The sequence below is a fragment of the Ursus americanus genome, chromosome 2 (assembly GCF_024610735.1).
Source record: "Ursus americanus isolate L20-20 chromosome 2, mUrsAme1.1.p, whole genome shotgun sequence".
NCBI classification, from domain to species: domain Eukaryota; kingdom Metazoa; phylum Chordata; class Mammalia; order Carnivora; family Ursidae; genus Ursus; species Ursus americanus.
Window position 1 is genome coordinate 100,334,727 of NC_142128.1, and position 60,948 is coordinate 100,395,674.

At 47.5% G+C, this 60,948-nt stretch overlaps 1 protein-coding gene and 2 long non-coding RNA genes across 4 annotated transcripts in view; 1 reads left to right on the forward strand and 2 right to left on the reverse strand.

Annotated features, from left to right (window-relative positions):
• LOC148110694 (uncharacterized) overlaps positions 1-2,844 on the reverse strand; it is a 2,957-nt gene extending 113 nt beyond the window's left edge. Inside the window, exons 1-2 of the long non-coding RNA XR_015723218.1 lie at positions 2,683-2,844; positions 1-1,695 (exon numbers count right to left, since the gene is read on the reverse strand). The exon at positions 1-1,695 is cut by the window's left edge and continues 113 nt beyond it. This is a non-coding gene — a long non-coding RNA (uncharacterized LOC148110694). The remainder of the gene's footprint in view (positions 1,696-2,682) is intronic.
• A 39-nt stretch (positions 2,845-2,883) lies between these two features.
• On the forward strand, positions 2,884-10,514 carry LOC123791779 (uncharacterized). Its single transcript, XR_006779499.2, has 3 exons — positions 2,884-2,993; positions 3,608-3,737; positions 6,878-10,514. It is a non-coding gene; the product is annotated as an uncharacterized LOC123791779 (long non-coding RNA).
• A 14,256-nt stretch (positions 10,515-24,770) lies between these two features.
• ACBD3 (acyl-CoA binding domain containing 3) lies at positions 24,771-59,601 on the reverse strand. 2 transcript variants are annotated; one of them, XM_045796728.2, is made up of 8 exons: positions 59,246-59,601; positions 42,612-42,753; positions 41,811-41,951; positions 38,434-38,592; positions 36,169-36,343; positions 32,399-32,585; positions 30,096-30,392; positions 24,771-26,638 (listed from the first exon to the last, which is right to left on the reverse strand). In XM_045796728.2, the coding sequence occupies exons 1-8, from the start codon at positions 59,529-59,531 to the stop codon at positions 26,427-26,429; spliced, it is 1,599 nt and encodes a 532-aa protein (XP_045652684.1). In that variant the 5' UTR covers positions 59,532-59,601; the 3' UTR covers positions 24,771-26,426. The 2 variants fall into 2 exon arrangements, with proteins under 2 accessions (XP_045652684.1, XP_045652689.1); XM_045796733.2 differs by having other exon boundaries at positions 30,108-30,392; positions 59,246-59,597.
• Positions 59,602-60,948: the final 1,347 nt, after the last annotated feature.

Sequence of the window (60,948 nt, forward strand, 5' to 3'; positions counted from 1 at the left end):
CCATCAAGTGCGCTCCTTAATGCCCATCACCCAGTTACCCCATCCTCCCCCCCCACCCAGCAACACTGTTTCCTATGCTTAAGAGTTATGGTTTGTCTCCCTCTCTGATTTCATCTTGTGTTTTTTCAACTGGGTTTGTTTCTTTTACCAACCAGAATCATGCTGAATGTATTGTTCTTTGGTGTGCTGGTTGGAGATGTTCTCAGCCTAGCACACTCCTTTTATCCATTATATAGTTCACATAAAGAGTGTCACTGTTCAGGCTGCTTCATTCTGCTGTTATAATTATGCCCACTTTCGTGCACAAACTGGAGCACAGGGGCTGGGATTTGAGGGGGAGGGAGCCAGTTCGAGTCCCTGGCAATCTGCGGTGAAGGTGTGTTGACCTGGCGTCGAGCAGGTGGCCGGCTGTGCAGGCTGACTCTGGCAGGAGGGCGGCTGGACTGTGAATTTGGGACCCAAGGCTGATGGCATCGTGTGTGACAGGGATGTGGCTGGTTTTGCTTTTAACTTTTGTTTTTCTGGGAAATTCTCTCTCTCCTTCTATTCTAAATGAAAGCCTTGCTGGATAGAGTATTCTTGGCTGTAGATTATTTCCTTTTGGCAGTTGGAATTTATCATGCCGCTCTCTTCTGGCCTGCAGAGTTTCTGCTGAAAAACCCACTGACAGCCATATGGGGTTTCCCTGGTAGGTCACTGCTTTCCTTTCTTTTGCTGCTTTTAAAATTCTCTCTTTATCACTACTTTTGGCCGTCTTATTTACTTTGTGTCTTGCTGCAGACCTCTTTGGGTCGGTTTTGTTGGGGGCTCTCTGTGCCTTGTGGATCTGGATTTCTTTCCTTCCCCAGATTCAGGAAGTTTTCAGCTATTTCTTCAGACAAATCTTCTGCCCCCCCCGCCCCTTGCTCTTCTCCTTCTGGGATCCCTATCATGCGACTGTTATGCTGGACAGTGTCGCTGAGTTTCCTGGGTCTATTCTCATTTTGTGTATTTTCTTCCCCTCTCATCTGCTCAGCTTGATTCCTTCCTGTTACTCTGTCCTCCAGATGGCTGATCCGTTCTTCTACTTCCTCGTTTGCTATTTATTCCAGGCAGTTAATTTTTATTTCCATTTAGTGAGTCCAATAGCTTTAATTGGTTCTTTCTTACATCTCTTATCTCTTGGTGAGGGTCTCGTGGAGGTCCTGCACTCTCTTCTCCAGTCTAGCGAGTATCTTTACGAGCATTAAATTCTCTCTCAGACATATTACTTATCTCCATTTTGTTTAGGTCTCTTGCTCTGATTTTGTTCTGCTCTTTCATTTGGGGCGTATTCCTCTGTCTCCTCATTCTGTCTGTTGCTGTGTCTGTTTCTACGTGGTAGGTGAGTCCGCTACGTCTCCTGCACTTGCAAGGAGTGGCTCTGTGAAGAAGAGGTCCCGCGGTGCAATGTCTCCTCTTCACCAGAAAATGGTTTCAGGGGTGTCTCCGGTGTGTGTTACTACAGGGGTGTCCTACCGTTGTTGTGGAGCTGCGTTCGCCTTCCGTCCGGCCTGCGAGGGCTCTCTGCCTGTTGTGGGCAGAGTCTGGTGCCTGTGGTGTCGTGGGCCGGTCCGGGGCTGCCTTGGGCTTGAGCTGAGTCCGACCAGGTGTTCGCCAGAGATGAAGCAGCACCAAACTGAGGGCACTTGCCCTGTGTTGTTCCCTGAGAAGCTTCTGTGGGTGGGTGGGGTCTTCAGTCAGACCAGCTGCCTGCCCCCAGCCCACAGCTGGGGCCACAGTCAGACTGGCGTGTGTGCGGTTATCTTCCCCTGTCCCAGAGCAGGACTCACTCTGGAGCCGTGCTGGCCCTCGTCTGGGCTGCGTGCACACTGCCCAGCTTGTGATACTGCTTTGATGGGATCTTGCCAAGAGCGACTGGAGGGGGTGGATCCGCAACATGTGCAGGGGTGGGAGGGGCAGGGTGAGCAAGCTTTTCCAGCTGGTGGTTCCCTGCTGGAGGGGCCCTGCAGCACCAGGACGGAGGCAGGCCAGAGGGATGGATCCACAGAAGCACAGGGAGGGTGGGGGGTGTTTAGGTGGTTCAAGCATGGAGAGTCAGGGTTAGCAAGGTCTGTGGACCCACCGGTGGTTCCCTGCTGGAAGGGCCCTACAACACGGGGACTGAGGCAGGCCAGGCTGGAGAGGTGGATCCACAGAAGCAGGGGGGTGGTTGGTAGGTGGTGCAAGGTAGTTAGGTGCAGAGTCTCCACACCGGTTCCGCAGGCAGGTAGCTGGGGATCTAGGCTGGGTGGCGGGGACGGGAGGGAAGTGGCTCCTGCAAACTCTTTTGTCCCTGGAGGGGTCCCCACCAACCTCTGCCTCTCCGGGACACAGGTGGATGAATCAACAACCATCCCATATACCCCAGGCGTTTTCAGACTGGGTTCGACCCAGTATCTCAGGGGCTGTTTTACCTGCTGTCCTTTTAGGGCAAGGACTCGGCTTCCCTCTCACCCGCCCGCTCTCCGAGAGCCAAGCTGCTAATTTTTAAAACTCCAGGTGTTAAGTCCCGCTGGTTCTAAGAACTCAGGAAATTCGGCCTCTCTGGATTTCCCAGCCGAATGCTCTGGGGATTTGTCTTCCCGGGGTGGGCTCCCCTGGTGTGCGGCTCTCCCTCCGCGCCGCCCTCCCTCCAGCGGCCCGCCTCTCCCCCTGTCCTACCTGCTTCGCTGTGGCCTCTTGTCTATGTTCGGCTGCGGAGAGTCTGTTCTGCCAGTTTTCGGGCTGCTATCTGGGTTATTTATGCCCAAGTGCGTGCTCTCCAGGAGGCCACGCAGCAAGAAGCGAGCCCAGCACTCCCTGCTCCGCCGTCTTCCCAGCAGCCTCTGCGCCCGGCCAAGGCGGCGGCTCTGCGCAGGCGAGGCCACTAGATGGCGCCCAAGCCAGTAAGATGAGGCCGGTGGCTGCGGGGAGAGCTTCCGGTGCAGATCCTGAGTTCCTAGAAGCCCTCCGGCATTCTCCCAATTCTGGAGGTCTCACTAAACCCCTGGGCGGTTGTGCGGAGGGAGCGGGGCGCCCACGATGGGTCCGCAGAAGGTGGCAGGGCTGCAGCCCAGGGGCGGGGGCGCTGCCTTCTAATTCACAGCAGTTCAGGGAGCACTGGACGGGGGAGGGGGGAGGGGCGCGGGCGGGGCGACTGCAGCGAGGGCCCTGCGCTCCCCCTTGCAGTGGACATACACATACAGGCCCGACGGCTGGAGGGGGGGGGGGTGTCTCCCTGCTGGACGTTGAGGTTTGGAATGGCTCTAGGACAGCGCCTGCCGTAGGATAGAGGAAGTAGACACTGACGGACCCCATTATATGTTCTGGGGACCGCTCTACTGGTCAGTGCCCAAACGGTCACATGAGGGAGGTGCGCTGAAGCCCCCACAGTCCATGTCCAGGGGTGGGAGGGTGTGGCCTTATCCCCTCTGCCCAGGAAGGCCGCAGGGTTCCGGAACTATCCCCATGCTCTCTGTCCCCAAGTTCAGAGCCCCCTCCCCAGGCTGCCCGCCCACAGCAGCGCCATGGCCTCCCCCAGCGCCAGAAGCTGCCCCGGCTCCCAGGACAGGGGCTCTGGCCCTGACTTTGTTAAATGAATTTGCAGAGAAACATGAGCCCCCAGCCCAGGTTCCTGGCACACTGCAGGTGCTCCAAGAGCTTTGTGAAGGAGGAAGACGGACAAGGGACAAGCTGCAGACGAGTGATCTCCCGAAGATGGCTGCACCATCTCCTGGGTGAGCACCCTCCACCCCAGGGCGACATGCGCACCCTGCGTGGGGGCTGGGCTCCGTTGCCTCCCCTGGGATCTGAGGAGTCTGGGACTCTTTTCTTTCTCTTTCTCTTTCTCTCTCTCTCTTTCTTCCTTTTTCTTTCTCTTTTCTTTCTTTCTTTCTTTCTTTCTTTCTTTCTTTCTTTCTTTCTTTCTTTCTTTCTTTCTTTCTTTCTCTTTTCTTTTTCTTCCTTCCTCCCTCCCTCCCTCCCTCCCTCCCTCCCTCCCTCCCTCCCTCCCTCCCTTCCTTCCTTCCTTCCTTCCTTCCTTCCTTCCTTCCTTCCTTCCTTCCTTCCTTCCTTCCTTCCATTTGACAGAGAGAGAGAGAGCCAGCGAGAGAGGGAACACAAGCAGGGGGAGTGGGAGAGGAACAAGCAGGTTCCCAGCGGAGGAGCCTGATGTGGGGCTCGATCCCAGAATGCGGGGATAACGCCCGACTGAGCCACCCAGGCGCCCCTGGGACTACTTTAGAAGCCATGTTCCGCGGTGCTCATGCTCCCAGTGCCCCTGGGACATCACCCTGGATCCCTGACCACCGTGGAGAAGTCCACCTATCCCAACCCAAACTGCAGATCTGTTAACAGGCACATTGTTTGAGGTCCTTCCCTTCTGGGCTTGATGGTGTCTCACAGCATCAGATAATGAAACACAAAGCCCAAAGCTGGGGATGAACCACCATCCCAATTTGCCTGGGCTTCAGGTTTGCAGACTTTCAGTGCTAACATTAGGAGAGCCCCAGTCCTGCTGGGGTGAAGCATTGGTTCCCCCAACTTCCGAGTGCATCAGAAACACCTGGGGAGGGGCGCCCGGGTGGCTCAGTCATTTAAGCGTCTGCCTTCAGCTCAGATCATGATCCCAGAGTCCCTGGGATCGAGCAGTGAGCCTGCTTCTCCCTCTCCCTCTGCCCCTCACCCTGCTCAAGCTCGCTCTCTCAAATAAATAAATAAAATCTTAAAAAAAAAAAAAAAAGGCACACCCGGGGACTTAAGAAAACACAGAGGCTCTACGCCTGGAATCCCCAGCTCAGTGGGTCTAGTGTGGAGGCCAGTCATCGGCATTTCTAACCAGCTCCCGGGTGCTACTTGCTGCTGGTTGTGGCCCAAACTTCCAGTACTGGCCTGAATGAAAGGCTGGTTGGGGTCTGCAAATCCCAATTTACTGGGTGTCCCAGTGCTCCATTCTGTCTGGTCCAGCAGTGTGGCCGGACACAGAGGGGGTCAAGCTCCTCCGGGTCTCAACCAGGAGAAACCCCTATCTTGCTGGTTGGGTGGCTGGTTGCTGTGGAAACAGGGCTAAGCCCAGAAGTGCCCAGGTTCCTTGGCACCTGCTTCCCGGAGGGAACCCAGCCCCGGGGGAGGAGTGAACAAACAAACAGGGAGCAGGGATCAGCCCTCGGCCAGGGAGCAACCCAGAGGAACCTCAGGACTGAGTCTTCTGGAAAGGAAATCACTCAGCTCCCATGGTCCTTGGTTTGAGTTCCAGAGCTAGAAGGGAGCTTTGCAATCATTGGACGAACCTCCTCTTTTACCTGGGGATGAAGGGGGCCATGAGTTGACATGGCCTGCTGAGAACACTCGCTGAGAATGTACAGTTGGAAGCAGCTTCTCCCCTTCCAGCCACCTCCCCAGAAGTCCTCCCTCCAACCAGGAATGCCCACAGCTCCTAACTCCGCTCTGGCCCACCGCTATGAGCCCCCACCTTCGTGGGTCCTTCACATCCCGGATGGCTGAAGTCCACATCCGCACTGGCCGCTGTGAACCACAAGCCTGAGCAGAGCAAAGGTGGGGAGCGGCTGTCTTATGTTAGGACACCGAGCACAAGCGCACCCAAACTTCAATATTAAAATTGCAGATTCCTGAGACTGAGTCAGTAGGTCTGAGATGAGCCCTGACATTTTCAACAAGTGCCCTAGGTAACAACACCCCAGCACCATCTTCCACAGACGGCCACCTGGGAAGAAGGTGAGGAAGTGACAGAAACCCAACTCAAATGTGCTTGGGAGGAAGAGGGGTGGTTCAGCTCTAAAACCCTGACAATGCACCAGGCAGAGCGAGGATGTCACTGGGGCTCACAGTCAAAGGGAGGGGAGGCCTGGAATGAGTTCTCCCCTCTCTCATGGCTCATTTCTCCCATCCAGCTGGAAACAGTTACCATCACGCAGTACTGACTCACTCCCACCCAAATTAAGAAACCCTGGGGAGGGCTGATTGGGTCGGGTACTTCTCCCTAGACCAGGGAACGGTCGGGTGAGTGGGGCCTACGTGGGGCCCCATAGCCCAGGCCTGGTTTGGCACCACTCAGGGTCTGAGGGAGAGTCGTGCTAAAGAAGCAGGGGAAGACTGCACCAGATTCTTGGTTCCAGACTGTGGAGGCTTCTGCCAACCACTGAGCCTCTGGGTGGGAGACCTGGTGTGGTAGCCAGCATCCAAGATGGCGCCATGATTCTTGTGTCCTGGTATTCATGTCTCTGTGTCGGCCCTTCCACATTGAACGGGGCCGACTTGTGTAAGCGATGGAGAAGTAAGGGAGTGTCTTACACCGCTAGCCTGTAGGAAACACTGCAGCTTCGTCCTTGCTCGCTCTCGGATCACCAGCTCTGGGGGAAGCCAGCTGCCCAAATTCTGAGGACACTCAATCGGCCAAAGGGGTTGCCAATAGAGTCAGTAAGATAGTTTTTTTTAAGATTTTTTTATTTATTTGAGAGAAAGACACACACAGAAAGAATGTAGAACAGGGGGGAGTGTCAGAGGGAGAAGCAGACTCCCCGCTGAACAGGGAACCCGACGTGGGGCTCGATCCCAGGACCCTGAGACCATGACCTGAGCCGAAGGCAGATGCTTAACCCACTGAGTCACCCAGGCGCCCCCAGGATAGATATCTTAATGCAGTATTTTAAAAATAGAAATTCATGCCAAATATGAACAAAGTATCAATTTTAAAGCTTTTACAGGCTTTAGCAATAAAAGCCCCTGGAACCATACTGGCGCCTGAAACGAAAGGCGAAGTCAGTAACAGCGGCCCTGCCAGCAGGTGCAGGGACCCGCCAGGAGTGCGGGAGCCCGGCCCCAGCCGCTGGGCAGCTAGCGACACTCATTGCCCTCACAGGTGCCAGGACAGGAGAAGGCACACATGTCATCATCTGGCTCCAGGAGGAAGGCCGCGGTCTGTCAGGACAGGGGTGCTGGGCCGGACAGGGGTGCTCGGCCAGAGTGGCCATGCAGCCCGCTCCCTTCCAGCCACTTCCAGACCCACCATCCGATACAGGCGCCGAGGGAGCACACAGTTGTGGAAACAGAGTCTGCAAGGGCCCCCGCAGAGCACCTTCGTGTGTTCCCGTCACCCCTCAGAACAACTTCCGAGGGGGCTCTGTGATGATGGACAAGCCAGGACAGGGAAGCAGAGGTGCAGAGCAAGTCTACGCAGGCGGACGAGGGGCGGAGCGGGGATTTGCCCGCAGGCAGTCTGACTTGGCCATTTGCGGATCTGGATCTCTGCTCTGCCAAATACACGCTGTCTACACTGGGTAATTACTTGACCTCTCTAGGGCACACGGCTCTGTGATATCAATGATTGCATGTTTACGGCACTTAGCACCTCAGATGGCACAGAAACGCCGGGCACTGGCCATCACTCTTCTGCCAGTTGGAAATGAACTTCAGACGGTAGCTTCCGCTCGCGGACAGTGGCCACCTGCTCTCGTTCTCTGCTTCTTCCTCTGCCATTCTCTGCTTCTTCCTCTGCCGCGGACCTGGGTACCCGCCCCTCCCGCTGCAGGGAACCCTGGCCTCTCCTGCAGGTGTACCCACCCCTGCACCCTCACACCAGGCAGGAGTGCGGCCGGCAAGGCTGGCCACTCCATCCAGCTTGCTCACGGGCTCCAGCCCTGGCCCTAGAGACTTCCTGAGCAGATCCACTCGAGTGCACACACCCCAGCCTGGCAGCCGGCTGCCACCCGGCAGGATCCCCAGGCCTCAGAGGTAGGGATAGGACCAGGTGACAAGGGGCAGGCTGGGACACTACTGGCAGCCGGGCTGGAGGGGCTGGAGGCTCCACCTCCGCTCTCCCGCCCCCTCCCCCTTCCCTTCCCCCTCAGCAGATCACAGCCCACAGCAGCTCTGTGGGGCCTCAGCCTGCTTGGTGTGGCTGGTGTGCAGGCAAACCTGGCCCGACTTTCCTGGAGCCTAAGTCTTCTTGATTTGCTCCCTCCTCTTACTGGCTTCAGCCTCCTCCCTTCCTGGGAAGGGGCGCGGGGACAAGTGATGCAGGAGCCCCGAAGAGAAGGGCAGCCCTGTCCCCAGGGTCCAGCCCCAGGGCAGAGGCCAGCAAGAGCCAGGCGGGCTCCCATGTCTGGCTCTGGGAGAGGCCTTGCGAGCACAGGGTGGCCCAGGGGTTCCAGGGCCTCCGTGGAGGGGGAGCAGAGGCACCCAGTAGAAGGGCCCTGAAGGGTAACTGATGAATTCAGGGCCACGTCCCCGGTCCCCCGGTCCCCCGGCAGCGACCAGTAGGGAGCAGTAAGGGGTGCAGGGAGGCAGGTGGAGCCCGGTGTGGGCGAGCGCAGCACCCGGCTCTGCTTTAACGGTTTGGTGTCGATCTGGAACCCACAGGGATCCACAGGGTTTTCAGCCGCGGAGGGACGGACGCAGGGACGAGGAGACCTGCTTTGGCAAAGCTCTCTGGCTGCGCTGCAGAGAAGGGGCCAGGGATGGAGCGTGGGCGTCCTGCGAAGACACCTGTGGGCTGGGCATCACTGCGGCTTGGGGACGGATGAGGTGAGAATCTGAAGACCTGAAGACGCTGCCACTCACCGACCGCAGGGATTCGGGGGAGGGCAGATTTGGGGAGGTTTGGGACATACTGGGTCGGATGCCAGTGGGACTCCACAGGAGAATCCAGCAGGTGTCTGGGTGGTGCCATGTACCACCCTTACGTCTCCATGCCAAGCACCCCTGTCCCCCGGTGTCCGCAGGAGACTACGTCTCCCTGTGGCCCCCAGCCTGCCCCAGTGTCAAGGGCCTCCGTGGTCCCCAGCAGAGAACCCCTGAGGACTTGTAATACCGCTCAGGGCCCCACCACACCAGGCGGGGGTCCCTCGGGGTGACAAACCCGACCAACCCCTGCAAACTGCCACCAAGGGCAGCCACTGTCCTGTCCACAGTTCATCCGGAGCGCCACTCCATGTGCGCGGCAGCTGTTCCCCCACCTCCAGTCCCACCTCTCCACTCCCGATGGAGCAATCTTCTCAAGCATGAACCAGTCATGGCACTGTGAGCGAACACCTTCTCACCATGACAGCCGATGTCACCCAGCCTGCGAAGCCCTCCCAGCTGTGCCCCTGCTGTCCCCCCAGCCTCATCCCCCACTCCCCTCCCCAGCTCCGAGCTCCACTGGCCATCTTTCTGCACATGCACAAGCTCTGTTCCTACCGCCGGGCCTTTGCATGTGCGGTTTCCACCCCAGAAGGCTCTGCTCCCAGCCCTGCAGGGGGCTGACTTCAGGTCTGGAAGCAACCCTCAGAGAGGCCCTTCCTGACAACCGCCCCTCCCCCCGTCACTGAATGAGTGGCCCGCCGCAGACCATGTCATCGTATGCACTCCGCATCACTCTTTCATTATCAGACAGTATTTCCTTTCCTTGTTTACTTGGGTCTGTCTCCGCCCAAAAGGTTGTCAAGTTGTCAGATGGCAGGGCCCTTTTAGGGATCAATTTCCCAGTGTCCCCAACGTCCACACTGGGAGGGTAAGTAGGGCTCAAGGTTATTTGGTCAGTGAATTGTTACTGAATGCTGTAGAGCCCCTGGTCGAAAGTGCTTCCGAACCCTAACATTCCATTCGGGCAGCTTGGGGACATCCCTGTTCCTAGGGACAGCATCTAGTGACACTGCCAGGCTAAGATGACCCGGTGTCATCCTCAGTCACCCCAGCTATGAGATATTGGGACTGGGACATGTGTGCTGTGTGCGCACAAAGCCGCCTCCTCCTGCACGGTCCGGGGGGTCCGCGCAGGGGCCGGCCTTTCCCCACGCCTCAGTCCGCCCCATCTCCTGCTCTGGAGGGCTGACACTTCCTGCAGGGCCACCACCGGCTCCTCACTCTGGGCTGAAGCCGGCCTGACGGTAAAGGCAGGAGCTGGTGGTGGCCGGAGGCGGGGAGGTGGGTCATCCAGAGCGCACAGCAGGGAGCACTCACTTCTGGGGTCAGAGCCCTTTGAGAACAGGGTGAAAGCTGAGAAAAAGGGCCACCCACTTGTCCAAATTGGCTCACAGGTTTCCAGAGGATCCCTGCAAACAGCCGATCCACAGGGTGCAGAGGCCAAACCAGAAGCCTCCCTCCCCGATTCTCGAAACTGCCAACACTGTTTACCACTTGCTGATTGCCAAAGGGGTTTTACACACAGAACCTCGTGGCCGCAGCTAAGAAAGCCGCGCAGGGGCTCCCGTTTCCTGGATTACTAAACAGGAAGCCCCGGAACCAGCCTCCCTGCAGCCAGATCCCTAGGCACACCGGCCTCTAGGAGACAGAGGGAGGACCGGGGACCCAGGAAGGGGCGGGAGAGCGCCCAGGGCAGCAGCAGGGAACCAGGAAGGCCGCTGGAAGTCAGCAGAGCAAAATTTTCAAGTAGGAACTAAATAAATAAACAGGGTCAAATATTGTAAAGCAGCCAGGGCGCCAAGGGATCATTAGCCTTAAGCAGATTGTTGGTGACCTTCGTTCGGTGGGGACAGAAGCCAGCCCCGTGTTGAGACAGGGGCCACGACTTCCTCCCGAGCAGTGTGCAGTGGGAAGGAGATGGGGCAAGAGCGAACAGGCCTGGGCTCAGGGGACGCGAACTTTCTTCCTCTTAGGATGAACCTCGAGCCTGCTTACCTGCTGAAGGGAAGTGCAGCCTGGCGGGGACAGGAGACGGGGACAGGGGTGGAACCGGACGGGCTGGTGGGAAGTAAGGTCAGGAGAGATGAGGTGCAGGGCGCGCCTCAGGGCCTGTTTGCTTGCTGGTAGCGGGTGAGCTCACCTGTGGCTCGGGGCCAGGAATGGCTGATGCAGGGGCAGCAGGGTCGTGCGAGGCCGCAGGACACGCAGCACCTGACAAGGAAGAGGGGCTTTCCTCCAGCAGCACAAACAGGCTCCGGGAGGGAGGCTTTTGTTTTTCTCCTCCTGCGAGCCAGCATCCCCCCGGCTCCCCGCGTGGAGGTCTGAGCAGGGAGACACACGGTCATGGCCTGATTTACAGGTAAAATAGGAGAGTCCCGCTGGAGCGCGCATACCGACGCCCCGCAAATAGCTGGGAAAACCAGGGAATTTAAAAAATGTTTTCCAAGTGAAACAGCTGGGTAGCTCCAAATCTAGTTTGGGTTCTGCTGCAAATTACAAGCTTTTAGGGAGACGTGGTGGTGTGGAAAGAGGGCGGACCTGGACGCAGCAGACTCGCAGCTGGGGCTTTGAGCCCGAGGAAGTTCTCTGAGTCTGTGAGCCCCGGGACAGCCCCAGGGGCTCAGCCTGATGGGTCTGACGGGCCCTGGCAGTGGGTGGTCCCAGCGAGCATCGCTGGGCACATGGTACTCCCCCTCCAGGGGCTGTAACAAGTCTGGAGTGGGCTCCCAGAAGGAATGGGGACTGCTCTGCGCAGGGAAGTATCGCTCATCATGAGGATGTGACTGCCGGCTGTCCCAGCAGCTGGACCCCAGCACCTGCAGGCTTTTCACCCCCTCCCCTGTCCTTGGAATGTGGGTTCTGGTCACCTTGCCCAGAAGCTGCCCGAGGAGGGTCTTGAGACAGTGATGCGGTGCTGGCATCAGCAGGAGGGAGGGGGTACGTGACTGAACCCCAGTGAGGCCTCTGTATGAAGGGTTACGGTGTGGTGGGCGGAGTGGGGATCCACCATCTTGCAGCCCCCAAGACAGGCCCCGTACGTCCGTTCCCTGTGCTCGTTCAACCCATCTGGAGTGGCCTGCCCGTTTCCTCCGTCCCACCCCCCCCCCAGTCCATTCATGTCTGGGCGCCCGCTTCACATCACTCCCGGGATGCTGTCATGGCGAACCAGCACCCGGGGCGCAAGAACGGCTGTCCCAAACATCTCCGAGATCAGTCAGCTGGTCCCACCTGCCCATTTCCCAGCTAAGAAGCCCAAGTCCGGCCCAGAGAAGTCTCCTGTCTCGTCAGCCTCACAGCCGGTGGCAGGTGCACCACCGCCCTGGGGGTCGGGCAGGTGCGGCTGTCCCGGGAGATGGGGAAACAGGAAAGAGACAGGCAGCCCGTTCAGACACTAGCAACTCGTACATGAAGTCATCCAGAGACGCCGCTACACCATCTCTCGGTCAGAAGAAACAGAAGTCCCCACTTTCAGCTTACGCAATCCCCCAGGACTGGCTACCTGCGGACTCGATGCTCTGTCGTGTAATATAAAGACTTCCCCAAGGCTCTCAGGCAGGGGCAGGACTCACCAAATATTAATAAATGGGACGTCAAGTGTTTGCCACAGGACTTTTGATCCTTTAACGGATTTAATTATCTGAAAGAGCGAGAGGAATGTGCTCCCGGAGAGATTCTGTACCATTCTCCTGGCCAGCTCGGCAGGAGAGGCTTCTGGGGACGGTGTCTGTCCCCAGAGGCGACGAACAAGGCTCCAGTCCGTCGCTGGTTGTCTCCCGTAGAGCAGGCTAAGGCTCGGAGCAGCCCCACGTTCACTGTGGGGACAAAACAGGCTGAACCCCTCGGTCTCCTCACACCTGCCAAGACAAGGGCCTTAAAAAAAAAAAAAAAAGGCCGAAGGCCCTGGAAGAGTAGTCAAATACAGGTCCTCGAGACGACAAAGGAAATGCTTACTGGACGCTCCCTTCCAAGTGCGATCAACCGCACGCTGCGACACAGCTGTCTCCACCAGACCGTGACTCTGCAGCTCCTTCGCAACAGAACCCCAAGTCCAGGGGGTGGAGGCGGAGCCTCATCCGCTCTCTGGCCTCTGCACTTACTGTGTGAACTGTTTAGCGAACGGACTCGGGCTGCTTAGTGAAAAAGCAACCACCTTCCAAAAATTAATCTGTCCAACCCACAGAACGGGAGAAAACATTTGCTCAGCCTCCCTCTGTTAAGGGACTGATATCCAGAATATATAAAGAACTTCTACAACTCAACAAGACAAACAACCCAATTTAGAAATGGGCAAAGGATGCGAACAGAAGTTTCTATAAAGAATAAACTCGAAAAGATGCTCAACAGCACTAATCACGAGGGACATGCAAATCACAGCGGAGATACCACTTCACACCCACCAGAACGGCTGTTTTACACACACACACACGTACGTGTACATATAACAGGTGTTACAGAGAAACTGGAACTGGTTTATTTTTTGAGAGAGAGCAGGAGGGGAGGGGCAGAGGGAGAGAGAATCTTTTTTTTTTTTAAAGATTTTATTTATTTATTTGACAGAGATAGAGACAGCCAGCGAGAGAGGGAACACAAGCAGGGGGAGTGGGAGAGGAAGAAGCAGGCTCATAACGGAGGAGCCTGATGTGGGGCTCGATCCCATAACGCCGGGATCACGCCCTGAGCCGAAGGCAGACGCTTAACCGCTGTGCCACCCAGGCGCCCCCCCCCCTTTTTTTAACATCTTATTTATTGATTTGACAGAGAGTGTGAGAGCACAAGCAGGGGGAGCAGCACAGGGAGAAGCACACTCCCCACTGAACAGGGAGCCCGATGCGGGGCTCGATCTCACAACCCTGAGATTATGACCTGAGCCAAAATCAACAGCTGGACGCTCAACTGACCGAGGCCCCCGGCGCCCCGAAACCGGAACCCCCGGGCATTACTGGCAGGACTGTAGCTGGTGCGGCCACGGGGAGAGTGCGTGCTACGGCATTTACGGAACGCAAAGAACAGAGTACCACACGATCCAGCAATCCCACGGGGGGCACATGCCCCGAAGACGTGAACGCAGGGTCTGAGAGAGAGATACCTGCACATCCCCGTCCACAGCAGCACCAGTCACAGCAGCCAAGAGGGGGGGTGTGACCCAAATACCCCTCAGTGGAAGAGCAGACACAAGAATGTCCTTCGACGGGAAGGAGACTCTGACACTCACTACAACATGGACGGATCTTGAAGACATGTTAAGTGAAAAAAGCCAGGAACAAAAATGACAAATATCGTATGATTCCATTTATATGAGGGACCGAGACTGGTCTAAGTCATGGCACAGAAAGCAGGCCATCCTTCCTTCTTAAGGCTGCAGACTACTCCGTGGTGTGTGGACGAACCACATTTTGTGCGTCCATTCTTCCACTCCGGTTATCGGAGGGACAGACAAGTTACTGTTCAGGGGCACAGAGTTTGGGAGGATGAAGAGTTCTGGAGACGGACTGCTGGGGTGGTGGCACAACCGTGTGAACGTACTTAACGCCACTGAACTGGCCACCCAAACACGGTTCGTACAGTACATTTTATGTTATGTACATTATAGTAGAATAAAAAATAAACTTTTAAAAATCACCAGATTGGTACAACTGCCATGTCTCAAAGTCAGTATCAAAATGTATCATTTTAAGGCTGGAGAGAAAAAAGGTGACGTCCTTTCGGGATGAAGGAACTTTATTATGAAAGACGCCTGCACACGAGATCAAGATATAAAGCAATTCACAACAGACCAGGAAAAAAGGCATTTTAAAAAGATATCAACTAGAAGGCGCCTGGGTGACTCAGTCAGTTAAGCATCCGACTCTTGGTTTGGGCTCAGGTCATGATCTCAGGGTCATGAGATGAGCCCCGAGGGGAGTCTGCTTGAGATTCTCTCTCCTCGGCTCACAAGCATGTTCTCTAAAATCAGTCAATCAGTCAATCTTTAAAAAAATGTACCATCTCGGTTCACTCCTGCTTAATTAAGATGTAGAAATACATTAACACTGAGAAGAAATGGATCTTCCATACTGTGACTTTCCTCGGGCCCATCTCAGAGATATCACAAAGCAACCACGCCACCTGAACTTCGAAGGGCACCACGCCCGGCCCTGAGCAGGAGAGATGCCCCGAGCACAGCATGGATGCCGAGCTTGGGGGACGAGGGCGGGCGCCACCGGAGACACGGAAGAGGAAACGAGCTACAACGTTAGCCCGTTCTTCAGACAGGTCAAGTGTGGATCAGCGCGTCCATTCTGAGAGCAGAGGGGCCCAGAGAAGGGGAGCTCGCACTCATTCGCGCGCCCTTTCCCAGGGTGGGCCTCCGGCGCCCAGGGCAGGAGGCTGGCGGGCTGCCGGCAGGCCTGCGGCTGGTGATGGGCTGCTCTGGGGAAAGGCACGGAAACCCACCCGCCTCCCCGGAGCCCTTCTCTCCGATGAAGCAGAAACCTTCAGCTGCTGGACAAAGGAAGCAAACCCTCTTGCTTCCACAGTCCGGAAAGATACCCTCTAAGGCGGCCATGAAGCAGGCTGCTGTCTCATTCTCACACGGATCGTGACGCGACCCAGCGTGTCTGAGCGCACCCGGGATACGCTAGCGAGCCACGTCAACCGTGAACCTCTCCACAAATCCGCACCAACCCAATAGACTACGGACAGGAATAAATCCTTAAGGGAGATGAAATGGAGCCGTGAGAGATCATCGAAGAGAGGGGAAAGATAACCTACCGAAGAACAGCCAGGGCAAAGAGAAAACAGCGGGACTACAGATCCGACATACAGTCTTAGCAGTACTTCCATTAAATGCAAACCGCCTAAACGCTACATTAAGAGTAAATAAATGTCAGACTGACCGAAAAAGATTCAACCATACACTGTCCACAAGAAAGCCACTTTACAGGCAGAGAGGTTCAAAGGAGAAAGATGAGGGGTGCCTGAGTGGCTCAGTCGGTGAAGCGTCCGACTCTCGGCTTTGGCTCAGGTCGTGATGTCAGGGCTGTGAGACCCAGCCAGTCAGGCCCACGCTCAGCACGGAGTCTGCTTCAAAGATTCTCTCTCTGCCTCTCCCTTTGCCCCCACTGCCCCGGCTCATGCTCTCTTAAAAAAAAAAAAAAAAAAAAAACTCTGGAATACAATATAACCTATACACTTTATAAACAGCTGGAGCAGCAATGTTAATACCAGAGGAAATCTACTTCAGAACAAGATATATAACTTAGGGATAAGGATGCACAACAAAAATGGGGTCAATCCATTAGGACGTAACAAGCATAAATATGTAAATACCCAATACAGAGCTTCAAAATCCACGACACAGGGGCACCTGGGTGGCCCAGCTGATTAAGCATCTGATTCTTGATTTTGGCTCAGGTCATGATCTTGGGTTCCTGGGATCAAGCCCCGCATCGGGCTCTGTGCTCGTCAGAGAGTCTGCTTGGAGATTCTCCGTCTCCCTGCCTCACCCCCTGTTCACGCTCTTGCTCTCTATCTAGAATAAACAATCTTAAAAAAAAAAATACACGAAGCAAAATGTGACCCAAAAACCCCATCAAAGATAGACAAACCCACAATTTAAGGTAAAGACTTCAACATTGCTCTATTGGTAACTGATAGAACAAGGAGACATAAAATCAGTAAGGACAGAGAAGACCTTAAACCCGCTATCAATCAACTTGGCCTACCTGACACTTACAGACATCCGACCTAACAACAGCAGACTGGTACATTCTTCTACTCAAGTGAACAGGGAACATCCACCAAGAGAGACCATTCTGGGACATAAAACAAGCCTCAATAAATTCAAAATGACTGAAACCATAAAAAATATGTTCTTTGACCATATAGAATTAAATTAGAAATCAACAGAAAAACATTTGGGAAATCCCCAAATATATGAAATGAAATGATGTACTTCTAAATGACTCATGCATCAAAGAAGAAATCACACAATAAATTAGAAAATATTTTAAATAAAAGGTAAAAAACCCAATACACGAAACTTACGGGATGCAGCTAGAACAGAGTTTGAAGGGAAATTTATAGCTTTTAATTATTAGATTAGACAAAGAAAGATCTCTAATTAATAACCTAAGTTTGGGGATGCTCGGGTGGCTCAGTTGGTTAAGCATCTGCCTTTGGCGCCTGCACCCGGCTCCCTGCTCATCGGGGAGTCTGCTTCTTCCTCTGCCTGCCACTCTGACAAGTAGAGAGATGGAATTAAAAAAACAACAACAAACCTAAGTTTCTACCTTCAGAAATTGGGGAAGGGGCGCCTGGGTGACTCAGTTAGTGAAGCGTCTGCCTTTATGCAGCTCAGGTCGTGATCCTGGAGTCCGGGATCGAGCCCCTGCTTCTCCCTCTCCCTCTGCCCCTCCCCTGCTCCTTCTCTCTCTCTCTCTCTCTAAGTAAATAAAATCTTAAAAAAAAAAAGAGAGAAAAGAGAAATTGGGGGAAAGGGGGGCATTTAAACCCAAAACAAACAAAAAGAATGCAGCAATAAGGAGAATCAATTCAACTTAAAATATAGAAACAATAGAAAAAAAACTCAATGAAACCAATAGCTAAGTCTTTGAAAATATCAATAAATTGATTTTTCTCTAGCCAATCAGATCAAGAGAGAGAGAGAGAGAAGACACACATTACCTGTGGGAATGAAAGAGGAGACCATGCCACAGATCCTCAGACCTTAAGTAAATAATATGAAATATTATGATGAAATTTATGCAAATAAATGATAGTTTGGGAATATTCTTTGAAAGGAACAAACTACAAAGCTCACTCAAGAAGAAAACAGACAGGGGCACCTGGCTCAGTCAGTAGAGCACGTGACTCTTGATCTCAAGGCTGTGATGAGCTGAAGCCTCAGGCTAGTGGGGAGCCCACTTAAAAAAAAAAAAAAGGAAGAAACAGAGAACCCGAATATATATATATGAAAGGGAATTCAGTTAAAAAAAAAGAAAAGAAAAGAAAAGAAAATTACAGGCCTGGATAGCTTCTCTGGAGATTTCTACCATTTAAATAAGAAATAATAACTGTTTCAGCAAATGTAAGAGGTTATACTTCCCAATTCATTTTATGAAGCCTTCATTTACTGATCCCAAAACCAGACCAACACATTACCAGAAAACAAAACTATATATCAATATCCTTCATGAACACAGGCATAAAAATTCTTAACAAGGTATTTGCTAATTGTAGGGGAGGGGTGTGGGGGGATGGGCCAGCCCCCTGATGGGTATTAAGGAGAGCACGCATTGCATGGAGCACTGGGTGTTATACGCAAACAATGAATCATGGAACACTGCATCAGAAACTAAGGATGTACTGTATGGTGACTAACATAACATTAAAAAAAAAAAGGTATTAGCAAATTGAATCCGGGGATAAGGATCATCACCAAGTGGGCCTTATCCCAGAAATGCAAGTTGGTTCAGCATCTGAAAAGCAATCAGTGTAATTCAACATATCAACAGGCCAAAAGAGGAAAGTCACATGATCTCCACAGATGCGGAAAAAGCATTTGGCAATATTCAACATACAACAAAAACTCTCAGCAAACTAAGAGAAGATGGGAACTCCCTCAACCTGATGAAGGAAAACCTAGTGGCTATCATCATCCTTAGTGGTTAAAGATGAGTATCTTCCCTTTAAGACAGAATGAAGGAAGGAGTCTGCTCTTCCTATTCTTTTCAAACACTGTACTAGAGGTCCTACCCAGTGTAACAGGCAAGGAGAAGAAATAAAAGGCATATAGACTGGAAAGAAAGAACTATCTTTGTGGAGGACATCATCTTATACATAGAAAGGCTTAAAAATAATCTATAAAAAAGTGACTAGAAGTAAAAAAAAATCCCTCAAGTACACGTGCCACAGAAACTAAGTCAACAGAACAACCTGCAATTGAAATTACAGAAGAAAACAGTACCATTTATGGTATTATCAAAAAACATGAAATACCTAGAAATAAATCTAACAGACAGAAGGTCTGTACAGTGTAAACTACAAAACACAGCTGAGAAAGTTAGACTTAAATAAATGGATATAAACCACGCTCAAGAATTGGAAGACCCAATATTCTCAAGATGTCAATTCTCCCCAGTTCTCCACATATATGATCCATTCATTCATGAATTCATTCATTTTAAAAGTAAACTCTACCCTCAACACGGGACTCAAACTCACGACCCCAAGTCAGGAGCTGCACGCTCCACCAACTGAGCCAGCCAAGCGCCCCTAAGATCAACTAATTTTTGACAAAGGTGCCAAGGTAATTCAAGAGAGGAAAGATCGTCTTTTAAAGAAATGGTGGTAGAATAAGTAGACACCCACGTCTACATAGAAAACAACAGACTTTTATTGTTACTTCACATTACATATAAAAATCAACTTAAAACAGATCATAAAGCTAAAATGTAAAACCTAAACTATAAAATTTCTAGAAAGCAAACAGCAGAAACCCTCGAGTTAGGCCAAGACTTCTCAGGACACAGAAACTACAAATCACAAAAGAAAAATGTTGACAACAACTTAAAATGTCTTCTCATCAAAAGGCACTGTTAGGAAAATGAAAGGCAAGCCGAAAGAAGGGAGAAGATACTTGCAAAACACATTCCTGATAAAGGGCTCGTACCCCAAAATGTAAGGAACTCATACCACTAAATAATGAGAGAACAGTGCAGTCAAAAAAGGGCAAGAGATACGAACGTGTTACTTCATCAAACAACAGATGGGTGGCAAGTAAGCTCACCACCTTGACCATTATGGGCTGCAAATTACAACCACAATGAGACCCCACCTATTAAATGGCTAAAATCCGAAAAACTGACCTACAAAATGCTAGTGAGGATATGAAGCAACTAGAACTCCCAAACAGTGCTGGTGGGACCTTAAAAATGGCACAGGACTTTGGAAACCTGTGTGGACGTTTATTTAAAAAAAACACACAAAAACTAAACATATACTTAAAACTTAGCAAACTGACTCCTAGATATTAACCCACGAGAAATTAACCCACACAGATACATGAATGTTTACAGCAGCTTTACTGCTCATTACCCCAAACTGGAAAAACCCACACATCAACAGATGAATGAATAAACAAGTATGGCGTGTCCAGGCAGTGGGCAGTGAAACAGGACTCTGATACGTCAACAACATGGGTGGCTCTCAAAAACATCATGCTAAGGGAAAAAGAGCCAGACACAAAAGCTCCATTATGTGATGGTCGGGCAAAGGCAGGTCTACGGGGCCAGAAATCAGATCAGTGGTTGCCAGGAGGCAGGGAAGGAGACTGACTCTAATGGGACAAGGCAAAAAAAATTTGGCATTGTGACATCTAACGGCACAAATAAAAAAGTGCACTTTTACTGTATATAATTTAAATCTCAATAAACCTCAATACAAATCTGATATTTAAAAAGATAATCTGTGATAGCAATAAAAAGTATCAGGGACACCTGGGTGGCTCAGTCGGTTAAGCATCTGACTCTTGGTTTTGGCTCAGGATGTGATCTCAGGGTGTTAAGGTCAAGACGCACTCAGCGTGAGGCTTGCTTAAGATTCTCTGTCTCCATCCACCCTTCCGCGCTCTCTCCCTCTCTCTTAAAAAAAAATTATACAGATCTGTATTTATATATATGTCAGAGATTTAAAGATGAAACTGCACGAAAGTACATACGCAAAATAATATAGGTACATGTTCATTTAGGTCAAAATTTTAAGCAAAAAAATTGGAAACAACCTAAATATCCTTCATTAGTGAAGTGGTAAAACCCACCAAGAGGCCAAAAATAAACACCTCTGACCCCGCAAGGAGTGCAAGACCACACAACGGGAAGAGTGTCCTGGACCAACAGTGCTGCCGCAACGACACAGCCACACGCCAGAGAATGAGGCTGGACCCCGACCCCCTTCCATACACAGACATTAACCCCAAATGGATCGACGACCTAAATATAAGACCTAAGACTAGAAAAGAAAGCATTTTTATTAGAAGCAAACACGGAGGTAAACTTTGGATTTGCCAGTGGATTCTTAGATTTGGCACCCAAAGCACAAGCAAAAAAAGAAAAAATAAGATATGCTGGGCTTCATAAAAATGAAAGGCTTTGGTACATCAGGGGACATTCTCAAGAATGCAGAAAGACAGCTTATGGAATGGGTGAAATTATTTGCAAATCATATATCTAATAATGGTTCAATATTCAGAATATTTAAAGGACAGTTACAACTAAATAACAAAAGACAACCCACTTTAAAAATGGACAATGGACCTGAACACACATTTCTCCAAAAATACAGAAATGGGGGAGGTGGGTAGGGGGATGGGGTAGCTGGGTGATGGGCATTAAGGAGGGCACGTGATGTGATAGGCACTGGTATTATACGCAACTGATGAATTACTGAACATTACAAAGGAAACTAATGATGTACTATATGTTGGCTAACGGAATTAAAAAAAAAAAAGATCTAGAAACGGCCAACAAGCACATGAAGAGGTATGACATTGTTGCTTATTAAGGAAATGCAAATCCAAGCCACCAAACACCACCTCACACCCACGACCATGCCGTAAAACAAGACAGTAAGCAGCAAGCGTTGGAGACGTAACGAGCGACAGGAACTCTCCTCTACCGCTCCCCTGGCGGGAATGCAAAATGGTGCAGCACTATGGAAAACACGGCTCCCCAAGAATCATCATACGACCCATCAGTGCTGCTCCTAAGTATATACCCGAAGTAAGTGAAAGCAAGTATTCAAACAAGTACTTGCTCACAAATGCTCGTGACACCACTATTCACAATAGTCAAACAGTAGAAACAACCCCAATGTCCATCAACCCATGAATAAACAAACTGAGGCATATTCACAGAATGGATTACCATTCAGCCATGAAAAGCAATGAAGTACTGATACCACTTATAACTTGGATGAACCCTGTGAACACTGTGCTTAAAGTCCAAAAAGACACAAAATGTCAAGTATCGCGTGATTCTTTATATACAGAATATGCAGAATATGCAAATCCAGAGAGACAAATGACAGATTAGTGGTTACAGAGAAAGAGGAGAAGGGAGACGGGTATGGGTGTTCTTCCACGGTGAGGAAAAAGTTCTAAGAGAGGTGGTGGGTGCACAACATTGTACACAGTAAATGCCACTGAACTGTACACTTTATCTTTTTAAAAAGATTTTATTTATTTGAGAGAGAGAGCACAAGTGGTGGGAAGGGGCAGAGGGGGAGAGAGAGAGAGAGAGAAGCAGACTGCTTGCTGAGCAGGGAGTCCAACACGGGGCTCGATCCCAGGACCCGGAGATCACGACCCGAGCCAAAGGCAGACGCTCAACCAACTGAGCCCCCCAGGCGCCCCACTACCAATCTTTTATCAAGGCAGTGTAAGCTCTCTCAATCCACCTAGAAAGTAATGCATACTCCAACGTAGATCCCATTAAGACTGTTCATGAAATACGACAGGCTAATGATTAAGTGTTCATACAGAACAAAGGTTCAAAGTAGGGAAGAAAAAGTATCAAAAAACCAGGAGATTTGCCTTGTATAAAAATGTTTTAAAACTATAATGTACAGTATTAGCACATAAGTGGCCAGATAAATGGAACAAAGTTTAGAAGCCGCTATATATACGTATATATATATATACACACACACACACACGTGTATATGTATACATATATATGGAAATTAAAGTCAAAAAAAGAGAAAAAACTGAATGAAAAGGACAATATAGGTTATAACACGTCTATGACCAAAGACAGACACACATAAACACACCTAACACCATAAAAAAAACAGAATAGCGATAGACTGACAGAAATTACTTATACATACTGAATGATCAGTATACAACAAAATACATTTTTAGTGCTAATAAATCAATGTAAAAATTACCTAACTGAAAAATGGGTGGAGGGACACAAACAGGAAATTTATAGGAGAGGAAAAGCAACTGGCCAACAAAAACAGATGCTTCACCTTACTAGTTACCAGGGAAACACACGTGAAGACGAAATTTCATTTTTCACCCATCGGACTGCCCCAGACTTAAGTCTGGTGATACGGAGTACCGACAGGGAAAGGGCAATATCCCCCAACACTATGCAGCGGAGGGGAAATCAGTCCAGCTGCTCCGGAGCACAACGTGGCAGGTCTATTAAAATAAAAAACGCACAGACCACACGAGCCAGCAATTCTCCTTCTAGGTATCTACTCTCAAAAAACTCCTGCAGACACGCAGAAAGACATGTAAGACAGCGTTGGCTGGCACACCACAGAACGAGAAAATCACAAGGAACTTCAAATGTTCAGTTAACAGAAAAATGGCCAAAGAACCACTCCAACAAACCCAGCAGATTAAAAGCACACAGCAGACCTCTACTTAGTAAAAGGGACAATTCTCCATGAACACAGACCAGAATTTTAAAAGAAACATGTCTGCATCTCTCTGTTCCGCCGCACCAAAAAAAAAAAGTTACGTCACCTCGAACTGGAGATATTTAACTTCATGATTTTGGTAAAGGGTAAAAACTGTTAGAATTGTACAGCTAGGACATTCAAGAAAGGTGAAAAAAATCAGCGCTTACGATCACATTTGGACTGGCTCTTTCCACAGACTTGCAAGTAACCCGGGTGTTCAGCGCCGGGCTGGACAGGGCAAGCACGCTCAAGGCTTCGTTAAAACTACACAGAAAGGCGTTGACTGCTCCAGTTTATACTCTTTCTCCAGTCCCAACGCCACGGTCAGTTCTGGAAAAGTCGGCCACTTTGTTTCTAGGGACTAAATTAAGTATCCTAATCAAATCACAACTTATTAAAAGTGGCCTATCAACTAATAAAAATGGAGCTAATGCTTCTTTCATTACAAAGTAAATCAAGCAAAATACTAAGAATCTGAAATAAGGACCACGCAATAAATTCCGAAGAAGGCTGTTGGAAGGACAGAATTGAACTCGATCTTAAAAAGCTCTCAATGAGCCAAGTCGAAGAATCGTAGGTGAATATAGGTGAGAGAAAAGTCCAAGTCTGATTAATACACATTTTGAAAAATTAGTGAATGGAAATGAAGTTCGGACTGGCTCTCTCCCGAGGAGATCACACGCACATGCTTTCAGGCTGCTGACGACGTGCTGAGCGGAGCTCAGCTGGAGAAAGACAACGCCAAGACGGCTTTGGTGGCAGACTGCTGCGCTCCGCGCCCCCCGGTGAATTATTAGCCATCACTTATGATTTTGAACTGACTGTTCTCTTCCATAAGGCAGACGGTCAACACTCAGTGGCATGGCTTCCGAGATGTACTCGCACACCAACAGCTCTCAAGTGTTCATGGTACCCCAGCACAGCAATAAAACCCCAGATGACCGACTCCTTCGGTCTCTCCAAAGCTCAGACAAGCAAATGAAATCTGAGGTCCAAGTGAGCCTGCATTTCAGGGGGTTGTTTTTAGAATCGTCTCTGGTGCTCCACGTGATACTGGCGGGGGCACTACCCTGCTCACTGCTTTGCAGGGTCCAGACCTCAGCAAGGATTTTAGAGCAGGGGGTCCCCATGAACTTCCAAGAACACGCCACGCACATGGGTGTGTAGGGGAAATAATCTTCTAAGTCCCTTTCAATAAGGAAAGTCCATGCTTTCCTTTCCACCAAGAAGTCTGAAAACTTTATCTACCCTAACTCACTGGGGCAATTCACAGCAAAAACTGATCTGTCAGAAAGAGTCTGCTGTTGGTTTTTCTTTTTAAAACAGAAAAGATCTTTTGGGCCATTTCTTCTCGTCCTTCCAAAATGAGGAAATATAGAACTAACGCTTCAGAGAGTAACTGTATTAATGAAACGTCAACGGATTACAGATAAACATTTTAATTGATTAAATATATTATTTTCAAGATCTTTTTGAAATCGCACTTGTACTGTACTAATCAACAGCCAAAGGCAATAAAAAAGTTTAAAACCAAAAAATGTTCTGACATGAACACATGACAGGAACTGCTGCTATGTAAAGTGACATACACTGCTCCCGAGAACAATGATATTTTTAGAAGAGAATTTATCTTAACATGTGCAAGGACAAATCTGTAATCAAAGGCTGGAAGAAATATATATTAGTGCCTGCTTTTTAAAAGTTTATTTTACATTTTAAATACAGTATTTTCTCATTAAAAAAAAAAAAAAAGCCAAGAAGTGCCTAACCCCATGGTTTCTATACCATATATACATGAGAGCTGACGGAGAGCCTGAAAGTGTTCTGGACAGAACAGTGTGGACACCTTTGAGCTGGAACCAGTGAATCAAAATTAAAAAACACAAATTAAGCACTGCTTAGGAGAAAATAATCCAGTTTCTGAATAACCAAAAGAGAACAGAGTTAGGTATGTACAAAACCAGGTATTAAAAAACAGACAGAAACGCAGCACGCAAAACCCAACAGCCCCTTATGTAGTGAACTGTATATAACGCAGCTAGTCAGCGGAGACCCTCCTACGAGAAGTGATTTATGACTGGAAATTGTAAAAATCTAAGTATTTCAGTAACAACATACAGTAACGTTACGTGTGCATTGCCGTCTCTGTCGCTTTCTAGCTATGCCACCCTCCCTCCTGAAAACAAGAATCTCTACACTAGTCGATCACTTATACAAACGCGAGGCAATTAATCCATATTTGTTTTCTGTAAGGAAAACAAAAATGTACCTCTTCCCATCTATAAAGACATAATACAGATTAAAGCTATAAAAAAATTTAAGCACGGGCATATGCATTTCCAATTTTCTAGTAAGCAATTCCAAACTGGAATTGCGTAGGGTCTGTGCCTAAGTATTAACACACGAAAAGAAAACAGACTGTCTCTGGCAGTGATTTCCACTTAGTGCAATGTTATTCCCCACACACCAAATTATATTTAAGTGACTTTATGTATTTTAATTCAGTGGGTGCCAATTCGAGTTTACAAAACCCCTACCTATATGCTTGTGTAGAAAACAGTTTCAATTTGAGATGCTCTATAAAGCCCAATCGAGACAAAAATGAGTTACTTTTGCTTTGTTACTGGTTGAGTGAGTACCAGAGGAAGAGCGAAGGCCCAAGCAGAGGCTTGCTAAGACGGATGTCTGAGGTGTTCTAGGTGTCTTGATAGTTCAATTATCAATCAGCTTTGAACATTTCTGAGATTATCTCGGAAAATAATTCTCTGTCCTACAACTCTGAACAGCTGCACTCAAAGCAAAACAATCTGGGTCGTTCAGAACAAAATCGAACTGAGGCAATTTGTCTATGATCATCTGTGAGGTCTCGAGTTTTTAAGTTTTCAAAATGATGACCTTCACCAAAGTCAGCTGCACCTCAGGGAGACTACTGACATGAGGACGTCCAGTCACAGGTCACCGTAACTACGGGCTCTCGTAAGACACACGGAGCAGGCAGCGAGGGACTCACCATCAGCCAGGTGGGGTCAACGTGGGGAGGTTTTATTTTGGAGACCTTAAAGATTTAACACGTAGCTCCTGTAACTTCGCATCCATCAGTGACTCCGGTGGTCAGCACCCAAGGGCTGGCGGGCTCTGAGGAATCCCCTGAACCCCAGAGTATTAATGCTAAAGGGTCTCAAGGGAACCCTGAGTCCCAACAAGAGTTCGCCAGCCGTCAGACCAAAATCAACAGGGTAAACACTGACTGCAATGCTCCACAAAGGTCAAAAGAAATTCCCAACTAAATGCTGTCTTCTGCCCAACCCTAGACTCCAGACTCTGTAACAACATCTTTATCTAGTGTAATAGACTCTGTAGTAGACTGACTTTGACCTCCACAAGGAGTAGGAGTTGTCGAACTTGAGGAGGTAGACCCCTCTCCCTGGGTACTGGTGGCTGCCGGCGTACACCTCCTCGTGGCAGTCCCGCCGGTACACAGGCACGATCTCGTCCAGCAGAGGCTTGCTGGCGTTCTTTTTGGCTTTCTCTTCACTACTGACGTTTTCTGTGAGACAGAATGGAGACGCGTCAGTGAACAGATCCCGGAAAACCACGTTCGCATCAAGCAACCCCGTCCCTTCCTTTGAGAAACGGCTCCGCAGGAATTCTCTGGAGCCACTCTATAACGTACGCACCCGAGAGCACGTACTGGTTTCGTCTTTCATTCATCTGTTCATTCCTGTATCTCAGCAGCTGCTATCTGATGGTGGAAGCAGCCAGCGTCTCTCTCTCCCTGAACTCCGACCACCACTCCCACTCTGAGCCCCCACTCTTCCCTGGGGACACCCACTCGATTCCTCACTCCTCCCGGCAGGTGGAACCTCGCTTGTCTGAGCAACACCAAGGAAAATGATGCTCCTGTCCTCTTCCTCAACAAAATGAAAGTTATGTTTTAGGAAGGGGCAATCGAGCTTCCGAGGACTGTCCTGTTCCGTACATCTCAGCTAGAAGAGAGTAAAATGAGGAAACTACAGTAGAGAGGCAGAAAATCCACTCCTTCCGCTACAGGCCTGTGTCAATCCGGGGATGATCCCAGTGGCAAAAAGTGAGTTCTGATTCTAGGTTTGTCCCCGTTAACAGTTTCTGAACTGTAATGATATGAGGTTAGGGAAAAAAGACCTCTGGAAAACTATAGGAGTGCGAAAATTACGAACCAGCTTAAAATCTCAGTTTCACACATTAAACATAAACAACCTCAGGCAAACAGGTCAGAGGAATATGCAGCGTAGAAGATAAAAGACTTTCGGGTCCCTAAGAAGGCAGAGTGAATTTTGGCAGCATGAGCTAACTGTGCGGTGACCGTCAGTGATCACTAGCGGACATCTAAATAAGGGAAGTCTGAGAAACTCTCGCGGGCTAGAGGGGCTGAAGGAGACAGGGTAACTACCATGTGGCATCCTGGATGGGATCCTGGAACATTAGACAAAACTAAGAAATCTGAATACACACAGACTCCAGCGAATCATAATGTATCCACATCAGTTCATTAGTGATGATGAACATACCGCAGGACAAGATGGGTGTTAGCAGGAGGGGGAACTGGGTGCAGAGTATACAGGAACTCTTCGTACTGTCTTTGCAACTTTTCTATAAAGTTAAAACTATTCTAAAATAAAAAAGCTTACTTAAAAAAAAAAAAAAAGCAACCGACATTCTGATATATAGGCCCAAATCAGATTTGCTGCATCACAGCAATACTTAAATGTCCTTCATGTGCAAATGAGAAATAGAGTCTTTCAAAATGCAAACTATTGCCTACAAGGATATCTAGGAAACAGATGATTGGAATTCAAGATCCAGATTTTGTTCAGAACCTGTAAAACTGGGGCGCCTGGGTGGCTCAGACGGTTAAGCGTTGCCTTCAGCTCAGGTCATGATCTCAGGGTCCTGGGATCGAGCCCTGCATCAGGCTCCCTGCTCAGCGGGGAGCCTGCTTCTCCTCCCTCTACTGTTGCCCCGTTCCCCCTGCTTGTGCTCTTCTCGCTCTGTCAAATAAATAAATAAATAAAATCTTAAAAAAAACACAACAAACAAAAACCTGTAAAACTAAAACAGATGAGCAATGCACCTTCTGTCAAGGTAAGCAAAGACTTGGGACCTGGCGGCAATAAAGACGGAAAGATCAGAGCGGGAAGATGGGCTACTTCCTCAGAGAGAACAAACTCCTGTACCTTCTAAGACCGAACGGAGAAAAAAACCACCAAAGCAACAGACAAAAAGACTGGACTGCTCTTCCATCTCAGCCCAAGCTAAAAGGACCCTCATAAAATGCCCCATGGGGACAAGACCTGGTGGCATGGTGGCCTTCATAAGAAGCCATGGGGACACATGGAATCTGTGAACTAAATCTTCAAAAAGGAGAAGGTTAAGCTCACTCTTCGCAAACAACTCTTGGGAGCAATAAAGCCTCACTGTTGTTTCAGATCATACAGGGGTATTAACGGCTTAGTTTTAGATGGAAATCATTTTATGATTAGGACTAGCGCGAGGACTAGTCCATTTCCATCTGAGGGATGTCACACGTGACAGCAAAGATCAAGGGTGCGCCACGGCTCTCGCCTCAGGAGAGGCACTGGACCCCGGCCATGTTTACCGGCCCCGCCCAAGGCCAGTAGCCCCAAAAACGAGACTCAGCAGAGGGCTCACACTAGGATGCACCTCCCTTCGGGGACTCTCCAGCAGGCAAGCCGGGAGAAACAGACCGCCTCGACCTGCTTCCGAGCAGAGACTCCCACACCAGCCACAAAGCTCTTCAGAAGTACAACGGTCTGCACACACAACCTCCCTTCCCAGACATGTGCAAACAGTCTGCTTTTCCTGAGTCCCTGGCCCTGACGCTGCTCGGGGGCACGTGCCACAGGGGCTGGGGCACCTGCCTGGGTCTCTCTTTCCTCACTCCTGTGTTTTCCTTTTGGTTCAGTGAGCAGTATCTGTGGGCCATCTTTACCCAGCTCCGGTCCTCAGAGAGAAAGGCCGCTGAAATCGAAGCGCCATGGGACACAAAACAGCTCAACAACACGGGCCCACGTGGGTGTGGCCATACGTGGCCCCAGGGGGCCTGGCGTGTGGCACCCGTGGTGCCGGGTCCAACTGCGCGCCTCGACCGCTGACTGAACTGGCCTTCCTCCACAAACCTCCGACAACTCCCTCTTTCAATGTATCCCGACGTGATCTCTGGAAACGCTACCAACCGTCTTCAAGCACAAGCAGCTGGTCTGCGAGTCACCCGAAAGGTCAGCTAGTTCCAAGAACTGAGAGGCGGCCTCTCTGCTCCCACGGCCAGGGCACTCCTTCCACACCAGCCTCGGGAAGCCGAGCCGGGAACTCAAGTGCTCACTGCTCACTGCGTAGGTACCAAAGCCCTGAGCTCTACCTTTTCTGTAAAACAAACTTAAGGAGACCACCTTCTCCATTAATATGCACACATTTTATAACCTACTTCCTAGACCAACAGACTTTAGACTGCTCTTGGAAACACTCTGTTTTGTCTAAAGAAAATAAAAAATTACACTGTGCAAAATGGGCAAGAACAGCTGACTTATTTTTTTAGGTATGATGTTCTGGTATGAGTTTCTGTATTTACATAAAAAAAAAATCTTAGAGAGTAACGACCTAAAAAACTAATATCAGAATTGTACATTTAAATAAATTCCAGAGTTGGCAGATTTCTTGCTTGGTCTTTTAAAATTTTTCAAAATGATCTTGCACACTTGGCTTTCCAACACAAAATGCTGGAAGTAAAACAGTACTGAGAAAGCAGTCACACAACACACTGCCAGACGGGCCTGCCCGGCATCACAGCAATGGCACGTTCGGACCCCAGTCCCTTCTGGGAGGCTGGCCTCTCAGCCTTTTCAGCTGAGGTCCCACTTATGAAGAGGTGCATCAGGAAGATAAGGGTGCCTGACACGGGACCCGTGCCATCTTTGCCAACACACAACCCAGCACTCGTCAATACGGACCAACGGCTCTACCTTCCTCCTCCTCGTCGTCGTCACTGGACTCGCTGACATGCACGCTGACAGCAGTGTTCGGAGAGTCTGTCCATTCAAAGTACACCCCAAATCCAATGTCATAATTGTCTGTAGCAAATTCCCAAAAGAGGTATGATCCTTCCTCATGGGTGGGGACTCGGACAGTGACCACTTCTCCTCGGCCCACTGTAATCACAGAGTCTGCATCCTGCCGAATCTTCTCTTTAAAGTCTTTGATCTGGGGTCGTGTCCACATAGACGGAGCTGCTATTACTGGAAGAGATTCTAAAGGCAACAGGAATTACATTTGCTGAAGAAGATGAGGCTTCACCTGCAGGCGACCCACTCGCACTGGACCCCTGCCTGGCTGCAGCGGGGCGCCACGTGCCATGGGGTCTACCTGAGGCTCAGGGCCTCAGAGGACTACACAGGCTCCCCAGCAAACTGTCCCCCCGAACTGCATTTACCAATGTCACTGGGTATTCGAAGGTCACCACACCACTTCAAGAACACATGCAATTCTCAATCTTAGAAGTGATTTTTTTTTAACACTCTGATTACATACGTATAGGGATTTAAGACTGACCTTGGAAACCTCCCAGCCGGAGCCAGGGAACCCTAATAATGGAGAGCATCTGGACTTAGGAATAAATTCACTTTTGGATCTGGACAAAGAAAGCTGGGCTTTAACTTCAGTCTCTGTCAAAAAAAATAAAAGCCTTGACCTCTGAGGATCCCAAAGTTCCAGGGGCTATTCTAAAGGAGCTCAGAGAAACAGAAAAACCTGGACAGAATGGCACCGCTAAGGACGGAGCAGACAGGGGGCCAGTCCTGTAGCTAAGCCGTGTCTGTGTGCACCAGACCACTCGGCAGGTCTTTCAGAAGCAGTCACAGACCTCTGACAAAAGATTCATTTAAAAATCCTGGGAGACCTGGGGCGCCTGGCTGGCTTAGCCGGTGGAGCTTGCAACTCCTGACCTTGGGGTCATGGGTTCGAGTCCCACGTTGGGTGTGCAGATTACTTAAAAAAAAAAAAAAATACTGATAAACTCTTAATAAGGATCAAAGGGAAGAGAGATTAAACCATGGGATTTTCAGGGTCTTATCCAAAGCCGTTTTCTGTTACTCCACAAAGTCAAGGCAGATGTCTGAAACGGACTCTCTTAGGAGCCACACCGCCGCCCACGCCACCAGCCCTGCCGTGCTCTTCTCTTCCTTCCAAAGTTAGTGCCTAGTCTTGCTTCAGCTTCCTCGGCTCAAGCGTCTCTACCCCACGAAGCCTCTGCCGACCTCCGCGACTCAGTCACAGTCCCCACGTCACACGCTCTCGACCCACACCATGCCTCTCTCCCCAGCACAGCCCTTACGTGGTTACAGTTTACACCTCGTGGGTCCTTCTGCCTCACGCTGTCCCCCTAGCGCTCAGAAAATCTTCAGTCAATTGCTGAAAGAAGGAATGAGCTGCCCGTAAAAAGCCAGACCTTTGAAACTGCTAAGTTAACTTCTGGTACTTTAGTCTCAAAAAACACTGCAGTCTATGGCAGGCAGCCTCCAGGATGCCCTGACCCTGTGATCCCCATGTCTGGGTGCTCACGCACCGGGGAGGTCACCACCCACAATGTGCCTGGGTCGGTATGTGTGGCCAACAGAATGCAGTGCAAGTGCCAATGTCGTACTTCCAAACTCAAAGCATAAATGACACTGCCACCTCTGCCTTGTCCCCTTGGATAATGTGCTCTGGAGGAAGCCGGCCACTGCGTCGAGGACACTCAGCCTGAAGGAGAGGCTCCGCAGGGCAAGGAACCGCGGCCTCTGCCAACAGCCAGCACCAGCCTGCCAGCCATGGAGGAAGCACCGGGAAACAGAACCTCTGGTGCCCACGGAGCCTTCACCCGACTCCAGTCCCGGCAGCATCAGGACCGAAACCCCATGGGACCAGAGCCACCACCGCTCAGCTAAGCGGCTCCTCTGTTCCCGAAACCCCAGTCACCTCACCCACTGTGTGAGACAATCTAGAGCTGTTACAGGGAGCTGCTAAATCGGTACGATTTGTTACACAGCAACAGATAACCCATACATGGCCCCAAGTGTCCAAAAGTCCTCTGACGAACTCTTCTCGCTATTCTAAGGGTCACCAGAAGCATCAGATTCAGACTCAAGAGGGTACAAAAGCATTCAACTCTCACAAGGATGTGACTGCTCTCCAAAGCCAGTGAGCCCAACTCCTGACTTTCTTTCCATGCGTCTCAGTTATGACATCTGGACAGACACACACACTTGCCAAACTGTACCTTTTGGTCCATTCTCCACAGCTTCTTCTGCAGCTTCTGGTTCAAGTTCTTTTTCCGGGTTGTCAGTGTGAGTTTTGGCCTGTCCATTGACTGACGTCCTGTCGCCCGGCGCCGCTGCGTTCCCTTTTGATGATGCAGGCAAAGGAGCCCCCGCAACTGCTACTTCCTGCTGTTTCTGTAAGGCTGCCTGCAAGCGGGAAACAGTGAAGATATGCTGACCAGGACGGCTAAAGATGGCACTTTTGCCCTGGGATGCACCCTGACCCCATGTTTTTGTTCTACCAAAGCACTGTGCTTCAAGAAATTACTAACAGACTTTATATCAGTTTTATCCTATCTATGATGAGTACGAGGACAATATCAAGCCAACAGCTAAAAATGATGAAAAACTATCACAAAAACCCAGATCACGTTTTTGTGACCTAAGGGTCATTAGAAAAACTAACCAGGAAAAATTAAAGTAGACAGAAATAACCAACCCCAAATATAAGTAAAAGCAAAAATTGAACACTGTGACATCTGTTCTTAAAACCAACGGAAGAAAATCTTGACAAAATTCAGATACATAAAATCTGAATCAGGAAAATTAAACTTGGTAGAAATAAATGGTCACAGAGGAAAATTTACGAAGGCAGAAGCTGTAATTAGTAAAATCTGATACGGGCCCTCAAAGTAATCAATAAATCAAACATGGGCAATTACTCTAATATGGAAAAAAATAATCAATAAATGAAATCTTCACCATAAACTATATACAGAAATACTCACATCACAATTGAACTGAAAACTGTTAATCATATTATAAAGAATATCAACCTAAGAATTAAACAGGCTTATAAAATGGAGCTTGAGGTCAAAATATTTTCTCAATGAAAATTCATCACTGGTTATATAATTACGATTAAAATATGTGCATTCATAAAAATGGAATCAAAATGTCCTGAGTCAAAATGGAAGAGCAAAAACATTTTAAACACAAAGGACAACTATTTGGGGACATTCCCTTCCTCCATCAAGATGGATATTAGTAGGGGACGCCTGGGTGGCTCAACCAGTTAAGCAACTGCCTTCGGCTCAGGTCATGAATCTGGAGTCCCAGGATGGAGTCCCAGATCGGGCTCCCTGTTTAGAAGGGAGTCTGCTTCTCCCTCTGACCCTCCTTCCTCTCATGCTCTCTCTCTCTCTCTCTCAAAAAAAAAAAAAAATGGGTATTAGTATTACTAGATATACCTAAGTGTTGTTACTTAAGCAAATTTTGGGGAAACTTTGAACTATACATAGAGAAAGGTGTACCAATCATACAGAAATGTACAGCCTGGTCGTTCTTCATAAACCAAACATACCCATGTAAGCAACACCAGGACAAGGCATTATCTGCATCCCAGAATCCTCCTTTCAACACACTCCCCAGCCATACTGCAAGGGTCACAACTATTCTTTCTTACAACACTACAGACTTGCTCTGCCTGTTTTTTGATGTTATATAAATGGAATTGTATAATAAAGGTTCTTCTTTGTGTCTGGCTTCTTTTACTCGACATTATTTTTGCAGGGTTCATCAATAAGGTCATACGAGTAATTGTATTTTGTTTGTTTACGCTGCTATGCTATTCTGTTGTGAAGATACACAACTTATCCATTTTACTGTTGATGAACAGTTGGGCACTGAAGTAACTCTAAATTGAACCATGTAGGCATAAGTGAGCTTATGTTTACAAAAGTAAAAAATAAAGTAATGAAACAAAGAAAATACAGGGGGAAAAGCCTTTGTAATCTCATGGTTTGGGGATAATGACATATTCCTGCATATCTGCACACACATTTAACATATCATCTACAATCCAATTACTTCCACCAACGGCAACGCTTTCTTCTGCGGCTAACGCAAGCTGGTAATACTCGCAGGATTTTAAAATACCTCCTTCCAAGGCCTAGATTCTCGGTCATTCCCACATCAGTTTTCCAGAAAGAGTACCGGTTCCAGAAAAAGCGTATACAACCAAAACAAGCTGGCACACTGAGAAGGCTCACGGCACGATCTGTGGACGATCAGCCCCCGCTCAGACAGCCACTCTCCAGGAGGCCGTACTTGAAATCCTCCGGCAAAGGGAACAGCTCCCTTTGGGGATCCCACTGCCTGCTGATATTTATCTATTCTAGACAACAGATCATAACGATTTATTTACACCATCTCTCATCGGTACTTTGGGAAGGTTTTAAAAAGCACAGAAAGGTACAGGAACAAACACTCACGCAGCTACACCTCCGAATGAACAAGTGTTAGTATTTTGCCATTTTGCTCAGTATTTAGAAAAAAAAAATCACTACTTTAGGGGGCTGAAGTTTCCTTTGCTCCCTCCCCGGTGCATCTCCTTCTCCATTCCCAGAGAGCACCAATCAACGTGTAACACCGAGTTCCATCGCTGTTATCTAAATTATGGATTCCAGATCCTTCTCTTCCACAGATTCTTGGTCTGCCCTACTTGACCAACCGTGTTCTCACTAAATGACAGCAACCCATCGACAGGGCAGGGCGTGTGAGCTATCCCACTGGAAACATCTCACAGCCCATCACGGAAGCAGGAAGAGGGGGTGGTATGCTCAAGCAGAAACAGGCTTTCGAGGACAGAAAAGAAACCCCTCAGAAAAGCCACTTATATATATTGATAAATAAAATCTTTTTCATCTTCTCATGAATGACACAAAATCTGCAGTGCTTTTTAACTACTCGCTAATGCTAAAGATTCAAGGGAAGAGGTATTTTAAGTAAGGATATTAATTTCCAAAGAATTTAAAGAGGTTGGTAAAACAGCCAGGATCACTTCATCCGACAAGAAACGTCAAGCAACTACAATGTCGCATGCATCCTTCCCTCAGACTGTCTGGCAGGTCATAACTGCTTTCTAAGTGAAAAAAAGCAAGTAAATAAAACTTGTCCGGCCTCACTCTGCGAAGGCATTAGTGCCTCTGCCCGGTGTGAAAAGTGCACACGGATCAGTGATCTGCTGTATGTACACAAATACTTTCACAGAGCAACTCCCGTTCTCACTTTAGTCCTCTGAGAGCTCGGTGAGGTGAGCAGGGCAGGTACCAGGATTTTTTATCCCATTCCCACCCACTGGGAGAAAAGACAGAAAAATCAGAGCAGCAGGTAGCCTATCTGATACCAAACTAGATTATGGCAAAGCCAGGACCCAATCCAAGTGTGACCTTGTTTTTCATCCCATCTCTTCATCCTAAGTCGCTCACTCCTGTGTGGAAGCCAAGTACCTGCGGGTAGGGAGCTGGGGGAGGACTACCACCGTGGTGCAGGGGAGCACGGTCTCGCTCCAGCACCTCACGCAAACATCAAGAGGACCAGCCTGCAAAACCAGCCGACAGCCTTACGGGACGGGTCCCCCCACGGGCAGCTGCCCCGGCCTATAAGAGCCCACCGCCTGAACACCATGGTCGAACGAACACGAGTTACCCAAGTCCTCATGGTGCCTGGACCACCAAGAGAGTCACCACCAAGAGAGTCTCCCCCGGACTCACCAGAATGACACCTGGCCCACACGACCCCCAGATGCCCTGCGACAAAGCAGTGGCCATGTCAGTTTTTGCTTCCACGCCATCTATCTGCTTTCGTAACTGCCCGCGCACCCCGAGTCTCCCTTCCCAGAGGCCCCTGCGAGTTACTTTATCCTTCGAGGCTAACGGATGCGGAAGTGGCGAGCCCCCGTGGCGAGGGGGCTGTGGTCCCTGCAGGAGCCCCCCCGCGCCCGGCGCACCTGCTGCTGGGCGAGCTGGACCTGGTACAGCTGCTGCATGTACTGCTGGTAGTGCTGCTCCTGCAGCTGGCGGATGAGGAGCTGCTGCTGCTCGAAGTTGCCCGGGTACTGCTGCGCCGCGTACTGCTGGAACTGCACGGCCGTCTGCGAGTTCAAGGCCGCCATGATCTGCTGCCTGCAACGTCAGAGAACACACAGCCGTCGGACCGCAGGCCACGGCTTGCGGCGAAAGAAAACGTCCTCACGGCTGATTTCTATTTGTCACGTCACGAAGGGACTGAGCCAGGAATGCCTTCCCACCAACACGTGTCCCAGGCCCAGATGATAGATTCCAGAAAAGACACCGGGCCTCTCACTTTCCACTGAGGGTTTTCAAGGAAAATCTGGGCTGGAAGGAGAATGATACGCGGGTCAGATCCCCATCGTAACCACGAACGGTCACGGGGCCCCTACTATGCGCCACGCGGTGTTCGAAGGGCTTGCAGGTCCTCAGCTACCCGGGCGCTCATGACCGTGGCAGAGACGAGGCTTCAGATGGAAGACAGTGCAGGCCTTCGGGAATTTGCCTGAGATTACACTGCCGGGGAGCGGCCCGAGCCGGGACGCAGTCAGGCAGGCCTGTGTCAGCCTGGACTCCCAGGAGGACGCTGCGCAAGGGTGCCCTGTCATCTACGGTGGGGGGTGGGGACCGACAGGCGTCATTCAGCTGCTGGCCACGGCTTCTCTACCTGAATGCACGGAGAGTAGGAAGAGGCAGGACAGTAACCAGACTATGCCACGAGCGGCGCTGGTCAGTGTAAATACAGCCAGGGAAACTGAGGGCCCCTAGCATTTCATTTAAAGCCTATCTTTGAGGGGCGCCTGGGTGGCACAGTGGTTAAGCGTCTGCCTTCGGCTCAGGGCGTGATCCCGGCGTTGTGGGATCGAGCCCCACATCAGGCTCCTCCGCTATGAGCCTGCTTCTTCCTCTCCCACTCCCCCTGCTTGTGTTCCCTCTCTCGCTGGCTGTCTCTATCTCTGTAGAATAAATAAATAAAATCTTTAAAAAAAATAAATAAAGCCTGTCTTTGGGATGCGTGGGTGGCTCAGTGGGTTAAGCGTCTGCCTTCGGCTCAGGTCGTGATCCGGGGGTCCTGGGATTGAGCCCCGAGTCGGGCTCCCTGCTCTGCGGGGAGTCTGCGTCTCCCTCTGCCTCTCCCCCTGCTTGTGTGCGCGCGCGCGCACTCTCTCTCTCTGACAAATAAATAAATAAATAAATAAATAAATAAATAAATAAATAAGGCCTGCCTTCCAGAACAATATTGAAAATATCTGAGCACGTTTGGCTTAGAGACAGTAATTTCTCTTATCATAAATCTCATTTTCTCTCCTACAGGCACCACTGGCCTCCTACCTCACTTATGTGACCAACTTCACAAAGACCACAAAGCCATCTATCAATAGACAGATAAGCAGATAGATGAGATAAAGCAAAATCTCACAAAGCCCTGCAGGAAGCGACGCTGGGCCCACCCAGGGCACCGCCTGCTCCCAAAGCTGTAGCACTCTAGTCTCTCCCCAAAGTGGAACAGGGCCCTGGGCCGGTCTGCGACTACTGCTGAAGCCTGAGGAGCTGCTGGGAGATAACAGGACACCCAAGGACTGTCATGCTCTCTGGTTTCCTCTAAATGCCACCCCCCACCCCCACCCCGCACCTCAGACCTTCCTCCCCCACGTGCAGTGTCAACCCCTTCCTCCCTGTGCCCACAGCTCCCTCCTGAAGAACCAGTCCTTTGTGACGCAGCTGCTCTCACAACCCTGAATGAGAAATGGTTACAGGTCCCAAATCCCATACGAGGAACAGACACGCCTGACACTGGCTGCACGAAGCAGCTCCTCTGTCCTGGGACTTTGTAACCGGGGCTCTCTCCGAATCTGGCCGATCTACCAGGACAGCCTCGTGTCCACCAAGGCAGAGAACAGAAGGGGCGAGAACAGCTAGGAAGTGAGACAAGATCGCGTGGACCCAGGGACAGAGCCAGCAAGCCACCTCAGCTCCCGCTCTAGTCCCTGGGTCCCGGCAGCTAACCCCAAGGTCTTTCCTTGTCGCCACCCACTGAAGCTTGAGTTGAGGTCCTCTCGGTAACATGACAGATTACTGGTACAAATGGTGGGAACTGGTGGTGTGCGCCTCCCAGCGCACATGTCACAGAGCTCTCAGGTGGCACCCGGAGACCGTGGCGGTCCGGCGCTCACGCTTGAACAAAAGCAGTCCGACCCGCTTACTTCTGCTGCTCCAGCCGAAGCCTCTCCTCTTCTATTCGCCTCCTCTCCTCTTCTTCCCGCCTCAGCCTTTCCTCCTCCTCTCTCCTGCGCTTCTCCTCCTCCTTCTGCAGACGCTCTCTTTCTTCCTCTTCACGCCGCCTCCGCTCCTCCTCTTCCTTCCTACAATCGAGGACAGGCACGGTGAGCCCTGTACAAAGAACCCTGCTTAAACATAATTAAAGACTTTATTTCCCAGTGAAAACTGACACAACTCGGAGAGAACACTGTGGTCATATTATTGAAATCTGAAATGCATACACTCCGCTGGTAGAAATTTATTCTGTGGGGTCAATCTCACAATCTGCGAGAACATGGCAGAAATAATCACGGCCGTGCAGCACAGGAGAAAGGTGTCCCCCAGTAAGAGACCACTGAGATCATGATGTGCCCGCATCCCAAAGGTTTCCCTCACCTACGCTCACAGAGTCACAGGCTTTCCCTTCCCACCGTTTGCTGTGGTTGCAATGAAGTTTGTATGAAAATTCAGCAATGCACCTGCCCTACTGTTAAAAGTCCGTGCTCCGCGAGAGCAAGGCTGCCTGCCTCCCAGCACTCCATCCTCAGAGCTGAGCACAGTGCTGGAAAGAACGAGCACTCGATGCGTATGTCTAAAATGAATAATGTACCCCAAAATGCCATGTGGCCACAAAAAAACATGACTATGTGGCCTGACATGCAAAGACACTTCATATGCTTGTTTAATGAAAAAAGCAAGGAAATAATAGGAAAAGGACTGCAAAGAAACACCTTAACTGGGGGCACCTGGGTGGCGCAGTCAGTTCAGCATCCAATTCTTGCTTTCAGCTTAGGTTGTGACCTCAGGGTCCTGGGACCGAGCCCCCCATCAGGTTTCACGCTCAGCGCAGAAGTCTGCTAAACTTTCTGTCCCTCCCCCACGTGCACATGTGCGCTCGAGCTCTCTAATAAATAAATCTTAAAAAAAAAAAAAAGATACCCTTAAATGTGTCCTTTCTCATCTATCGAGAGAAGAGAGCGATTAAAAGCAGGGTGGGAGGGAAGGTTGGGTCTGTGCTTCACATACTGCCATAATGAAAAATATTTACACCGCATGTCTCTGTATATTACTGCTGAAATTTAAAAAAATATCAAAGCTTTGAATTTAAAAGAGAAAAAGAGCTGGAAATGCCGGTGCAGCCCCTATCCAGCTCTCGTCCGCCCTCAGCCCCTTTCCCGGGGAAGCACAGACCCCACCGCACGAGAACCGGGTGCCGTGCCGACTGAGCATGGTGTGGAGGGCAGGACGCCTGAGGACGGGAGGCAGGAGGTCCCTGAGGATCTGAGGGGACACCATTTCTTGGTCCCACCACGAGAACTACTCGGCTTTCCCCATTTTTCTCCCCAAACTCCTGTAAGTGATGAACAGCACATCCGAGCCGCAATCAAGGCTCAAAACATAGCAATAACGTGACCTATTTTTAACTGTCACAGCTGGTACAGGACAAGAGGTTCCACAGCCAGCACTGGGACTGTAGGAAAAGGAAGTCTGTTCTTAAACGCTTTCAAAGGGTGCTAGATGGATTTCATCTCACGACAGAAGTCCTTTTTTTTTTTTTTTAAGATTTTATTTGTTTATTTGAGAGAGAGAGAGAGCATGCATGGGGGAGAGGCAGAGGGAGAAGCAGACTCCCCACTGAGCAGGAAGCCCGATGCAGGGATCGATCCCAAAACTCCAGGACTATGACCTGAGCCGAAGGCAGATGTTTTATGACTGAGCCACCCAGGCACCCCCAGAAGTACATTTTTAAAAGGAAAATACAGTTTTACACGTTAAGATGACTACTAACTTAAATGTTCAATTTACCACTAGGAATCAAAACTTTTATTTTGAGCAGCAAAGCACGTTTACTGAGCGATAGTAAAGTAACAGTACAAAGCTCCCAAAGAGGGAGGGGACCCAAGACGGTTGCCTGAATCAAAACTTTTCCTGTGGATAAAAACAATCTTCCTTTGGATAAATATCTTCTGAAAATGTATTAAACTACTTCCTATCATCTTAAACAGGAATAAAAACAGGAATAAATTACCCCCAGTCTGTCTGTTGATGACTCAGGAGTTACAACTGCAAACATAAGAACTGTCTATGTCCAAATACTGTGATGGAGAAGTTTATCTTCATATCAGTGGCCCCTGACTACTATGCTTTTTTATAATTCTTGTGTCTATTTTTCATGGTTTCTGTCTTCCTATCAGGCTGTTTTCTGTTCCAATTCAGGTTAAGGTAGGAAAGCAGAGAACCAACGGTTTCTAAAGTAAATATAATGTGAGGAAAAAATGGCTTTATAGTGTCATTTTCATTACTCAGATATTTCAGACAATCAAAGTTATTGAAAATATAACCTCTAGATAAATAAGGTGTTAACTGGGGGCACCTGGACGGCACAGTCAGTTAAGCATCCGACCCTTGGTTTCAGCTCAGGTCGTGATCTCTAGCCCTTCGTCGGGCTCTGCACTCAGCAGGGAGTCTGCTGGAGATTCTCTCTCCCTCTGCCCCTCTCCCCGCCAATGCTCTCAAATAAATCTTAAAAAAAAAAAAAGTTAACTATAATGCTGTTGAATTCACAGTCATGACAAAAAATCCCATCGACATAAACGGTGTATTTAGCAGCATTCCCACCCACCCCCTGGAAACAGTTAATAAGCCACCTGGGAGCCAGAGCCAATATGAACATCTCCATAAGGCCTACCACGTAGTGCAGGCGATAGCCATCCTATGGAGCATAAGGTTCTAGAAGCTCAAGGGAAACAACAGCAAAGGGTGTGTCAGACCCGAGGGCAGGGGTGGGGAGAGGGGCTCAGTTTACAGTGGAACTTGCTCAAAATCTCGGTGTAACCAGGACAAGAGGAATGTTGCCTCGATGGAGAGGTGCTTCCTTTCAAAGGGAAAGCCAGACAGAACCTGCAGCGCCCTGCCCCTCCAACTCCTAGTACAAATATCTGCTTACACCAGCAGGTTTGAAAAAGTGCCGTTAAGAAGTAGGGATTTGGGGGCGCCTGGGGGGCTCAATCGGTTAAGCATCCGACTCTTGATTTCGGCTCAGGTCACGATCTCAGCGTCGTGAGATCGAGTCCTGCGCATCAGGCTCTGTGCTCAGTCTGCTTGAAATTCTCTCTTTCCCTCTCCCTCTGCCTCGCCCCTCTGCTCGCGTGCCCTCCTTCTCTAAAAATAAACAAGATCTTAAAAGAAAAAAAAAAAGAAAAAAAAGAAGTGGGGATCCAAGGGGAGTGGGACATGTGATCCAGAGCAGACACTCCCTAAGGCAAAAGCATCAAGACCTGGGCTGCACAGGAATAAAGTAAGAGGTGCCCTCGAAATTCACCTTTTCTTCTCTTGCTCCTCCTTCTCTATTTTGTGGGATGCAACATACGTTGAAAAGAGATGGCAGCACCTAGTCAGGAGCTGGACAAACTCCACCATGGCGTCCTCCTTAGACATGCTTCCCAGGGCCGCCCATTCTCTCCTGGAAGGAATAGCAAGAAAGGTCATTACCTCCTCTTCCTCAGAGAGTAGGAACGTGATTTAACTTAAACCTAAACGTGAATAATTCTCAACGACAACTAAAACGCAGAATGATTCTACCACAAGCAAAATGCTCAAAACTCAAGTTTCAACAAGTATGCGTTATCGATGTACTAAGTTAGACGTGCGAGTACAATGCACACTTACTGCTGTAAACTACAGCTCAGCTGCACTGTGGGTAATTTCCATACAAGCAAAAGGGTATCACAGTCCGACCTTCCCTCTATCACGTTTTAGTCTGAACCGAATACAGCTCTCGGGGCACTGTTTTCTGCCACAACGGTGTGTGTGTCTACGTAAGGAAATCAATGACTTCTATTTTAAGTGGCCGCTCTGAATGTTATTTAGGAAGAATCAAACGAAGCTGTACTTGTCTTATGTTCATCAGCAGATGAGTAAATTTCTTCCACATTATTTATCCATAAACACCTCCAAGTCAAAAACAGATACACATCTGAAGACTCCAGAAGCTACAAGCAAAAATGGCTATTTCAGGCTTCCTCTAAGCTAAGGGACCAGCTGTTTGCATCTTAACCGATTCGCCTTGCGCTCTTCTCAACACTACTCTCACTAAGGTCATTATACAACAAAACACAGTTACCTCCTGTCATTCCCCAACACATCAAAGAATCCAACCTCTGGACAAGTGTCTGGATTATATGGGCCCATAAGAACCTGCTTATGCAGTGCCACAAGCTTCAGTTTTTCCTCATAAGTTGGATGAAAGGCTTTGCCATCTTTTTCTGTAAGATAAAGAAACATGAAAACAATCAGAATTGGCAAAAAACGTATTTTCGGTATTCTACGCTGAAGGTCCGCTGTAAGGGATGCCACTGCCTGGGATGGATACAGATCTTACAGTGACATCTGTACTTCAAATACTAAATATTAATAGTCGGAGCCTAAGAGAGAAACCCTTTGTGCAGAGATTCAGCACTCATCCTTATGATCCAACTTCTACAGAGAAACCCGTCCATCAAGCTAACAGACACACACACTGTTCTGCTGGACATCTTCTACACATATCAAAAATTGTGTAACAATCGTTTTTTAAAAGTTTAAAAAAATAATTTTGTATCAGTCACTTTCAACACGATCACGCATAAGAGGTTACGCGTACCTTGAAAGGCTACAGTCAAACGCATCGGTCCCACTGAGGCGGTGCGATGTGCTGAAGGGGCTCTGAAATGAGAGGTAAATCTCCTCTCAGACCCTTCCTAGCTGTGAGACCCCCGAACCTCTCTGTTCACTAAGGAAGTAAGGAGTCCGTCCACCTCTCCTTCAGAAGTCATGGGATGGTATCGATGATAGCTATCGGATCCTTCTCCCTCCTCCATATCGTGGTTGGCTCAGGCAAGCTTCCAACAGGCAATGAAGAGTGGAGCCAGCTCTGACCTGTAAAGACTGCCCTACCACCACCATTCAAAGCCATATGAAAGCGGCTGCTGGTACAATGGGAAATCCTTAGGGAACGGTTCTGCTTCTCTGATAAATGGCAGCATTAATTATTGACTGGCTCCAATAAAAGAGACTACCACTTTTTTTAAAAAAAGGAAGTAGTATATACTGCCTACATATTTTATCCACGCACACAGTCGTCACCAAAATAAAATCACTGATAAGACAAGACTGTGGGTTAAAGGTTATGAACAGGAAACTTAGAGGAGAAAAAAACTAAAGTTGCTAACAAGCATCCCAAGATCCTCGACCTCACTAGTCAGACTGCAAATACAAGTGCAAACGGTTCCATTAGCTACCAGAGCCTCTGCCGTCACATGGGTCAAACAGAGTCAGGTAACATCAAGAGTTGGTAAGAATGGGACAAAGAGGTACCCACTCTCCTATACTGACGTTGGAAGTATACGCTGCCAGTTTTCTTGGAAGGCAATTTAGCAATTTATTTCAAAACTAAAAATATACATGCCCCATGACCCACTCATCCCAATTCTTGTGATCCACCCATGATACTGTCCCAAATACACAGACGTAGGGGATACAGCTGTTTCCTTGTTACCATAAACAACTGCAAAGCTCCTCAAAAAGAAACTAATAAATAACATGATATATTCAGACTGTGGTAAACATGAAGCAATTATAGGAAACACTAAGTGACAAAGCAAGTTGCAGAAAACGATACAGGATCGCAGCACACAATCTATCCCATCCATTCAAGCACTCCCCCGACCACACACTTTAACATCTCGAAAGTCAGATTCAGTTTTACAATCCAGTATTCTACACTTAAAAGAGCAGTTTTCCTTTCTTAATAGCATGTAAGATAATAGTGAGTCTTAGAACTGACAAAATACAGAACGTAAACACACCCACACGCATATTCTCCAAGTCCCCTTATATGACGGTAGATGCAAATAACAAAATCCAGAAGTCACGCGACAAGAGACCAAAGGAGTCTCTCAGAAAACTGAAGCCTTACCTGGGACACCGGAACCTTTCCACGGAAAAGGCGTGGAAGAACAAACGGAACTGTTAAGAGGGGCTGCCTCTAGGGAAAGCCCTGCCAAAACTGGTGGATGGGGGCTGAAAAGGAGCTTCCATTTACATACGCTTGTTTATATGTCAAAGCTTTTCTTCTTCAAGAACTTATTCAATACTTGGGAAAGATAAATATTAAGAAAAGACAAAAGTGTGGCACTGACCTTATTTAATAAAAATTGAAATAATTCAGCACTCTGTGGACTTCCCATGTGTCTTAGCTACTCAGCAAACAGTATCACTAGACAACGAGCACCAAGAGCAGTAACTTCCTCTAAAGCTTTTCGGACGGGATTATCATAGTTCTGTATTTACTAATGAAAGGGCAACTCCCACTTCAAAATCCAACTCTTGGAATGCTATTTCAATTAATGATGGACATTACAGAAAATATTTTTATATTCATACCTTCAACTTAATACATATTTATTGAGCCCAAGTGTAAATTCACTGCCATCATGTAACTTACAAATTACTGAGGTTGAATTAAAAATTTATAACATGGCAATACAGTAAACAGCAGTATCCAGGTGCATATTTCAGGTATATATTTACTGCAAACAAAGTATAACAGTTACATGGGATAAAGAAAATATTCTATTTTATTTGGGGGGGGGAGAGCATGAGCGGGGGGACGGGCAGAGGGAGAGGGAGAAGCAGACTTCCTGCTGAGTGGGGAGCCTGACACGACATGGGCCTCGGATCCCAGGACCCTGAGATCATAACCTGAGCCAAAGGCAGATGCCCAACTGACTGAGCCACCCAGGCGCCCCAAGAAAAGATTGGAGTTTACTTCTGACTTAGAAGGAAACAGATCAAAAGGCAACGAAGTAGACTTGTTTCAACTCAGGCTGGGCCAGTAGTTGAGTTTAATTCCATCACAGTCTATAATCAAGATAAAGCAAAATGGATTAGAGTTTACAAAACCAAAATAAACCTTTTGCATTGTCTTTCATGGAAAAACCAAAAAGCTCAAAAGAGTTGCTATTTCATTCTCTTCCCAATGAAATCTCTCTGAAATACAACCTTGAAAAATTATCTTGGCAAGAAAAATGGTGTTGGGCGCCTGGGTGGCACAGTGGTTAAGGCGTCTGCCTTCGGCTCAGGGCGTGATCCTGGCGTTGTGGGATCGAGCCCCACGTCAGGCTCCTCTGCTGTGAGCCTGTTTCTTCCTCTCCCACTCCCCCTGCTTGTGTTCCCTCTCTCACTGGCTGTCTCTATCTCTGTCAAATAAATAAATAAAATCTTTAAAAAAAAAAAGAAAAGAAAAATGGTGTTGTACGTACCTACTGTTGTATTATTTAAATTAAAAAAATCTAACTATTCAACAATAACACAACACTTATATTACAGTAATCCAGGGAACAGAATATACAGCTATTAAAAAGGCAATTATAAGGGTTACACAGCATTTCAGAGAACAGGTTTATGATGTATTAACTAAAGTTAAGTAGAATGAAAAATTATATATGATGTTTAGAATTATATAAAAATGCCTACAACATGGCCAAAGACTCACAGAGAATGTAGAAAGACGAAATTTCAAGAATTGGGTGAGCGATTATACATACTATAGAGCTTCCTTTTAAAAAATTATAGTTAATGGGGCACCTGGATGGCTCAGTCAGTTGAGTGTCTGATTCCTGATTTTGGCTCAGGTCATTATCTCAGGGTCGTAGGATTGAGCCCTGCGTCCGCTTGTGCTGGGCATGGAGCCTACTTAGAGTCTCTCTCTCCCTCCCCCCCTCCACAACCCCACTCTCTGTCTCTCTCCCTCTCTGCCTCCCCACTCTCTTCCAATCAATCAATCAATTAAAATTACAGTTAAGATTTTTCTTACAAAAGTAGCTACTTAGAACCCTATTGTTAAAACGTATTAAACAATAGTGGCTACTTTGGGCTACCATTAACCAAAAAGCCTTCCTTTAATTTTGAAGATGTGCCTAACCATCCTTAAGCATCTACCTTTATTTCATACAAATTAACCACCAAAAGTTTTCTGGTACTAATTATGTCACAGGTAATTATTAAAACAGCCCAAGGGCACCTGGCTGGCTCAGTCGGTAGAGCATGCGACTCTTGATCTTGGGGTGTGAGTTCAAGCACCATGTTAGGTGTGGAGATTACTTAAAAAAGAAAAAGAAAAAGAAGAAAAAGAAAAAGAAAAAGAAAAGAAAGAAAAAAGAAACATAGCCCAGAACAATGTTCTTCTCACTTTCACCAACTTGTGATGATTTGAAGAACAGTTCCAACTTCTGATCTATTAGCTGAAACATAATTAAGCTTTTTTTTTTAAGATTTTATTTATTCATTTATTTGAGAGAGAGGGAGAGAATCCCAAGCACACTTCCCGCTGAGCACAGAGCCTGAGGTGGGGCTCGATCCCAGGACCTTGATGAGATCATGACCAGAGCTGAACCCAACGGTCAGACACTCAACCAACGAGCCACGCAGGCGCCCCAGGTTTTTGTTTTTTTAAAAAAACCAAACAGGAACTATTCTAACTACATCATTTTATCTTGAGTCTTATAAAAAGAAATTATGTGCTGGTGACTTGAGAAAGAAGGTGTGGCGAGCCTAAGAAGTAGCAGGGGCAGAGCACATGGCACAAGTTCCTTGCTTTGTTCAGTCAGTATTCCTGGGATTTTGTTTCATTTTCTCCTTCAGAAAAGAAAAAAGAAAAAAAAAAAAAAAGCCTGTGAAAGTAGTTGCTTTGACCTAAGTAAATGTAAATAAAGATAAAAGCAGATGGAAACTTCACTCACTGGAAGACCAAACACGTTCCTGATAAGTCACGTAATACAGTAATTTTCAAACCTACACAACACAAAAATTCTTAACTTGGCACGGGGACAGGATTTGAACTAACAAGTCTAGCGCATACGAGAAAAAAATTTTTTAGCTTATGAGCACACCAGTTATTTTAATGGCGGGAGGGCCCATTTCTTATCAGGTAATGAATTTACTTTATTTTGAACACTCAGAACACTCAGCAGTAATGATCTAGGAGCAGGGGAAGAAGGGATTGGTGCGTAAACAAGGAAACTGTACTCATTAATCAGCAAGGTGTTCGGCTGACCTCCAGCCCTAAGAAGTGACTCATCAATAGGGAGGGTGAGTTTCAGGATATCTGAATGTCATTTTAACACCTGCCCTTTTTATGCCTGACGGAATTAAGAATATACCACCAATCCATAAAGGATTTTTCAAAAGAGAAATATGTCTCTGGGCGCCTACCTGGCTCCATCAGTACAGCACGGACTCCTGATCTCAGGGCTGTGAGATGGGGCCTCACAGTGGGTGCAGAGATTACTTAAAACTAGAATCTTTAGGGGCGCCTGGGTGGCACAGTCATTAGGCGTCTGCCTTCGGCTCAGGGCGTGATCCCGGTGTTTCGGGATCGAGCCCCATATCGGGCTCCTCCACTGGGAGCCTGCTTCTTCCTCTCCCACTCCCCCTGCCTATGTTCCCTCTCTCGCTGGCTGTCTGTCACATAAATAAATAAAATCTTTAAAAAAAAAAAAATAACCTAGAATCTTTAGAGGTGCCTGGGTGGGTGGCTAAGTCAGCTGAACATCTGCCTTTGGCTCAGGTCATGATCCCAGTCCAGTCCTGCTTCGGGCTCTCAAGAGCTCAGTGGGGAGCCTGCTTCTCCCTCTCCCCCTGCTTGTGCTCTTTCTCTCTCTCACCTGTTCACTCTCTCTCTCAAATAAATAAAAATCTTAAAATAAAATAAAATCTTAAAAAAAAAAAAGAGGAATACGTTTTAACGGTTAGTTCTGGTCAGGCAGTCAAATCTGTTCACCACCAAGAGCCCCAGAGCTAAGCAAGCACCATGCTTGGTCCACCAGTACTGCCAAAACCATGCCCAACAAATCTCACTGAAGAAAAAATTAACTTTACAGGTCAATTTCTGTGAGACTTAGCAAAACAGTACATCCATTCTTATGAATTATACTGGCATTTCCATCGAATCATTTACACACTTGTTAGTTTTAAGAACTGTTCCATAATCTTTTCTTTAAACTCTATTACCAGATCTTCAAATTAATCATCCTTATTCAGGCTGGGGACAAAATTTATCTAAAACAAGAACAAAAACCAAAAAAACCACAACAAAACAAGAAAAGGAAACACACCAAAATGTTAATAGTAACAGTTATTTTTGAAAGACTGGATTACAGATTTTTCTTTATTAATTTTTTATTTTCCCAAATTTTCTTCAATACGCATATGTACTTTCATATTAAATACATACACACTGCGGTGCCTGGGTGGCTCAGATGGTTAAGTGTCCGCCTTCATTTGGGGTCATGATCCCATGGTCCTGGGATCGAGCCCCATGCTGGGCTCCCCACTCAACGGGGAGTCTGTTTCTCCCTCTCCCCGCTACTTTCACTCTCTCTCTCTCTCTCAAATGAATAAAAATCTTTAAAAATAAATACATACATACACACACACTTCTTTTCTTAACAAAATTTTTTAAAAAGTCAAGATAACTGGGGCACCTGGGTGGCTCAGTCAGTTAAGCATCTGCCTTTGGCTCAGGTCATGATCCCAGGATCCTGGGACTGAGTCCCATGTCGGGCTCCCTGCTGAGTGGGGAGTCTGCTTCTCCCTCCGCCTCTCCCCCGCACCCTCCACCCCCCTACCCGGCCCGCTGGGGCTTGCACATGCACGCTCTTTTTTTTTTCCTCTCTCTCTCTCTGTGTCACAAAAATAAATAAAATCTTAAAGAAAAAAAAGTCAAGCAACTTATCTTTCAGCCTTTGGGACAGGTTAACAGATCAATTACCCTCCCCTGAGAGATATATATATATACCTGTGTTTTGTGTATCCCTCAGGGGAGGGTAATTGATCTGTTAACTGGTACTCCTCCCTCCCATTGTCTGGCAACCCCAAGCATGCAGATGGCTACCTCACCCCTACTTCAGCAAAGAGCTACCTCACCCCTCCTTCAGCAGAGGTCTGCAGTTTACTAGAGAACCTGAATCAGATGCTCCAGATGGGAGGACACCAGGCTGCGAGTGAACTGCAGGACTAAACACAGAGAAACAAAAGTTTCCCTAGTAAATGGTGAACAACTCCAGCCGCCCTCCCTTCTCCTGCCTGGTTCCTGATGGCTGACAACTAAGTTCATACATCCCAGGAAGGAGACAGGAGTATTTGCAGGGGAAACTAGCCCAAAAGAAAAAACCGACAGTTACTGATTTGACAGATACTGATGTCTGAGGGTTCCCCTATGAAACCTGTGCCTCCTCACCCTCCAGGAAAGGCTTCTGCTCAAGGTTACAGTGAGCTGCTCAGTGCCCTACCCTTCTATATGAAGGAATAGCCAAGTGTTACCCGACATTTGAGAAAGCTTCCAACATGGAAAAAAAGTCTAAAAGAAAATTTTAAAGATTTTATTTACTTGAGAGAGTGAGAGAGCATGTGCAAAAGCAGGAGGGGTAGAGCGAGAGAGAATCTCAAGCAGACTCCACACTAAGCGTGGAGTCTGATGCCAGGCTGGATCCCACGACCCTGAGATCCTGAAACGAAACAAAACTAAGAGTCAGACACCCAACCGAATGAGCCACCCAGGCCCCCCTAAAAGAAAATTTTAAAATAAAACACAGAACTAAACTTGCATTTAATATCCTCAGAGACAGAAGCTGATATGTCTATTAAGCAAAACAAGGTACCAGAAAGAAAGACAATTTAGAGAATAAAAACTCTTGGAAATGAAAAATGTAAAAACAAATTTTTAAAAATCTTCCATAGGTTGGAAAATAGAGTTGAAATTATCTCTTAAAAGACAGAGCAAAGGGGCACCTGGGTGGCACAGCGGTTGACCGTCTGCCTTCGGCTCAGGGCGTGATCCCGGCGTTGTGGGATCGAGCCCCACATCAGGCTCTTCCGCTATGAGCCTGCTTCTTCCTCTCCCACTCCCCCTGCTTGTGTTCCCTCTCTCGCTGGCTGTCTCTATCTCTGTCAAATAAATAAATAAAATCTTTAAAAAAAAAAAAAAGACAGAGCAAAAAGACAAAGATGGAAAAGATAACAGAATTAGATGTTCAATCCAGGATCCAACACCTGATATTAACAGCATAATTCATACATTAACAGTATGAAGAGAGAGGAAAAAAGAGGGGCAATTATCATGAAATAATACAAGAAAATTTCCCACAAATGAAGGATGCAGGTTTAGAGACTAGAAGAACTATCAAACATTGAACATAATCATTCAAAAAATTAAACAAACAGAAAGGCAATAACAGAAGTTCTTGAACACCGGAGATAAGAGAAAATTCTAAAAACTTCTAGGAAGAAAAACAGGTGACATACACAGGACCAGGAATAAGAAAGACTACAGACATCTTAAGATTATGAATACTGAAAGCTAGAAAACAATGGACTAATACCTTGAAATTCTGGGAGGACCCATTTTGAACTTCTGACCTCCAGAATCGTAAGACTGTATGTGCTGTTTTAAGCCATTAAATCTGTGATTTGTTATAGTGGTAATAGGAAACTAATGCAATACACAAAACACATTTTCCCAAGCAACTAAAAATAGAAATGGCTTCTAAATTATGTTCTTATTAAATTCATTAGTACTTAACTTTACAGTTCTAATAAGGCAGCATAATTTGATAATAGTATTATAATCACAGTTACCAACCCCAAAGCTCTGAAAGATTAATATTAAGTCCCTTCCACCTGAAATAATATACAAAGGGTTATTAGTCTCACCCCTCAATTGCTAGAATAAGTTTACACAAAAATCATATTTTTCTCTTCTCTCTGGAGATAAAGGTGGAGGATGTAACAAAGTATTTCAATGTCCCTTCTAGCCTTTATTTGATGAAATGAAACTATACAATCTACGAGCTGGAGAGGATATTCACCATCAGTGACTGAATTGCACACCTGAAGTTCGAATCCCCTCTGCACATCTACTTGGCCTGCAGTAATCTGTTACTGGACACACAATATAAAAAAGATGCATATGAAATCATCAGTACCCTAAAGTATGAGAGAAGGAAAGTACAGAGTTCCTGTATGCTGTGGAAGTTACCAGTTTAAACTAAGATAACTATAAAGAATTCTACGCAAGCCTCAGGGTAACCACAAAGAAAAAACCTGTAGCAGATACAAAGAAGATTAAGAAAGAGGAACTGAAGCCTACCCACCTTGCAACTGCTGACTTACGCCTGAGCAGGTCCAGGGGAGGGGAACTCACTGTCCCAGAGCATTCTATTCCATCTCTGCGTGGCTGTGAGTTTTAGTTCTTTATCCTGACTTCGCCTCTCACATTTTCATCCAGAGGGTCTATTTCCGGTGCTCAGCATTAAGTAAAACACATTTAACCGATAAGACCTCAAAAGCCACAAAACACCCATCATGTTTGCCCTGAGTTCCCTACTCTCTGGGCTGAGCATCCGTAGCTCCTTCCCTCGCCCCTCCCGAAGACCTGCACTTATATCCCCTCTCCGCCGAGTACGTAATAGGGACTACTCATTTAACCCTCCGAGCCTCAGTTTTGTTACCAATAAAATGGAGGGACCTTCTCCATAGGGTTCTTGTGAGGGTTAGAAAAAATGTGTTCCAAAGTCCTGGTAGAGTGCCCACACCGAGCACGGAGCAGACACTGACCGCACAGCACCCATCACGGTAACGACAGCAGGGATCTGAATTCCCACATCCAGACAAGTTGCTCTCTTCTGGACCAGCTCCATTTGTCTTTAACCCTACAGGATGACGCCTCAAACTAAAAGCATTATCCAGGGACTGTCTGATCTGTACAGAGGAGAGCAGGACCATCTCTCTCCTCCCTGTATTTCCACCAAACCAGCCTAAGATCAAATGTGTTTGCTTTCACGGCCCTAGCACACTGCCGACTCCCAAAGAATACTTGGAGTAAAATCCATCTTTCAGAAATATTAAAATTAAAACCACATCTCCTCCATGTTGGATTGAGAAAAACCTGACTGGTAAATTCTTATATTACTTGTAAGAAAGTGTAACACAATGCAGTATTTCTGAGCCAATGACTATAAAACACCCTGGCCTAGCACGTACTAAGTGTTTAATAAAAGCTGACTCCTCCTCCCAATTAATTCAACACACCCCATAATAAAGTCTTGGTTATCTCTCCTCTTTAACAACGTAAGCAGCCACAGAATACCAACTGCCAGGCACTCGGCTAAGAATTTACATATATAATTTCCCGTAACTCTCACAACAACCCTTGAGTTAAAGGAAGGCACGGCATTTAAGAAACTGAGTGGCAGAACTAGAAAAAGGGCCCTAGATAGTGTTGACTCCAGAGCGCAACTTCCTAAATACTGAGCCAGAACAGATCTCATTTAGTGAACGGATTAAAGTACAGTAGTCCTCCCTTATCCGCGGGGGATACATTTCAAGGCCCACTGTGATGGCCATGGATGGTACCAAACCCTATATATAGTATGCTTTTTCCCCATATGTATGTATCTATGATAAAGCTTAATTTATAAAATGAGGCACAGTGAGACAGTAACAACAAGAATAGAACAATTATAACAACACCCTGTAATAAAAGCTATGTGAACGTGGCCTCTCTCAAGATACCTTACTGTCCTGTCCTCATCCTTATAATGGCGGGAGATGATAAAATGCCTCCATGATGGATGAGATGACGTGAGGTGAAGGACGCTGGAGGTGTGACGCTGCGCCAGGCTGCTACTGACCTTCTGACGCTTGGTCAGGAGGAGGACCACCTGCTTCCTGACTGCAGCTGACCACCAGGGAGAGCGATGCCACGGATAAGGAGGAAGCTACCATAAACAGTATCTCCTTCTGGGTGTTGGTGACCAGAGTATGTACCCTTTGTGAAAGTCCATCATGCGATACACCTATCACCTGTGTCCTTTTCTGCATGTGTGTTAAACAAACAGAGGCTTCTGGTGAATGTTAAAATCACTTACATTAAACACACACGCATATAAACACGCACATGTACAAACATATCCTTGAATCCAGTCTTCACACGAAAACTTCAGCTCAAATTTAATATGAACCAGCAAATTAAAAAATTAGATGCTTGAGAGGTATTACTATTCTTAGTGGCTACAATTTCTTTTTTTTTCTTTTTTTGATTTGGTGTTTTTTTTTTTAAGATCGTATTTATTTATTTATTTTAGGAGAGTGAGAGAGCAAGCATGCAAGCGGGCGAGGGAGAGTGAAAAACAGACTCCAAGCTGGGTACAGATCCTGATGTGGGGCTCGATCTCACGACACTGAGATCATGATCTGAGCTGATATCAAGAGTCTGATGCTTAACCGACTGAGCCACCCAGGCGCTCCCAGTGGTTAGAACTGTCTCTTGGGTCTGTATGTCCTCCTATAGTATTATACACTTACGTCTAAAGGTAAAGACAATAAAAAAGGGAAAAATAAACTCAAAATTTATGGGGTGCCTAGGTGACTCAGTCGGTTAAGTGTCTGCCTTCGGCTCCCTGCTTGTGGGGAGCCTGCTTCTCCCTCTCCTCCCCACTCGTGCTCTCTCAAATAAATAAAATCTTTTAAAAAAAACCTCAAAATTTAACAGATGGTCGATAGTAATAAACTTGAAATTATCTGAGGGCAGACCACTGAAGTCCAGGAGGCACACACTAATTATACATGTTACCAAAGAATAAATTACAGCTGTACATTTTTAAAAAACATTAATGGGGCCATCCTTACATGCTGTTGTACACGCATATGCTAAAGTGACAAACGGAAACAGCCATTTCGGCCCGTCCGCCTGACAGCCTCTCTGCGATCGGTGACAGCTGTGTGTACCACGGAGTATAATCACCAGCACAGCTAGCGGAAACGCATTAACAAGTCCAGAAAGACCCTGAGGCCAAGACTTAAGTTCCTCCAAATTCAACTACAGCTTAAATACATCATAGGCTCAAAAATGCTCCCTTCTCTCTGTCTGTCTGTCTGTCTCTCTCTCTCTCACACACACACACACCCACCCTTGATCTGTCTACCGAAAAGGCCTAGAAATAATGGCCAATCCAGTAGCAATGAGCATCCACTACCATCATCCATGTTACGTCTCTTCAAATGCTGTTTCCCACTAACGGGAACCATGTCTCCTTGGACAAATGGCTGATGATTCCCGCTGAATCAGGGAATGTATAAGAATAACCTGGAATATCTCATCACACCAGATAGCAAGGAAGCTATGAAAAATTACCAGTCATGTCAAAGGAACTTACGAGCCAATCTGACAAGGCTCCCACTTGCTAAAGATGGTATTGAGCATCGGTAAGAGCTTAAGAAAAATCAAATACGTTTAAAAGCATGAGTACATAAGGGCAATAAAAAAAACTGTCACCTGTTAAGGCTGCTAGAGAAACAACTCATTATTTGGAAAACCAATAAAGGGAAAGAAGCATTTTTCCTTTCCTATTTGAATTTACACTCCACACCAAACAGCATATGAAGGAAAGTATTCCAGCGAAAGAAAATTAGAGTACCACCATTTTCCAGTCCCCAATGAATTAACACATCCATTTTCAATTTACAAGAGTTAAAAAAAAAATCATTACTCTAGCTAAATGCGGGCCTCCCAAAAGAGCTCATATTATATTAGTAGCAGTGGGATTTATCATGTCAATATTTTGACGAGCACGTTTACTTTAGTCCTTCCGAGCCAATTTCCGCCCCATTACGTTCAAAATCTCAAGCCTGATACAATATCGTGTAGGAATTCAGAGTAGATGGTTATCTCACACTTCACTCCTCCAGGTATCTAAAGAGACTCAATAAAGTGTGTGCAGAAACCAATATGAATCTTTTCATTAGCCCTTAATATTTCCAAGCACATATATTTAAAAAGTTCCAAAATGAGGGGGCGCCTACGTGGCTCAGTCGGTTGACTGTCTGCCTTCGGCTCAGGTCATGATCTCAGGGTCCTGGAATCGAGCCCGCATCGGGCTCCCTGCTCAGCCTCTCGCTCTGCCTCTCCCCACCGCCCCCCTTCGTGCTCTCTCTCAAATAAATAAAATCTTTTTTAAAAAATAAAAATAAACAAATAAAAAGTTCCAAAATGTGATAAGGCAACAGGATAGTAATTCTAAATATCTTCCTCAGAACACCATCAGAAAAAGCAGGGTTTCTATTCATTTGTCATCTCCTGTAGCGGGAAGACCTCTTTGGAATCAGAGTTGAGAATCAACACTGCCTCTTACAAATAACCGAGGGACCTGGATCAAGTTCCTTTACTAAGAAACCAGAACAACTCCTCACTAGAAGGTCTGTGGAGGATTACACAGAATAATGTATGTTGCATATTATGTATTATACTATCTCAAAGCCGTACCTGACATAGAGTGAACATCAGCTCAGCAACTGGGGCTAATTGACACTGTGGAATTTTAAATTAATGCAACCATCTAACAGCTTCATGCAATGAAAAAATAAAATACTAGAGAAGGACACATTCACCCCCAAAGACTCTAAAAACCAAAACACAACTCCTCAGGTTAGCTCCATCCAAGAAGTATAAAGGCTACAATAAAGCCACCCCACACAGTCCTTACCCAAAGAGCTCAGAATACCAGCTGAAGCTTGCTAAGCTAGAATCGGGCAACTTGGCTCCGCCCCGTAAAAACCTTCAATGGTTCTTCACTGTCACTGACAAAAAGGCTATTTACAATGGCCTTTAAGTCCCTCCGCGGAACTGACACCAACGTGCCTTTCCAGCTCTATCACACTGCTTCCTATTTGCCATTTCCCGACACACGCCTTGTCCTTTCACAACTCTTGGCCGTTCCCGCCCGCTCCCCAGACCCCGCCTCTGGAATGGCATCTGTCCCTTCCATCCTTCACACTGTATTGAGACTGTCACTGGGTCTTTAACTTTTGGACACTAAGCTCCTTACCACTACTTTATAGTGGTAACCTAACATAAAACTTTACCCATTAAAGGATTCAACAATGTTTGAAGTTTATTTATCTAAAGCTTATTTATTTAGGTAATTTCTACACCCATTAATGGGGCTCGAACTCACAACCCCAACATCAAGAGTCACATGCTCGGGTGCTTGGGCGGCTCAGTTGGTTAAGCATCTGCCTTCGGATCAGGTCATGATCCCAGGGTCCTGTGATTGAGTCCCGCATCAGGCTCCCTGATGGATGGGGAGCCTGCTGCTCCCCCTGCTTGTGGGCTAGCTCTCTCTCACAAATAAATAAAATCTTAAAAAAAGAGCCACATGTTCTACCAACTGAGCCAGCCTGGAGCCGCAACAATGTCTGAAGTTTGGACAGTAAGAAAGCTAACTTACACTCACCCATACTTTCATCTATTATATTATGTTTACCTGCATGAAATTAAGAGAGTGATTAGTTGACATAATGGGTTCAGACACTGGCCTGTGACCACTGAGACAAGGATGGAAGAAGAAACAGAGTTCGTGATTCCCAATCCAAGTTATTTTCAATAGATAGCCATTCTTTCAAGATTTATATTTATTCCACAGTGGAAGATAAAATTTAATGTCATTTCTGAATCTTGCTGAGATTCTGGTACAAAAACCACAAAAGAGTGATCTATTAGAAATCCTTACAAAACTGATAAAAATGCCAAGTATTGCACTGGGAAAATTTACACATTAAAACAAATGCAGCAACATTTGACTCACCCACTTTCCGTAATTCTTCTGACTGCTTTTAGATTGCACCCCCCTTAGGCGTCTCTTATCCTAACAGCCTCATCATTGCCAACTATGTAATGATCCATGCAGAAAGGTAGCTTTAATTGCTACACTGCTATTTCTCCTTTTAAGTATCTGAATACTGCTTTGAGAGCTTAACTTAGGAAGTGAATGAACCATACCTATCAATGTAGCTTTTCTAAGGTCAGTGATAACTAGGCCCCCCAATTACAGGTTCCCCAAGGGCTTCTACTCAACGAACATGTTAAAATAATGTTAGCTTGAGACCAAATCTTAAATCTGAGACATCAAATTTCATAGAACCTAGCTGCTCTATACACACACACACACACACACACACACACACACACACCTGGAAAACAGTTTGGAAGAGAAAAGTTAGTTGTCTAGGAGTTTACATGGTAAATAGAATCCAGGGCCTCCTGACTCCCAAAGCAATGCTAAATTTACTGCACATCATACAGTGTTTTAATCTTTCCAAGAAAATATTACCACTTTCAAATAAGACAGACTCAGAAGATAAAATGACCTTTATTTTTTTGTTAGTCATGTGGGAAAAGCTAGGATTAAAAGTGGGTCTTTTTCTATTCTTAGATACCTTTGTGCTACTATATACTTTAATCTTCCTGAACACTGGAAAAGTTAAGTTCCAAGAATAAAAATTTGAAGTAAAATATAGTTATACAAATTGTATAGGAAACACCAGATTTCTATATAAGTGGTAATATATCACAACCACAGGAAACACTAAATCCAAGCCAGTGACCTAAGGGTCAAGTGATCCAAAACCCATTAGCCATTACCAATTCCCCGAGCTGGCCAGTGCACAGAGGACTGAACTCCCTGTTCAATGACAATGAATATTTCAAGGGTAAACTTTTTAATAAAAAATACAATGAATGTGGAGTAATCAAATGTTCTGCAAAATTTATAAAAGACTATCATTAGTTTGCACAGTTATTTCGGGAGAGAACAAATAGCTTTTGCATGTATCACTACAATGAACTACACAACTTCAGTTACTGAAGTATGTACTGTACTCCAAAAGGAACTCCCTCTGGGAAAAGTGTCATAAATATGCTGTTCTGGAATGTATACGAAACCTAGCAACCACTTTTAAAGTTTCATTCTGCAGAAGATCTGCCCCTCAAGATCTAAATATCTCTAAGAATCAAACTAACGGGCTTCTCATCAGTCTTTCCCACTGAAAAGATCATGTGACTGGTATCACCACCAGTGAATCACCCAATTAAAAAAAAAAAACCAAAAAAAACCACACACCACAATGTTGCTCTAAGACAACAGGCATTTTACAATTAATTCTGCGAGAAACAGAGAGGGTACTTTTAGGCCTTAACTGAGAATTTACTCTTGCACATTGTTTCCAAGGTGCAGTTCTAACCATCTAGAAGTTACTAGAACATAATGGGCATCCCTTCGAAGCCTTTAGAGGTTGATTAGCCAGAGGGAACCTATTAGCTTAATACTTGCTCCTCTCTGCCACATCAAAACTGCTAGGTGAGCAAGTCCTATCCGGAGTTTACGGTTCCCCAGAATGACTGGAAAGGGAGTGAACAGAACCTATGGGAAGATTTGTTCCTGCCCGAAAAAGGGGTAAAAATCGGTGGAGTGTGATGTGCCAAGCCATAGGAAACAAGAAAAGGAAGGCGACAGTTAAAAACAAAAATAAAAACAAAACCCATACAAAAAGTCATCCTAGAATGGGATCCTCTGGGAGAGAAAAGGCTCATTCTTCCACCCCGGCCATGGAAACCTGAGAAGCTAAATTGGGTAAAACGTCCTGGTAACCTCGGGGAGGCAGGACTCGGGACTACTACACTGACGTTCCAGGCCCTTCAGGGGTGTGACCCAGTGGCCCAGCGGGTGGTGACAAACTTCGGGGACCCCCCCCCAAGGACGGAGCTCGCTCCGGTCGCCGCGGCCCGGGCAGGCGAGGCGGTGACTGGCCCGGTCACGCTCGGGCCACGGCCCGGGTCGGATTCGCCGGGGCTGCCGAGGCGGGGGTGGGGCCGAGCCGGCTCACCTTTGAAGAAGCGCAGCGCCAGGCCGTACAGCTCCTCCAGGCCGAAGCCCCAGCGCTGCTCCAGGCGCCGCGCCTCCTCCGCCGCGCCCCCAGCCGCCGCCTCCCCGGGCTCCGGCTTCTCCCCCGCGGCGCCCGGCCCCCGGCCAGCCCCGGGCGGCGAGGGCGGCGGCAGCGGCGGCGGCAGCAGCGGGGCGCCCTCTGCGCCGGGCCGCTCCTCCGGGTCCGGGCTCAGCGTGAGGCCGTCGACGGAGACCTCGAGTCGCTCTGCGTTCAGCACCGCCGCCATCTCCGGCTGCTGCGCCTCCTCGGCGGGGACAGGCGGCGGCCACGTATCGACTTCCTGCTGACCTCTGACCCCCACTTGCCGACGCCGGAACTTCCGCCGCTGAGGAGGATCTCCGGCTCCGGGAGAGGGGCTGAGGCTCGCGCCCCGCCCCTCCGCGACCCCCAGCCCCCGCGGGCCCCGCCCCGGCCGGCCCCGGCCCCGCCCCTCGGGCCCGCGTCCACCCGCGAGCGTCCTCCTCCCCCCTTGGCCCCTCCCCCGCCCCCCACTTTCGGCGGTCGGGGCGGGGCCGGGGGGCTGGGGTCGCGGAGGGGCGGGCCGGGGTGACTGTGGGCAGGCGCCCTAGGCTCGAGGCCGAGACCCTTCCCGCGTGTGGGGTCGTGGACTTCCCGGAACCTGCCCCCCACTTTGCCTTGGTCTTCACTGCAACGCTGGGCGAATGACTTTTTTTGAGGAAGCTGAGGTTGTAGAGAAATCATTGGCTTCTCTGCGGCTGTTTTAAATCGGCAGACCCTGGTTTTGCGGGAACGGTACAATTTGTGGGACCCCCAGTAAGAAAAAACATACCCCAGGGGCTCCTGGGTGGCTTAGTGAAGCAACCGACTCTAGACTCTTGATCTCAGCTCGGGTCTTGGGTCTCAGTCCTGAGTTCAAGCCCCGCATTGGAGCCTACTTAAAAAAGAAAAATACCCCAAATTATGTGCATAAGTATACTTAGAATGAGAAATCACAAATGATACTTTGAAAAGTTAAAAAAAGCCACAAGCATCACACACACACAGCCATAAAGCATTTATTAACTTCCTGACACACTTCTACAAGGTGTCCAAAAGTCCAGAAACACAATTACTTTTTTTAGATCGAAAATGCCCTTGACAGCATTACATTTATTTACCTGTCTGTCTAGACTTTATGGGCACCATTTATGATAATTTTTCCCACGCTTTTTGGCTGCATACTTTTAATCACCTTTTCCTACGATGTTTTGTAATACTCTTCCATAAAGAAAATAGGTGGGTGTTCTTTTCAGCAGGGTGCTCAAAATTTTTTGTTATTGTTTATGTTTCAGCCTCACAACTCATTAGTGTTATTAGTGTGTTCTTTTTAAAGATTATTGTCAAATTTGGAAGAACCTGTATCAGGTTGCTTTCACATACGAGCTGTGGGGTATTTTAGGGCTGTTTGGCAGCTTCCATGGCAATGTCGTGTATGGTTTTTACTGGATCCCCAGTGGTTCTCAGAACAAGATCTGTCTGCTCCCTTAAGACAGGTTCTGATCCATTAAGATCAATAAAACATGTGACTTCACCTACAGACAGACTCATTGAATTACACGTTTGTGTCCCATAAACGCAAGAATGGTACTAAATTCCATTTTGCGTGATTCGCATACAAACATCAGCACGGTGCATTTACAACT

What these genes read in the sequence shown, in the direction of transcription:
- ACBD3 (XM_045796728.2), bottom strand. Translation starts at nt 59,531, where the DNA reads ATGGCGGCGGTGCTGAACGCAGAGCGACTCGAGGTCTCCGTCGACGGC. An exon ending in GTGTTGGGGAATGACAGGAG is followed by an intron (nt 41,952 to 42,611) that starts GTAACTGTGTTT and finishes TATTCCTTCCAG; the next exon opens with GAGAGAATGGGCGGCCCTGG. An exon ending in GGAGGAAGGTAGAGCCGTTG is followed by an intron (nt 26,639 to 30,095) that starts GTCCGTATTGAC and finishes TCTGTCTCACAG; the next exon opens with AAAACGTCAGTAGTGAAGAG.